General features: G+C 36.6%; 3 protein-coding genes and 1 long non-coding RNA gene across 5 annotated transcripts; 2 read left to right on the top strand and 2 right to left on the bottom strand.

The window, feature by feature from the left end:
• The first annotated feature begins 30,177 nt into the window (after nucleotides 1-30,177).
• On the top strand, nucleotides 30,178-32,033 carry LOC101892614 (hypothetical protein). 2 transcript variants are annotated; one of them, XM_059131740.1, is made up of 5 exons: nucleotides 30,178-30,318; nucleotides 30,386-30,596; nucleotides 30,661-31,045; nucleotides 31,134-31,270; nucleotides 31,339-32,033. In XM_059131740.1, the coding sequence occupies exons 2-5, from the start codon at nucleotides 30,477-30,479 to the stop codon at nucleotides 31,426-31,428; spliced, it is 732 nt and encodes a 243-aa protein (XP_058987723.1). In that variant the 5' UTR covers nucleotides 30,178-30,318; nucleotides 30,386-30,476; the 3' UTR covers nucleotides 31,429-32,033. The 2 variants fall into 2 exon arrangements, with proteins under 2 accessions (XP_058987723.1, XP_005181395.1); XM_005181338.4 differs by having other exon boundaries at nucleotides 30,251-30,596.
• A 6,530-nt stretch (nucleotides 32,034-38,563) lies between these two features.
• Gr2 (gustatory and odorant receptor 63a-like) lies at nucleotides 38,564-54,069 on the bottom strand. Its single transcript, NM_001286899.1, is given in 7 exon segments — nucleotides 38,564-38,915; nucleotides 39,070-39,510; nucleotides 42,940-43,053; nucleotides 43,119-43,262; nucleotides 43,328-43,510; nucleotides 53,571-53,720; nucleotides 53,788-54,069. Coding segments are annotated over 7 exon segments (1,470 nt in total). The 5' UTR covers nucleotides 53,995-54,069; the 3' UTR covers nucleotides 38,564-38,684.
• Nucleotides 43,517-47,682, top strand: LOC109612171 (uncharacterized). The gene is made up of 2 exons (XR_002194365.2): nucleotides 43,517-47,386; nucleotides 47,445-47,682. It is a non-coding gene; the product is annotated as an uncharacterized LOC109612171 (long non-coding RNA).
• Nucleotides 54,070-61,676: 7,607 nt separating the features above from the next.
• LOC101892958 (hsp90 co-chaperone Cdc37) lies at nucleotides 61,677-64,077 on the bottom strand. Its single transcript, XM_005181340.4, has 3 exons — nucleotides 63,855-64,077; nucleotides 62,922-63,785; nucleotides 61,677-62,290 (listed from the first exon to the last, which is right to left on the bottom strand). The coding sequence occupies exons 1-3, from the start codon at nucleotides 63,885-63,887 to the stop codon at nucleotides 62,033-62,035; spliced, it is 1,155 nt and encodes a 384-aa protein (XP_005181397.1). The 5' UTR covers nucleotides 63,888-64,077; the 3' UTR covers nucleotides 61,677-62,032.
• Nucleotides 64,078-72,089: the final 8,012 nt, after the last annotated feature.

Here is a 72,089-nt window from a genome sequence, read left to right on the forward strand (position 1 = left end):
ATATATAATAACAATTCTAGCCAATTGAGTAATCTCCCTGCATATCAGTGATAACGGAGTAGTATTCTATAAGCCACGGACGGATGCTCGAAATAACGAATTAGCTCCCTTAAGTATACATAGTGGTGTAGGGTATCGTATAATCGGTCTACTTGACTTTGCTCCTTTCTTAGCTTGTTTCGAACGAAATTGCTTAAAATTCGAACTAAACTAAACTTTACTAACGTCCTTAAACCATTTTGATCTAGCGAAACAAATGTTGTCCTTTGCATAACCTCCATTGCGGATTGAATGTTGGAATAATGAATTACCTAAGGGATTGCTTTACAAAAGAGATGCGATTTTATTTCTGGCATTTAACCCTAGATCAAAAGTTAAATGCCCATGGATTGGTGTAACCCGACGCCGAGCATAATTATTATCCTTAATAAGGTTTAATGCAATGGCGATAATTGAACCGAACTGTTGTACAACTATTACAAGTGCTGTTGATGGTAATGTGGTGCGACGAGAGTGAGGGTGGTTCTTTGGCGTGTGTTTGTGTAATTTGTTAGTGGCATTAAGTTGACAAGAGACAGGGGTGTTTTCTTTTCTGCTCTAGCAATGAAATGACACAAAAATCAACAGATATGTTTATGTGAATATTATAACCCTGCCTTCAATAAGGTCAATACTACACAATTCAAGTGACCTTCCTTTAATTGCAGAGATACAGATTGGCGATTCGTAGGATACGAACACAAGCCAAGTTGTACTCAATTGTTGATGAAAGTATATTTATCGATTAAGATTCGAAGAGCAGTCAAAAATTCAGTAAAAATATTTTCGATTAGAAGACCTGTTTTAGAGGTAGGTTTACTACTATAATAAGACAGCAACTTATAACATCAAAACAAAGGGTTACTAATTATATACCAATAGCATAGGTTCCAATGACCATTATCGGAGCAGATGCGAGTTCGTCAATAGCGTCATGAAGTAAAAATGTTGTTTGTCGCTCCTCAGCAAAAGTCGTGCGGGGTCGACCAACACTACAATATGTTGGAAGCACCTTGTGCCCAAATCCATTTTGGAAGATATCGTTTTTGAAATAATGCCATAGAGCCCTGCCCAGATGTTGCTATTGGTTTTCGACCAGGAACATTTACCCACTTCGCACTCACTTCGTCGTGTTGTTAGGTATTCAAAACAATTTCACACGAAAGTTGTGGTCCATTTTAAACCTAAATATAATCCAATTGTCATCCCTCTCTTCTCATGCAAAATTCCGCGTCGATTGATTTTCAATTGTAACCTCCAAAATCAGGAAAATTTAAGTGTGCATCTTTAAAAACAATGGCCTTCAATTAATTAATCGGACAATAATTGCGACCTGTAATAGATATCATAGATTTTATTCTTTTCTTGCAAGACACCATTCCGAATTGATGAGAATTGTAAAAACCAGTCCAGCGGTTCTTGACTTATAAGCTGAATAACTAAGATTTATATATTTTACATCTTTATTGTACCTATTTTGATATACATCCCATATCTTGGCTATCAGCATCACTGTAATGGTCAGAAGTGACCTTTTAATGAATTTGTGATTTCGCCGGAACTGAAAATTTTCGTGGTTTAGTGATTTTTTGCATTAAAAGAAGGCTATTATAAAGTACTAGCTGTCCCCGTCTTATTTTTCAGCCAAAGGCTTTAATTTGAATGATAAAGAACATATATAATAGCCAAACCTGAAAACTCAGCTCAATTTTTGGTATTGAAAAGAGCTTAGCAACATTTTCCATTTAAATGAGTTATAATTTGGAATTTGTATTTCCAAAGTTTAGAATAGCGTGCTGCGTGGTATTCACTTTTGTCCACCTCATAATTGAAGGCAAAATGATACCTTACCGTAAGATGGGAATGAATTTTTTTGTCATTTAACTTGCGTGTTGGTCCATAAAGTCCATATTTTTCATCATAGCATAATTCAATGACGGTTAAACAAATGGTCGGTCCGATGTTCCTTTTTAATATTCGTAAGTTTTTCCTCTTTCTGTCACAATTTCCAATTGACATTTCGGAGTTTATTTCATATGGACGTACATCCCAAATCTACGTTCCTAACCAATGTTCTCTTGAGGGTTACAAATTCAATAGAATAAAACCTAACCACTCATTGGTTAGGAAAGTGTACTTGGGATAACACATAATGTGGGGACTATTCTTAAATAAATGTCTATGTGGACAATTACCTGTAAGATGGTTCTCTACACCAGAATATCCCAAACACAATTTTTAAATCAAATCAATTGATGGAGTCAAGACCAAGATTGGCCCTAATTGGAAAATTGACAATTGTATGCGAATAAGTTTTCTAACCCTTAGAACAAAAGATGCCAAATAAGGGCCAAAAAAATGAAAAATGTGTCCAAGACCCCGAAAATAACTTAAATCATATTAAAATGGCAAGGATGGTTTCTTCTCAAATTACCAACATTTGCCGAAATTAGTATGAACAAGTAAAAAAGCTGTAAGTTCGGCCGGGCCGAACTTTGAATACCCTCCACCATTTGGAACGAATTTGGCAATTCTAAAAAACAATAAAGTCCGTTAAAAATTCAGTTAAAATCTTAAAAATACCGAATGTAGCTATTATATTAGGATATATACGACGACATGAACCTGCGTGGGTAACATTTGTCATAAGCCATTACAATATTTAAATGCGAAACTTAAAAAAAATCGGTTATAATGTCGATTAAATCAAAATACCGAATATCGGGATGTATCGTTATATGGGGGCTTTACGAAGAGGTGGACCTGCACAGACAATTTTATGTTTTAGGCTGTAGTATCCATTACGAACTTTAAATACCAAATTTGAAACAATTCCGGAGAATAAATTCGCTAAAATCATCAAAATACCGAATATCGGGAGTAACCGTTATATGGGACTATACGAAGACGTGGACCTGCACAGACAATTGTCTGTCATAGGCTGTAGTATCCATTACGTACTTCAAATACCAAATTTGAAACAATTCTGGTGAAAAATGTCCATAAAATCATTAAAATACCGAATATCGGGAGATACCGTTATATGGGGGCTCTACGACGTGGACCTGCACAATTTTCTGTCTTAGGCTGTAGTATCCTTTATGAACTTCAAATACCAAATTTGAAACAATTCCGGTGAATAAATTCGCTAAAATTATCAAAATACCGAATATCGGGAGGTACAGATATATGGGGGCTATATGAAGACGTGGACCTGCACAGACAATTTTCTGTCATAGGCTGTAGTATCCATTACGAACTTCAAATACCAAATTTGAAACAATTCTGGTGAAAAATGTCCATAAAATCATTAAAATACCGAATATCGGGAGGTACCGTTATATGGGGACTCTATGACGTGGACCTGCACAATTTTCTGTCTTAGGCTGTAGTATCCCTTATGAACTTCAAATACCAAATTTGAAACTATTCAGGTGAATAATGTCGCTAAAATCATCAAAATACCAAATATCGGGCGGTACCGTTATATGGGGGTTATATCAAAACGTGGACCTACATGGCCCATTTTCAATACCAAAAGTCCTGCAGACATAACATACATTTGAGCAACATTTTATCAATTTACTTCAATTCGTTCGGAAGCTAGATTGATTTCCACAGAAGGACGGACATCGCTAAATCGACATAGAATTTTATGCTGATCAAGAATATATATACTTTGTGGGGTCTAAAATGTGTATTTCGAGGTGTTACAAACGGAATGACAAACCTAATATACCCTCCATACAATGGTGGGGGGTATGAACATATGGTTAAAATGTAATATATACTTCAACAAGCGTAATAACTAACATAACGTTATTATACCCTACAACACTATGTGTTGGGGGTATTATAAGTTTGATTGGGCCAAAAATTATGTAACACCTCGAAATATTGATTTCCCACATAGGAAAGTATATATGGATCTTCCTATCTTGCCGAGTTGAGTCGATCTAGCTACGTATGTCCGTCCGTCCGTCTGTCCATGTTAATTTGTAATCACTCTACAGGTCGCAATTATGGCCCGATCTTCACGAAATTTAGAATGGAGGTGGGGCTAGGGTCAGAATAGAACCCTATTTCTTTTGGAGATGATCGCATAATATTTAGGGGTCGAAATGGACCAAAAACTGAAAAAAATTCGGATTTTGCAGTAGCTATACAGGTCGCAATTATAGACCAATCGACGCGGAACTTCGCATGTAGCTAGAGTTTAGGGCGGGGAAGAAGCCTAGCAATTTGGGTTGTCATCGGATAATATTTAGCGGGTAAAATAGACCATATCTTTTGTGTTGAAAAAAATTCAAAATTTTTCATTAAACCGCGAATATTTTAAATCCCGGCGAAATCACAAAGCCATGACAAGGTTACTTCTGATCTTTACATTGATGTTAACATCCAACAAAACGGATATATAGCAAAATATGTGCGACATATATGTCTATCAAAGAAGATATGCTTGAAAGATCTGTTATATGTCGAGAACGGCTGAACTGATTTCGACAGTTCTCATTAATTCAAAATGGCCTCTTGGCAGGAAAGAAAAAACGTCTAAAAAATCGCATAAAAATATCTCTCTAAAGATGAAAATATTGGTTTTGTAACATTTTCTCATGTTTTTTCAATTTTGTCATATTTTTGGCATATTTTCATTTTCAATAATAAACATTTGGTAATATTTCTACAGCTAACAAAACTAAGTAGTTAGGATATCAGGATATCATATACAGATCGCAGTTATGGCCCGATCCTTACGAAATTTTGCATGGGGATAAGATGAGGGTCAGAATAGATGCCTACTCTTTTTGGAGATGATCGCTATATATTTAGGGGTTGAAATGGACCAAAAAACTGCAAAATTGTCAGCAGGTCATAATTATCGCCCGATCCTTACGCATATTTGAATGGGGGTTACCGGACATTGCAAAAGCCAAGCAGTTTCGGATGGCCATCCAAAAATATTCAATGTGTGAAGGAGTTTGCCAACTTTTGTAGACAAAATACGAAAATGTCCATTCCAGTGACTTTTTGGAGAATTCACAAATACAGGAAAGACGCAAGACAAGAATATAGTCAAATGGCTGTATCTCATGTAGATGCGTTTCAGTCAAAAACCAATAATAAATGTTAATCTTTTGCCACTTCTGAGAGGTTATAGGTCTTTGGAAAATATTGGTTCCAGATCTAGGAAGACCAGGAAGTTGCTATTATTCGAAAATTAGAGAACGAAACCTGATGGTTTTCTTTTATTATTTGTCACAATATCTTGTGGAATTCTTTCGAGTATCGCGCCTATATAAACTGTATCGTTTATTATAGTGTTGTAGGGTATTCAACGGTCGGCCCCGCTCGACTGTAGCCTTTGCTTACTTGTTTTATATTGTAAAAATAATTCTTCTTCTTTGTTCACAAAAAACGATTGCATTTTATAAAATTGACAGAAAAAAAAAAACAAATTGAAAAAAGAAAAAAATCTCCAACTTGTTCGCTGGTTTTTACGGTAACTGTTTACGAAGTTTGTCAATAGAATGTACTATTATTTTGAAATTCGATTCCATTGAAAATTTTATCTCAATTTTTTCACCGTTTTTAGAATTTTTGCAATGAGATTTTTTGATGATTGATTTTTAGCGATTTCGAAAAAGAATTTGAAGAATGGTCCTTTAACTTCGACAATTAACTTTATTGGAATAAAGGGCTACAAAATGAATAAACCTTGAAAACTTAAAACCAATAGTGGAAAATATGGCATAAGTCGTTAAAATACCGAATACCTAATTTTCAATACAACCATAATAATTACTGTATCAACAATACAAATTATTGCATCAAAATGCAAAGCTCTGCATCAAATAATGTGAAATGTTAATTTCGAACTTCCTTATTTTATGCTGATTTAGTTAGTTAGTTTTGCGTCTGTCATATGTTTCTCCTTGTGCGATAATCACTTTAAACCTTAATTTTTTTTGGAACCCTTAATTTCGAAAATTTGAAACGGTTGTAATTTGTCTTCGCCCGGCAATAGAACAGCATCGACCTTTGCTGTTTCCAAGATAAGAAGGACCAATTTCACTCCTCTTGGTACAATATTTAATATCAGATCGTTACTGATGACTTAATTCTCATATATAATATACATTGTTTAATATACATGTAGTCGTAGTTTAGTTAAAATAAATGTGAACTTTGATTATGAATGTATCTCAAATATCGGCCCTAGACGAGGGCGGTGCGGAAACTTCTTAGCCTATCAATGTAAGAGAATAGTTAGTTTTTCAAAAATATTTTTATACCCTCCACCTTGGAAAGGAGGGTATATTAACTTTGTCATTCCGTTTGTAACATCCCTAAATATTCGTTTTAGACCCCATAAAGTATATATATTCATAATCAGCATAAAATTCTATGTCGATTTAACGAAGTCCGTCTGTCTGTCTGTCCGTCTGTCTGTCTGTTGAAATCACGATACAGCCCACATTATTTGACGTAGAGCTCCAAAATTTAGCAGAGCTATTTGCATTGTGTCTAGGATGGTTGGTATTGAAAATGAGATATATCGGTCCACGTTCTGGTATAGTCCCCATATAACGGTACCTCCCGATATTCGGTATTTTGATGATTTATGCCACATTTTTTCACGGATTTGTCTTAAAATTGGTATTTGTAGGTCATAGCGGGTCCCTGAGCGTGTGGCAAAACATTGCATGTATAGGTCCACGTTGTGGTATAGCCCCCCTATAAAGGTACCTCCCGATATTTAGTATTTTAGTTTTTTTTTACCACATTTTTTCACCGATTTGTCTAAAAATTGGTATTTGTGGGTGATAATGGTTTCCAGCTCCGGTGGCGGAACATTGCATGTATGGGTCCATAATTTGGTATAGTCCCCATATAACGGTACCTCACGATATTCGGTATTTTGATGATTTATGCCACATTTTTTCACGGATTTGTCTTAAAATTGGTATTTGTAGGTCATAGCGGGTCCCTGAGCATGTGGCAAAACATTGCATGTATAGGTCCACGTTGTGGTATAGCCCCCATATAAAGGTACCTCCCGATATTTAGTATTTTAGTTTTTTTACCACATTTTTTTCACGGATTTGTCTGAAAATCGGTATTTGTTGGTCATAATGGGTTCCAGCTCCGGTGGCGAAACATTGTAATTATAGGTCCACGTTTTGGTATAGCCCCCATATAACGGTACCTCCCGATATTCGGTAATTTGATGATTTTTGCCACATTTTTTCAGGGATTTGTTCGAAAATTGGTATTTGTTGGTCATAATTGGTTCCAGCTTCGGTGGCGAAACATTGCATGCATGGGTCCATGATTTGATATAGCCCCCATATAACGGTACCTCCCGATATTCGGTATTTTGATGGTTTTTGTCACATTTTTTCACTGATTTGTCTAAAAATTGGTATTTGTGGGTCATAATGGGTTCCAGCTCCGGTGGCGGAACATTGTAATTATAGGTCCACGTTTTGGTATAGCCCCCATATAACGGTACCTCCCCATAATCGGCATTTTAATGGTTTTTGCCACTTTTCTTCTAATGTTTCTTTTACCCTAAGGTGGAGGGTATTAAAAGTTTGGCCCGGCCGAACTTAATGTTTTTTTACTTGTTATTTTTCAAATATAATCTCCTGAAACTCCAATACACTTAATCCAACGCTTTTCTAGCAATTCTATTCCTTGATTAAAATAGTTTTTCTCAAGATCTTCAATATAATGGTTTACAACTGAAATTGCATCTTCATTTGAGGGATAAAGCTTGCAACTCGTACTTTAATTCGTTGATTTTAGCCATTGTTAAAACACTCTAGTGCGCTGGGGCATTGTCTTGATGAAAAATTAGTTTTTTGTGTTGTGAGCCAGGACGCTTTTCTTGAATTTGTACATTTAATTGATCCAAAAGGTTGCAATAGCGCTCTAAATTTATTGTTTTACGCTTTTGCAGATAGTCAATCAATAAAATACCTTTGAAGTTCCAAAAACCCGTCGCCATAACCTTACCAGCCGATTGAATTGTTTTTGCCTTCTTTGGGGCACTTCCTCCAGCTTCAGTCCATTGTTTGGATTGTTATTTTGTCTCTGGAGTATACTGATGGATCCATGTATCATTAATAGTTATGAAACTACGCTTAAATTCCATTTTATTTCGCTTAAAACGATCCAAAACAAGCTTGAGAAATGTTCATTGTTATGCGTTTTTGATCGACTGTTAACAAATGCGGCACCCAGCTAGCAGAAAGCTTTTTCATCTGTAGTTCTTCTTGTAAAATTGATTGGACTCGATCAGATGCCCATGATATCACAATTTCGAGCACTTTTATTTGTCGATCATTTAATATCACGAACTTTGGCTACAGTTTTTGTTGTTATTGCTGTTTTTGGACGCGCACTACGTGGTTCATTCACCTAATACATTCACCATATCATTATGAATTTCTGGTCCCGATAAACCCTTTTTATGTAAATAATTAATGACAGCACGCATTTCTAATTTTTCAATTGCAAAAAAAATTGCGTATGCGTCTTTTTTGAACACCTGTTTCTATATGAAGGAGTTGCCAGATCGAAACAAAATTTAACATGTGTTCGTAACAGTTTCCAAAACACTTAACTTTTTTCTGTATATACCGCGCTTTTTGTGCTAGGCTAAGAAGTTTCCGAACTGCCCTCGTTTATAAATATGAGCAGAATTGCACCAAATTTGGCGCCTTCAATTCTAGGCTACTTTTCGATACATGTATTAGGTAAAGGTTCTGGGGCAATTCCCTTTTTTATATCGGATGTTAATATTCATGAGCACTACATCCAAATCTGGAACAATTCAAATAGAGTTATGAGGTGTGCCATTTGCATATCAATAGGATAAAAAATGTTCCTGTTTTAAGTTTTAATCAACTTTAGCACAATAGTGTAGATCGATAGCAACACTGGTGTGTGTGTGACCTGTTCATTGGCCATGGGTAAGACTGTAGTATCGGCAACAGTATATTAGTATTGAAATATCTCATTGGAAATGGAACATCTGCATTTTTAGCCATTAACTAGCTGAACCCGGTGCGCTTCGCTACCCCTTTTGATTTTATATGCATTCAAAATTTTATTTACGAATATATGTTGGTTAAAAAAAAAAAACAAATTTTATAATTAAAAAAAAAAATTATTGCACTACTTTAATGCGTAAATATACAAAACCATTAGAAAAACGGTAACATGATATACATACACGAAGGGTTTGTCCTTCGGATTTATTTATTTCATAGCAAATACCAAGCGTGCAGTAAACTGCAATCTTTTGAAGTTGAGTGGTATTTCTGTTGCAATTAATGAATTCAAGATAGCAACATACTTCGCCGTAATAAGCGTATTTCAAATTAATTGTTGTGTTGTTTTTTAGTGTTAGCCTAAGGCGTTGTGGGTCAATGGTTCTTATTAAAATCATATCCCAATCTGATACGATTTAAATATAATTTTAAAAAAAATACTTTTACACCAAATTCCGCCACACCTTTCATATTTCATTGAAATTGGTGCGTCAAATACGTGAAATCGGCCGAGAATATATATATGGGAGCTACATCCAAATCTTAACTAATTTCCAATTAATTTGTCACATTTATTATTGTAACCACACATATGTTAGCTATACCCAAACCTCAACTGATTTCAATAAAATTTGGCAATTTTTTCTGGTGCCAGATTTCGTCTTTCTCGCTTTGGGTGCATCAAATATGTGAAATCGGCTGAGTATATATATGGGAGCTATAATTAAATCTGAGCGTATTTGAATATAATTTGTCAAATTTATTTTTGTACCAAGTTTAGCCACTCATGCCGAATTTCATTGGAATCGGAAATACGTATCGTGTTTTGTGCATCAAATATGTGAAATCGGCGGAAAATATATATGGGAGCTATATCCAAATCTGAACCGATTTTAATATAATTTGACTAATTCATTTTCTAATCAAAATCCCGTTACATATTCCAAATTTCTTTGGAATCGAACATACATATCGTGCATGGTGCATAAAATACATGAAATCGGTCGAAAATATATATGAGAGCTATATCCAAATCTGAACCGATCTTACTATAATTTGACAAATGTATATTTGTTTTAATTTCCCCTACAGATTCCAAATTTCATTGAAATTAGAGATACATAGCGTGTTTGGTGCATCAAATACATGAAATCGGTCGAAAATATATATGGGAGCTATATCCAAATCTGAACCGATTTCAATATAATTTGAAAAATTCATTTTTGCTCCCGATTCCGTTACTTATTTTAAATTTCATTAAATTTGGACATACATATCTTATTTGGACCACCAAATACATGAAATCGGCCGAAAATATATATGGGAGCTATATCCAACTCTGAACCGATTTCAATATAATTTGGGAAATAAATTTTTTTAGATAAAATCTATCACACGTTTCAAATTTCATTGAAATTGGGGATACATAGCGTGTTTGGTGCATCAAATGCTTGAAATCGGCCGAAAATATATATGGGAGCTATATCCAAATCTGAACCGATTTCAATATAATTTGACAAATTTATTTTCGGATCAAATACAGTCACATATTCCAAATTTCATTGCAATCATAGCAAATACCAAGCGTGCAGTAAACCGCAATCTTTTGAAGTTGAGTGGCATTTCTGTTGCAATTAATGAATTCGAGATAGCAACATACTTCGCCGTAATAAGCGTATTTCAAATTAATTGTTGTGTTGTTTTTTAGTGTTAGCCTAAGGCGTTGTGGGTCAATGGTTCTTATTAAAATCATATCCCAATCTGATACGATTTAAATATAATTTTAAAAAAATTACTTTTACACCAAATTCCGCCACACCTTTCATATTTCATTGAAATTGGTGCGTCAAATACGTGAAATCGGCCGAGAATATATATATGGGAGCTGTATCCAAATCTTAACTAATTTCCAATTAATTTGTCACATTTATTATTGTAACCACACATATGTTAGCTATACCCAAACCTCAACTGATTTCAATAAAATTTGGAAATTTTTTCTGGTGCCAGATTTCGTCTTTCTCGCTTTGGGTGCATCAAATATGTGAAATCGGCTGAGTATATATATGGGAGCTATAATTAAATCTGAGCGTATTTGAATATAATTTGTCAAATTTATTTTTGTACCAAATTTAGCCACTCATGCCGAATTTCATTGGAATCGGAAATACGTATCGTGTTTTGTGCATCAAATATGTGAAATCGGCGGAAAATATATATGGGAGCTATATCCAAATCTGAACCGATTTCAATATAATTTGAAAAATTCATTTTTGCTCCCGATTCCGTTACTTATTTTAAATTTCATTAAATTTGGACATACATATCTTATTTGGTCCACCAAATACATGAAATCGGCCGAAAATATATATGGGAGCTATATCCAAATCTGAACCGATTTCAATATAATTTGGGAAATAAATTTTTTTAGATAAAATCTATCACACGTTTCAAATTTCATTGAAATTGGGGATACATAGCGTGTTTGGTGCATCAAATGCTTGAAATCGGCCGAAAATATATATGGGAGCTATATCCAAATCTGAACCGATTTCAATATAATTTGACAAATTTATTTTCGGATCAAATCCCGTCACATATTCCAAATTTCATTGGAATCGAACATTCATATTGTGTTTGAGGCTTCAAATGAACGAAATCGGTCGAAAATATATATGGGAGCTATATCCAAATCTGAACCGATTACAATATAATTTAGCAAACTTATTTTTGTTCCAAATTCCGTTACACATTCCAAATTTGTAGACTGTATCTTTAACCGATCAATAGATATGTGCATATAAAATCTAAATTTTTGGGAGGTACCTCCGATTCTGATGCTATATCTCCAGTTCCAAGTGGAAATTCAAAAATGTATATAGCCTATGTTACTTTCAGGCGATGTTGCAGTATATATGGAAATTTTCAGAAAAATCTATTCAGCAGTTTTCGAGTCCATAAATTACAAACAAACAAACAAACAAACAAACAAACAAACGTACAAACATTTTCCTCTTTTATAGATATAGATAAGCAATTCTGGACATACAACGAATATAAACATGGCATTTTATTCGCCTATAAAGCTTGCAATTGACATTTCATTGCACACACACACACACACACACACACTCGCTCACATATTCCCAGGCATTTAAAGAGGAAACTCTCATATACACCCATCCAATAAACAATTTTAAATGAAATGTCAAAATTGAGGTAAATAAATGGCCCGAGTGTCTTCCAAGTGGAAACACATAAATGTGTTGGTCTTAGTACAGAAGATGATCGAAAGCAGCACCCCAAGTATTGAAATTGCATCATTTCGTAATAAGTTGGACGACGGACAGTCCGACAGTCAGACACAGAGGCAAGCAGGCTGCTACCTAATCCAAACAAAGCGATCAAAGTGTCAGTGCGAATTGGAATTGGTGCCTCGAAGGTGGGTACTGAAATGTCGTTTGTTGAAATGCTTGTTAACAAGGAATCCATTTGTCCATTTGCCCTGTGAAATTAATATCCGAATTTGTTCATTGATGTGCAATAGCAGAAATCGGTTATGTCGAATAACGAAACGTGATGTTGTGTTTTTATACCCACGCTAGATTAAAAGTTCTTATGTGACCCAAATTTTAGGTCTTTAAACTTAGCTTATCAAATCGGAGTAAAGCAATGAAAACATTCAACATCACCTGTCTTTGCGTGTGTTACTGGATGTTGACTGTCAACCCAAAAGATCAGTAAAAGACAGCGACTCCAGCGAGGAATCTAAGAGTTGTGTTACCGAGAGTTGAGCCGGGAGTTATTTAAATTTTTTATTTATCGACAATTGCTTGTATGTCTTTCGGTAATTATTTACAAAATAACACTATGATCTTAAATTGATGCAAATTTTGGACTTGGTTATTACTTTTCAAAAAATTTCACCCTTTGAGGGAAAGGTACAGGAAAATGTAGGCCTATATAATACATTCTCTTCTCTGTAAATCTATCGAATTTGCTCGATGCATTCGAATTTGCAAAGTTTAAACGAAATCATTGAATTATTTCGCATTTTGTAAGTGTTATGTTAGCCCTTTGTTGTGAAAGTGGGCCGTTATTCTAAATTAATTCTACGAGATATTTTATTTATTTATTTTTATATTTTATTATTTTATAAAGACCATCTTCGAACTTGATCTAAGTTTAACACAAATATTACGATGTGGAGGGTTTTTACAAAATCGGACACATCTTTGAGAATTTTAATGGGCATCCCCATAGCTATGTGGCTGGGGGATAAAAATCTTCGAAATGTGGCCATTTTTGTATCGAATCAATTTTCCAAAAATGAGAAGCGTTAGGTGCCCCCGGAGTTTTAATATACTAGGGCTCACACTGACCCACAATATAGTTCCTTAAAAATATTCAATAACATGCCATAGAAAAATACTGAAGGACAAATTATGTTATGATCTTAAATATTATTTTTATTTTTCATTTCATAAATTTGTAAAATAAAAGTAATAGTATAGTAATTATATAACGCGCGCTCCTTTAAGATCTATGAACTAATTGTGATAGTCTTAATTTGTTTGCTTTCGATATGTTTACTTTCAATACGAAATCAAAGATCAAAGCTATAGATGTTGTTTTTACAAGGACGCCGTGTTCGATAGAATACGTCTACAGGACTTCGCTGGTCGTGTCGGAAATATAGTTATGTAAATAAGTTTACACCATTTGGACTTAATCCCGTTATTGTTGTTTTCATAAAAACATCGTTTGTTTATTGTACCCTCAGCCATATGGCTAGTTATATCCTCAGCCATATGGCTAGAGAGGGTATATATAATTTTATACGGTGAAAACGCGTCTAGTCGAAATAACGGTTTTAGACCAAATCCTTTTCACGACATTTGGAGTCGATTTAGCGACGTCCGTCCGTCCTTCTGGCTGGTGCGCACGATAACTCTCGAAGTATTTTTGTCAAACTTAGATCGAGTTCGGAGATGGGCAATATAAAAATGTATTTTCTACACAGAAAGTGGAAGGATAATCCGATTTTGCTTTAACTGTGCAAGTCCTAATATTTGCGTCAGTGCTACACAGGTGCAAAAATGGACAATATCGTTCCACTCCATCAAGTACCTCCCCCGCAAAGGGTCAAAGTTTTCAATAACCAAAACGTTTATAAAATCCGAAATAAGCCTCAGGTTCTCTTTATATTTCACACATACAAACATTCTTGCTAACACAAGATCTGTCATGAAGATGGGACGTATCGGTCCACTCCTTTTGGTACTTCCCGCACAAAGGCTCACATTTTTGAATATCCATGAAGCTCATAAAAAGCGAAGTCAACATCAGATTCCATTCCAGACTTGGTACATCTCAATATTTCCATCAACACAAGATCTATTACCCTACCTGCCCCACATAGGGTTCAAGACTTTGAAAAACAAAACCCTCAAAGAAAGCGAAATAAGCATCCAACTCTATTCAAATTTCACACATACAAATATTTTTGCTAACACAAGATCTGTTGTGAAGATGCTGTGTATCTGCGAACCCCTTCTGGTACCTCACCCACAAAGGGCACCATTTTCAGTACTTTTATCTGTCATAGATTGGAAACAACTCAGCGATTCTTTACAACTTGCTATGTCTCTCACCCAGAAACCTGAGATGAATGCGGAATTTATAATTTCCCAAAAATTGGATATAAATGCTCGATTTTCTTATAATTTTGGACATACCAATTTTTTATACCCTCCACAATACATAGTATGGAGGGTTAATTAAGTTCGTCATTCCATTTGTAACTCATCGAATAATTTTAGACCCAACAAAGTATATATATATATTCTTGATCAGCGTATAATTCTAAGACGATTTTGCCCCGTCCGTCCGTCCATCTGTCCGTCTGTTGTAATCACGCTACAGTCAAAACGAATTAAGATAGGAAGCTAAAATTTTGCACAGACCTGTCTTTTTTCTGCAGACTGGTCAAGTTCGAAGATGGGCTATATAGGTCCACGATATCGTATAGCCCCCATATAACGGTACCCCCGATATTCGGTATTTTGATGTTTTCCTTGTGAGTACTTTATCCACTGGAAGGGAATTATCCATATAGGTCCACGATATCGTATAGCCCCAATATAACGGTACCCCCGATATTTGGTATTTTGATGATTTTAGCCACATTTTCCAATGGAATTGTTTGAAATTCCACACAAGGAGTTCCTTGTGCGTACTTTACCTCCTAGAAGAGAATTATCTATATAGGTCTGCGATATCGTATAGCCTCGATATAACAGTACCCCCCGATACTGGGTATTTTGATGATTTTAGCCACATTTTTCAATAGAGTTGTCTGAAAATCCACACAAAAAGTTCCTTGTGAGTACTATATCTCCTGGAAGATAATTATCTATATAGGTCTACGATATCGTTTAGCCCCCATATAACGGTACCTCCGATATTCTGTATTTTAATGATTTTTGCCACATTTTTCAACTTGATTGTCTGAAATTCTACACAGGGAGTTCTTCGTGAGTATGTTATACATCTGCACGTTCCGATATTATGTATTTTTAAGATTTTAACAGAATTTTTAATGGATTTTATTTTTTTGAATATTTCCTAGTTTCTTCCAAATGGTGGAGGGTATTCAAAGTTCGGCCCGGCCGAACTTTCTGCTTTTTTACTTGTTGTATCGGTATTAGATGAAGCATGAAAATGGAATACTTCGGTCAACTATATCTGGAACCTAACGCACATGTTAACATTTTCTACAAATTATCACATATCTCATGTAAAGTGAAGGAAGTCACCAATATAGTCCAAACCTGACACGTCGCAATATTTATATCATATTTATTTAGGTCCGATACGAAATGGACAATATTGGTTCTTTCTTTCTAACCCCACTCCGTAGATGTTCAAGAGTTTGAATAATCATAACAGAAGTCAAAATATTTTTGGACACATTGGCATCTGTCGGCAAACCCGTGCGATACTTTTTTACTTGTCAGTTAAGAAAGATTATAATGTTTACTAGGGAGTAAGGCAGAGAATACCACCAACTCTTATTAGTTCCCTTTGGTTTTGTCCCCAGGACAAGTGACGAGATCGTAAGCTCAATAGAAGAGGTGCCAAAGAATTAAATTAAACTAAAATTATTTTGACATTTCTTCTAAATCTTACAAGCGCACTTAAAACATTTTCATTTCTCTCCACTTGTTATGCATTCTTTTACTTGAAGGAATGCCAATATGCCAGAAGTTGCAGCCTAGGGAGAACGCAGAGAGTACCAACCTCCAAAATGACAAATGTTCTGACATTGTTTGTTAAGATCTTCCTGTTTTCATTATATATTGTCGCTATTCCATAGGGATATGTGACAGTTTTTGTCTACGCGTTTGGTTCTAAGGTCTGTGAAGATTTAAAAGACTTTGCAGAGAAACTTTAGTTTCTGATCTTGTCCCGTTCACTTTTAGCCATGTAGCAGCGACGGCTGCCTCATATCTGAATCTCTATTTAGTGGAAGTGCGTCCGTCTGTCCATGTATTGATGTAAGCAAAGTACCGGCCTCATATATTGTCGAATTAAGATAACATTTTAAATAGTTCATTTTTCAACTCAAAAACGAACCTTACTGAAATTGGCGATAATTGGTGCAGATTTAGATATAGCTTACATATATATTTTTTTTCTCGACTTCGCGTTAATAACGCACAAAATGTGTAATATTAGCTCAAATAAGTTGGAATGGCATTTACGACCGAATTTAACTTAGACGTCAGTGTGTCAAATTTGGTAAATCTCGTTTTAGATATATAGCTATAGCTCTCAAATATATACTATTCCCATTTGATATTTAAGTTCCCAAATCGAAATATGGAATGAATGAAAATGATATTCAGTCCAAGATATCAGATACTCTGTAAAAAATATCTTTGCCAAATTTTGTCAATATACTTTACGTGCTTAATGGTGTAGGGTATTATAAAGTCGCCCCGTGCGACTGTTTTATTTTCTGTACTGATTTATAATAACGCAGAATTCCTACAAGGCAGGTTTTGTATGGAGGGTATATTAAGTTCGTCATTCCGTTTGTAACTCATCGAAATAATCTTTTTAGACCCAACAAAGTATATATACATTCTTGATCAGCGTACGATTCTAAGACGATTTAGCCCTGTCCGTCCGTCTGTCCGTCTGTTGTAATCACGCTACAGGCTAAACGAATTAAGATAGAAAGCTAACATTTTGCCCAGATCTTTCTTTTGTCTGCAGGCAGGTCAAGTTCGAAGATAGGCTATATCGGTCCACGATATCGTATAGCCCCCATATAACGGTACCGCTGATATCCGGTATTTTGATGATTTTAGCCAAATTTTTCAATGGAATTGTATGAAAATCCACACAAAGAATTATCTATATAGGTCCACGATATCGTATTGCCCCCATATAACGGTATCCACCGATATTCGGAATTTTGATGATTTTAGCGACATTTTTCAATGTAATTGTCTGAAATTCTACACAAGGAGTTCTTTGTGAGTACTTTATCCCTTTGCTGAGAATTATCTATATAGGTCCACGATATCGTATAGCCCCCATATAACGGTACCCCCCCCCCAATTTCTGTATTTTGATGATTTTAGCCACATTTTCTATTAGAATAGTCTGAAAATCCACACGAAAAGTTCTTTGTGGGCACTTTATCCCCTGAAAGAGAATTGTCTATATAGGTCTACGATATCGTATATCCTCCATATAACGGTACCCCCCGATATTCGGTATTTCGACGATTTTAGCCGCATTTTTGGACGGAATTGTCCAAAATTCTACACAAGGGGTTCCTTGTGAGCACTTTACCCCCTGAAAGGGAATTGTCTATATACGTCCAAAATATCGTATAAACCCCATATAACGGTATCCCACGATATTCGGGATTTTGAAAATCCGCACAACGAGTTCCTTGTGAATACTTTATTCATTGAAAGAGAACTATCTATTTAGGTCCACGATATCATATAGTCCACATATAACAGTAATTAGATTTGTTTATATAGGTCCACAATATCGTTTATCCCCCCATATATCGGCACCTTCCGAGATTTTAACAGAATTTTTAATGGATTTTATTTTTATTTATTGGAAATGTCGTAATTCGTTCCGAATGGTGGAGGGTATTCAAAGTTCGGTCCGGCTGAACTTACTGCTTTATAACTTGTTAACACCTCGAAATATACATTTTAGACCCCACAAAGTATATATATTCCTGATAGCATAACATTCAATGTCGATCTAAGTAAGTCTGTCCGTCTGTGGAAATCACTCTAGCTTCCGAACTAATCGAAGTAGGTTGAAAAAATGTTACTCAAATGAGTGTTTGGTCTGCAGGTGTTTTGGTATTGATAGGTCCACGTTTAGGTATAGCGCCCATATTAATTTTACCCCACTTATTCGGTGTTTTGATGATTTTAACGACATTATTCAAATTTCGTATTTGAAGTTCCTAAAAGGTACTACAGCCGGTAAAAGAAAAGTTCGGTCCGGCTGAACTTACTGCTTTATAACTTGTTAACACCTCGAAATATACATTTTAGACCCCACAAAGTATATATATTCCTGATAGCATAACATTCAATGTCGATCTAAGTAAGTCTGTCCGTCTGTGGAAATCACTCTAGCTTCCGAACTAATCGAAGTAGGTTGAAAAAATGTTACTCAAATGAGTGTTTGGTCTGCAGGTGTTTTGGTATTGATAGGTCCACGTTTAGGTATAGCGCCCATATTAATTTTACCCCACTTATTCGGTGTTTTGATGATTTTAACGACATTATTCAAATTTCGTATTTGAAGTTCCTAAAAGGTACTACAGCCGGTAAAAGAAAATTATCAATGTAAGTCCGACAGCGAGTTTTGACCAGCATTACTCACAGCGGTTACAGAAAATTCATTATTCAGACATGCTGATTAATCGCGGTGCCCTATGAATGTTTCCTTGATTTCTGGCTCATTTGACCTCATTTTAAATGAAAAAAAATGTTTAGTTAGTTAGTTTCTATAAAGTCGCGTGTGAATATGTTTAACTACCGAATTGCAACTAAAATATTCGTTGATATGGTGTATCGAAATTTCTTCGAATGCCACTAGGGGTTTTTCAACTTGTAGGTGTTCGAGACAGAGTGGCTCCTCAAATCGTTTTAGTATCAGTTATCTAATCTAACCGTTTTATATTATCTTGGAACATATTTACAAAGACTTATAAATGTTCATTGTAGGTATGATATCTATCCCATACAAAAAATTATATTAAAAAAAAAATCCGAATATTTTTTATTAATCGCTGATGTTTGGTAACTAAGAAAATTCAATCAATGAAACGCAACACCTTTTAGCAATAACGCCATACATTAATAATATTGCTTCTGTTTGGCCAATTTAGAAAAAAGAGTGGTCCCTCGTCCCAACCAACATGGCAGTGGCTGCGTCTATCAACGGACATGCAACGTGTGCCCATAAAAAAGTTCATGCCGTGTAACAATATTCATTCAGCTGATCGTGGAGCGTTTAATCGACGTGCATTCCTTTTGTATGCCATTTGCTGTAACACGGGAACAAGGCTACGTACACATGAATATTTTCCATTAAATTGTAATTTCTTTTTTTTCCAGCCGTCCATCCTTTTCGTAATCTACCATCACTTGGCCGATGTAGTTAATCCAGTAGAAAGGTCGAGGAGGGCGAAGCACATAAAGATATTCAGTGCGGATAGCCAGAAATGCTGAAGACATTTCAATTTCGAGCTGCAAGCCTTCCAATCGATCGACAATAAATTTTGAGTACAAAATTGCAAAAACGACGACTGCAAAAAACCAAAATAGCTTGAACGGATTACTAACCTGTTGCTCAATCCAATGCTGATCAAAATATGCAAAAAACAAAAATCTAAAATGCATAAAACGAAGATGCCACTTAGTTTTACGATTTATTGAAACCGTTTTACATTTTACTCTTCTTATCAGACTTTTAAGGCCTGCGCCGGCCCGAAATGTAATTTTCATAAAAATGTTGCATTTAAGTATCGATGGATGTGATATAAATGGTCGATTGATATGATACCGGTAGCAATCTGTAGTTCAATTGTTGTGATGTGCACAGTGGACTGCCTTAAGTACATATATTCAAATGAATGCATTTAAAGTGCATTCTATAATAATAACCCTGTTACGGATGTACAAATCCGAAACTGGAGATGTAAATCATATGAAAACCAGTAAGGAAATGTAAAAAAGTCGGACGGGGCCGACACCACTATACGTATGTAGTAGATCTACCGTAACAAAAAACTATTTGAATGCGTAATATGGATTTAGAAAAGTCACAATTTGAGAACTATATCGAACTCAGAATCGATTTTCAACAAATTTGTACCTCTAGTACGAAATAACATTAAAACAAGTAAAAAAGCTGCAAGTTTGGCTGGATCGAACTTTGAATACCCTCCACCATTTGGAACGAATTAGGCAATTCTCAAAAACACTAAAATCCGTTAAAAATTCTGTTAAAATCTTACAAATACCGAATGTAGCTATCATATTAGGGTCTATACGACGGCATGAACCTGCGTAGGTAACATTTGTCATAAGCCATTATAATATTCAAATGCGAAACTTAACAAGTTAAAAAGCAGTAAGTTCGGCCGGGCCGAACTTTTAATACCCTCCACCATTTGCAATGAATTTGGAAATTTTCAAAAAATAAAATCTTTAAAAAATTCTGTATAAATTTTAAAAATACCGATTATAGCCGTTATATTGGGGTCTATACGACGTGGACATAAATAGGCATTGTTTGTCATAAGCCATTACCATATTCAAATAAACTTGAAATAAACGCTGAATATTGTAGATAAAATCATCAAAATATAGTATATTAGGAGGTGCCGTTAAATTGGAGCTGTGCGAAGACCTGTACCAGCATAGACAATTTTCTGTCACAGGCTGTAGCATCCATTACGAACTTCAAATACCACATCTCAAACAATTTCGGTGGGTATTGTACCTAAAATCGTCAAAATACCGAATATAGGGAGGTACTGATATATGGGGCCTATACGAAGACCTGGACCCGCACAGACAATTTTCTGTCACAGACTGTAGCATCCATTACGAACTTCAAATACCGAATTTGAAACAATTCCGGCGAATAATGTCGCTAAAATTATCAAAATACAGAATATAGGGAGGTACCGTTATATGGGGGCTATACGAAGCGTGGACCTGCACAGACAATTTTCTGTCTTAGGGTGTAGTATCCATTTTGAACTTCAAGTACCAAATTTGAAGCAATTCCCGTGAATAATGTCGTTAAAATCATCAAAATACCGAATATCGGGAGGTACCGTTATATGGGGGCTATACGAAGACATGGACTTGCACAGACAATTTTCTATCTTAGACTGTAATATTCATTACGAACTTGACATACCAAATTTGAAACAATTCCGTTAAATAATGTCGCTAAAATCATCAAAATACCGAATGTCGGGAGGTAACGTTATATGGGGGCTATATGAAAATGTGGACCTACATGGCCCATTTACGAACTTAACCTGCCTACTGGAAAAATAAACATTTGTGCAAAATTTTAGCCATCTATCTCAATTCATTCGAAAGATAGCGTGATTACAACAGACAGACAGACAGACGGACATCGCTAAATCGACTTAGAATTTTACGCTAATCAAGAATATATATACTTTGTTGGGTCTGAGATGAGTATTTCGAGGAGTTACAAACGGAATGACAAAGTTAATATACCCTCCATGACGCTAATGACGCTAAAATCATCAAAATACCGAATGAGGTACCGTCATATGGGGGCTATACGAAGACGTGGACCTGCACAGACAATTTTCTGTTTTAGGCTGTAATATTCATTACGAACTTCTAATACCAATTTTGAAACAATTCCGATTAATAATGTCGCTAAAATCATCAAAATACCGAATGTCGGGAGGTACTGTTTTATGGGGGCTATGTGAAAACGTGAACTTACATGGCCCATTTACGAACTTAACCTGCCTACTGGGAAAAAATACATGTGTGCAAAATTTTAGCCTTCTATCTCAATTTGTTCGAAAGATAGCGTGATTACAACAGACAGACAGACAGACAGACGGACAGACAGACAGACAGACACACAGACAGACAGACGGACATGGCTAAATCGTCTTAGAATTTTACGCTGATCAAGAATATATATACTTTGTTGGGTCTGACATGAATATTTCGAGGAGTTACAAACGGAATGACAAAATTAATATACCCTCCATAGTATGGTGGAGGGTATAAAAAAAATCGGTTATAATGTCGATTTAATCAAAATACCAAATTTCGGAAGGTACCATTAAATGGGGGATATACGAAGACGTGGACCAGCACAGACAATTTTCTGTCATAGGCTGTAGTATCCATTACGAACTTCAAATACCAAATTTTCACAATTCTGGTGAAAAAATGACCATAAAGTCATTAAAATACCGAAAATCGGGAGGTACCGTTATAACGTGGACCTACATGGCCCTTTTTCAGTACCAAAAGTCCTGCAGACATAACATACATTTGAGCAAAATTTTATCAATCTGCTTCAATTTTATGCTGATCAAGAATATATATACTTTGTGGGGTCTAAAATGTGTATTTCGAGGTGTTACAAACGGAATGACAAACTTAATATACCCTCCATACTATGGTGGAGGGTATAAAAATATATATAGGAGCAATATATATACCGGACTGAGTTTCGGTTGTGGGCTAATATTACATATATGGTGGGCAATAACCGTAAAATCAAATGAAGATGTATGTATATCAAAGCTATATTAAAATCTGAACCGATCTCGATAAAATTTGGCAGAATTATTTTCGAGCGGTATCTGACGTCCGGTATCAAATTTCATTGTTGTGGAGTGTATATTATGTCTGTGAGGGGTTTAAACCCCCAAATCTTAACCGATTTTCACCAAATTTAAAGTACTTTTTCCTAAAGTACTCGTGCCAAAGAAATAACTTTTTTTGAAAATGCTATAAAAAACTACTGAAAACTTTTTTTTATTGGAAAGTACAATCCTTCCGGTTAATAATGAACAAAAATTTCAATGAAATGGATGCCTTAGCTGGCCATGCAGTAGCCAATTGTCTTTGGCTTGTCGACGTAACACTGTACCCCACAAATAATAGTGCAACTGTGTCAAATCGCAGCTCCGGGTTGGCCAACCGACATCAGCTTTGCGGCTAATAATGCGATCTTCAACAGCAGGGATTAAACATCGAGTTTAGCTTCGGCTGTGTGGAACGTAGCGCCGTATTGTTGAAGCTAAATATTGCCAAAACTTTTCGATTTTTGTGAACCAAAATGCCTTTCAACATGAACCGATAACGATCGCCACCATAACGATTGTAACGGAAAAAAATGGACGAATTATTCCCAGTTAACCGTTTTGAGTGCATCGGCTTCTCTGTGTGTGGGTTTCCTGTGCGAAATTTTGCTTGTTTACATATGTACCAAGCTGACGTGCTTATCCAAAATCCGTATGCAATTTTCGCACACATTATGCGGAAAGATAAATCTAAATATATTTCAAATCAGAAATCAGCTAGTCAGACGCCTGGACTGCTGGTGAACCTCCTCTGGAAGGTCTGATTATTTACACAAACGGCCCTAAGATGGATGAAGGAACCGGTGCTGACGTATTCTGCCTATACTACATATATCAATAGACTGACGATCCTCAAGTCTGTCAAGACCAATGCCATCAAATCGAGAGCCATCATTGATTGCAAAGAAGATTCTCTTGAAAATACGTGACTTTATACAGCTTTGTTTTGTCCCAGACCAGAGTAAAATAATGAGGAATGAAGTGGATAATGATAACTACCTAATGGTGCTTCCCAGTCGAATGATCTACCGAATGATCTGCCAAACCCCGGATAAGCTGTTTCAAAAAGACTCTCTCTCTCTCAATTCACTTTTTTCGGGTGTTACTTTTTGTGTCATCTTAATTTAGTTTGTAAGCGATTACTTAAAATATAATATTTTGTTGTTACAAAATGGTCAGGCTTAATACCTTTATTGTTGTTTTTATAAAAACAACGTTTGTTTATTAGTGGAGAAGGATGGTAATGTTTACCAGAGGGTAAGGCAGGGAATACCTAGGTTTCGGAAAGAGCCACCAATCCTCATAAGTTCCCTTGTTTTTTGTCTGGGATATTCTCCCCAGAAGTTACCATCGTTTTCCACTAATAGACAAACGTTGTTTTTATAAAAACAGCAATAAAGGGATTAAGCCTGACCACTTTGCAACAACAAAATACTATGTATCCCCAACAAACAAGCCAACACTGTTCTATTAAAATATAATATTTTTTCAAACTTAGATGATTCGAGAGAATTTCTCAGAAGAGAATTTTACTTTCCTACAAAGTTTACGCTCCTCCAAAGTGCCTATGTCAGTGGCACTGTAACAGCAACATCAGGGACCAAAAAATGGGGAATTTTTTGCCTGGTACACAAATACTTGTTGTCTAGTCAATTTAACATTTGCCATGCTGATGCAATCACAACACCAATCCATGCGTGCTATCTCGCATTCAGGCGATTTACACTGCTACCGAGTTGTACAGCAACACCATCCCCCGCGCCCTTTGCCTACTATTTAACTTCATCACGATGTTGGCCAACAAATGGCATCGTTTGACTTAAGCCTCACACCGCTCCAGCCTGTCCCTACTCGAAAGTATAACTTTTAAAAGTTAATAAAATACGCCCAATGATAACAAGAAGTCAATCGCGAATGGATATTTTGGCCCTGAGGTCTTCATCATATTTTCATTGCTATTCGACAAGGCCTACCTGAACTTTAGAGTAGTGGCACCTACTGCTCACACTACCACCATCGGGCGGTTGATTCATTGATTTCCTTCACGAGACCAGCAACAAGTCTCTTACGGACAGACACCTTGTTGCTCAGTTGCTCAGCTATGAATTCGGCAGATGAACAACAACATTGTTTGCGCCAGAAGTGAAAAGCACCCATATCCTCCTTCCGACAACTAGCGATAATAAAGATGCGGATGCTGACGAGGATGATGATGATGCAAAACAAGAACATGAAAACAAGACAAAAAGACGAAAAGAACATAAAACAATCAATTTGTTGCACAAACACAGTCAATGGCAACTCCCATTTGTGTTGGCTTTCAGCAACCGAATTTATGGCGGACTTTTATAGTTACATCTAAATTGACTTTTAAATTGTAAATTTATCATAACAAAACTACAGCAGTACCACCACTGCCAGCTATGGGCTGTGGATGAGTCCAACAACAACACTTGGTGGACATGCCGCAATAACAACAACAGCAGCAACAGTCCAACAGCCATAATTCATCTTTGTTTTACATTCGAAATTTGTTCAAATTGACAGATTTTTAATTAAATTCGAAATCAATATATCAATGTTTGGAGCCGATGTGCCCAAACGAGTCCGACGAGGCCGACAAGACCGATGCCACAGCTAACTGTTACTCTCCACACTTGCTGTTGTCGAACGCGTTACGCGAGATCATTTAGAGGCCACTACGCCCATTGCACAGATTTAGATGTTGATCATTAAATGAAGGAATGACTTGTTGAAAAGCGGATAGCAAATGGAAATGATTTTCAAAACAAAAAATAATAAACTTATTACAACCACAACGATAAGCATATGACAACTTATCTTCAATGGAATCGAATTGTACCAATTAAAAATTCCAAACTACAGACACACTACTAGTCTTGGAAAATGGCTGCCTTATTTGGTAGTCTTGTTGCCAATAAGAGAATATCGGAACTATAGTAAAAAAATGTCTTTTCGAACTGTCGATTTTGGAATGAAGATCAGTCAGAAGCATTGCATACAGAAAAAGTCACAGTGTGGTAGGGTTTATGAGCTGGTGGCACCATTGGACCGTACCGACGCTGTAAATCCTAACGTAACTGTGAATAGTAAGCGATACGGTGGGATAATGTTCCCCTTTTTTGTTCAAAATGCAAGAGCTTGACTTGCATGACATGTAGTTATGAACCCTGTACACAGGGTTTCCAAGGGACCATTTCTCCCTTTCCTGGGGATAAAAATCGAGTGTACAATCTACTCGTGTTGAAATGTGATAAGATAATTATTGAATATAGGATGGCGAATGGACTTCGGAGGTGCTCGGATATTCAAGTATACGATTCAGTTGATGGTCAGAAATTTGAGTAAAGGCTAGAAGGTGAACGACTCGTGGACAATCGGGAACTATGATGACGGCTACTCGGAGGTGGGCATTATAGGGAATTACAATGCTTGTGTACGGCGTTCAGGGTTATGATGATTTGCAGGTTATTGGGAACATCGTCGGTTGTCGACGGGTTGAATGTTACCAGGGAAAACGAGATTGAGAGATCAGGAATTATGATGCTTGGGTTCATCGTTCGGAATTGTGGATGGAATTGACGATTTGAAAGTGATTGGGAACATCGTCGGTTGTCGACGGGTTGAATGTTACCAGGGAAAACGAGATTGATGCTCTTTGTGATGTCGGGGTTTGGGTTTGGATACTTGGACTTATTGAGATTCGTTCCGGTTTGGCAGCTCACTGAATGAAAGGAGGTTCGGCAGCCAATGAGAATGACAAAAAAGTGACATGTCAAATTCCACGCAAACCGTCATCCATCACGAATTTCGTAAGTATCCGAAATTTGCCAAGTTTAAGAACAAATTTTTAACTTATATCGACCAAAATTAAATCGTGCGGAATCTTCCGAGTTTTCCACTAAGATTTTTTCTTAATTTCCATTCAAAAAGCCATTCCGTAACAGTTCCACACAAAATTCAACGTCAAACGAGTTAAAACGCGTTAAGTTCGTCCAAACTTTTAATACCCCACCACCATTATAAAATTGAAATAATCAGGATTGAATAATGGGTCCACTTTCATTTTTGGCGGTGAAATCGAAAGTCTTCAAAATGCCGTAAAGTCAATGCTAAAATGGTTGTTAACTGTGTGTCAAATACGAAATAAGAAAAGTCAATGTAAAAGGTATCAGTCTATTTTCCCGGCAGACATATACCCTCAGCTATGCCTGTTTATTAAAATATATTTTAACTTACTTATGCAAAATTTGGAGAAAATCGGATATACAGGATGAGATAAAAAAACTGCAACAAAGTCAAACGCCATAATTTTTACATTTTTATACCCTCCACCATAGTATGGAGGGTATATAAGTTTGTCATTCCGTTTGTAATACCTCGAAATATACATTTTAGACCCCACAAAGTGCATAAATTCTTGATCAGCATAAAATAAAAAGCACAATAAAAAGCATAATCTATCCGTCTGTGGAAATCACCCACGCTTCCGAACGAAATGAAGAAGATTGATAAAATTTTACTCAAATGTATATTATGTCTGCTGGGCTTTTGGTATTGAAAATGAGCCATGTAAGTCGACGTTTTGGTATAGCCCCTATAAAACGGTACGTGCCGATATTCGGTATTTTGATGATTTTAACGACATTATTCACCGGAATCGTTTCAAATTTGGCATTTGAAGTTCGTAATTATTACTACAGCCTATGACAGAAAGGTATCTGTGCAGGTTCACATTTTGGTATAGCCCCCATATAATAGTACCTGCCTATATTGATGATTTTAGCTACATTATTCACCGATTTTTTTTAGTTTCGTCGTCGTTTAGACCCTAATATGACGGCTACATTTGGTACTTTTAAGATTTCAACAGAATTTTTAACGGATTTTATTTCTTTAAAAATTGCCAAACTCTTTCTAAATGGTGGAGGGTATTCAAAGTTCGGCCCGGCCGAACTTACATCTTTGTTACTTGTATTTTTTTAATTTTATTGAATGAAAGCAAAAAATGTCGCAAATAGTATCAAATTTTAGAATAAGTTTAGATTTGTTCGAATTAATCACCTTTGGCACGAATTATGGCCCCCAAATTGCCAATGAAACAACACACGCTGCCCGAATGGTGCTCTTGCTTGATGAAGCAAGGAACCTCAATTTGTAACCATTCTAGGGTGGCGCGTGCTAAGTGCGATGGTGCTGAGTCCTGTTGGAATGTCCAAGGTCTGCGGCCAAAATGTTTGCGTGCCCAAGGCTTTAATACACCCTCGAGAATATTTTCGAGATAATATTCGGCATTTATTTTGATGCCAGGTCGATTAATACGAGCGGAGAGCAACTTTCGGCTGTTATGGCGGCCCACACCATCACCATGGCCTCGCTTGAGTTCTGGTAGCCAACCGAAGATGCACATTATCAGCTGACCTCGTTGGCAAGTAAACACGATCATTTTGTTTGTTTACAAACTACTGGACAACGAATGTTTTCTCATCGGAAAAAACCAAATTCGGCAGTTCGGAGACGGAGGCAGGATTCGAGTGCGACTATGGCATCCCTTTATGAAATGTCACAAAATATGCCACGCGCAAACTTCAAGCTGCTTAGTAACCACACCCATGGTACAATATGGAGCTTCTTAAAACTTAAAACAGAAGTACAGCCCTGAGGCTATGTCCGCTTAATGTCACAAAAAATTACATGGCAGAAGAATCCAGGTAGATGCATCAACGCTTGGGAGCATTGATATGTCAAAAAAAATTTAAATGTTTTTACAAATAGAAGTAGATTTTTATATGTTTTCTTATACTACGTCATTCGGAGGCTATTATAATTTGCGTTTTTCAACAATTTTTACAAATTTAAATAATTTTTCATTCAAAAATTTCAATTCCAAACTTGGTTTGACAGTTCATTGTCCCTGCAGCTGTGTCGACGCGTCTACCTTTATTCTTCTACCATGGAAAATTATATGCAACAAGTTATTTTCATTTATTTGATATTTTGCCTTATTTTTAAAACGAGTTAAATATCGCGAAAGATGAATAAAATACTTGGATTTTCTTTGAAAAATAAAACACAAAATTGGCAGAAATCGGCACACTCGGAAAAATGTTGTACCCAGCTGGTAGCTCTACCTTACCTCTTTATTGTACAATGCCCACACCTTTATATTGTTGCCGGTGTTGAGCTGAGACTGGTCCCATAAAAATTCAACACATTTATGATACATTTGACAATGGTACAATGATGACAATATAGGCTAATTTTGAAGATATTGTATAGTATATCGTATAGCTGTCTACCGTTTTGGCTTTTTATGTCCGAATTGCTATCAAAACAATGAAAAAATCAAACAACTTAGTGCATTGATTTTGAATAAATAATTGAAAACCGCGAAAACTAAATGAAAGGACTAAATTTCTTTTCAAAATCATATTCTATATAACTCTAAATGTAGATTTTTTCGATGTATACGTTGCAATAAGCATTTGGAAAACATCCGAATTTGAATATTTTCTGAACAATTTTGATATTATTAAACAGAATACACACACATAAACAAATAATGTTGACATATTATGCCAAGAAAATAAAAAAATTAAAATCATATGGTATCATAGTCCTAGCTTGATTTTATTGGTCCCTGCATTTGACCTAGTTCCTTTGAAGAAAAATATAACTCTTAATCGGGGCAATCTGTCTAGTGTAAACGTCGGGTTAGCCAACATTTGGCACATGGTAGAAGAATATAGGTAGACGCGTCGACACAGCTGCTGGGACAATGAACTGTCAAACCAATTTTGGAATTGAAAATGTTGAATGAAAGATTACTTAAATTTGTAAAAATTGTTGAAAAATGCGAATAATAATAGACTCCGACTGTAGTAGTATAAGAAAACATATAAAAATCTACTTATATTTAAAGAAACATTTAAATTTTTTTTGACATATTAATGCTCTCAAGCGTTGATACATTCTTCTGCCATGATTTGGCATCAGCTGGTTTTTGCTACATTTAGTCGCCGAGTGCATACGTAACGCAAAGCAATACACAACGCCACTGAGCTTTCAATAATCGACTGCAAAGCTTTAAAGCTTCTTGCTGTCATCATTTCCACGAAGTATCGACAATGGTGGTTGTTTTATAAGGCCTATTACATATACGTAACGGTATATTCTATGGTGTTTGTGCGTCCGTGTGTGTGTGCATTCTATTATTCACGTGCAGTTGGCCACTTTGTACGCAAAAACCAGGAAGGTAAGACCAAGCAAAAGTATAATTCGCCGATTTATCGATTTAACAACGACACCTTCATTGCATCAGGGGGGTTTGTCTTCGCATTACCCCACAAGGGACGTTATTAAGTAATTTTCGTGAAAGGAAACGAAAACCACAAAAGTTTACGAAAGCAAAAATGTTACTGCCGCAACAAACTCAGCCAGGATGTTTGGAACGTTTGGTGAATATCCTAAAGTCTCCAATTCGACCGAAACACATTCGCCTTTCGGCCGTGCTAATTTGCATTAATCAATTTGTAAGTGTTTGGATCCTTGAGTTTTACTCGTATGCGGATTTCTGTGATTGACCCTCAATTTCAGTTCATTGCCATCATCCTGCTGTTCATTGTCATCCTGGCCTACATCCATATCGAGGAGGCCAATTCCAGGGCCATTGCCGACATGGAAGACCAGCGGGACAATGCCTACTACAGCTTGTCCGACCTGATTTTGAATCGTCTCCGTTTCCATTTGGCCAGCGACGTTACCATGACGTCACGCGTTCTGGCTTCCATTCTCGTTTGCTGCTCCTCGGTGTATCTGCTGAGTGCTGTTGGACTTCTGATTGGCATCTACAAGAGTCGCGAGGAATTCGTGCTGTTGTGGTTGGTGTTACAGTTCTTCTTCTTTGTGGCAGGATGTGTTTTTACGTTTTGGGTATCGGGCTCTGAATTTGTCGAACACACCATTGGAAAGGTCTGTTTCTGTAAGTTGTTCCCTTTGGCGAAGGCTACTAAACAAACGTCATTTCCGATTGCTAATATTCGTTTTGTTTTGTTTCTTTTGGAGTTTAGTCTTGATGTCGGCCGCTGTACTCTTGAGTGATGCCTCCATGTGGTACATCATTTACAATTACTACCACAGCATACGGCTAATGAATAAACTACGGGAGATAGCGACTGTGGCCATACCATGTCCTCCACCCGGATCTGTAAGTATTTCGTTGTGGTCAACCCTGTAAAGGTACTGTGAGCCTCTACTCCCTCTTCTTGTATCCAGGTGCCGTTCCATTTCCGTCGCGAAAATATGTATTTGGGCAGCAATGGCTACAAGCACATTCTGTCCGATGCCCCCGATGGCAATTATTGATTCGTGCCTGTGTGCCACGAAACCCCCCAGCTGTAAATTACGACATGACTAAGATTAATTTCAATTAACATTGAGGGCACAGTGTTTGTTAATTTGAGAGGGTTGCCAACGTTGTGCAAATCGATGCGATGCGAGCGTACTCAAATTGGCAGTTCTAACGAATGGCAACGAATTGTATCCGGAAATTGAAATATGGTGTGATATTTGAATTAAGTCAACTTAAAGATATTACCTTTAGTTAGTTATAGTTGATTGTAAGCGAGTATATAACAACTACAGAACACACATACACACACACGTATATATAACAACAATGTACCCACACACAGCCAGGCATGTTATCCTGATGTCTGAGTATCCCCCCCCCCCCCACACACACACACCCAACAGAAGAACTCTGTTTGAAACCAACAAAGTCAGAAGCAAAGTCCCCTTTGCTTCCTTTGAACGCCGACGATCCAGTAGAATTGTAGCGAACGCACTTGATGACACAGAGATGTACATCCAAATGCGATTGGACTACAAAACAAAATATCAGAAAAATATACAATATATCTAATTATACCAATTATTCTACTACTCTTAATAAAATCTAAGCAAATACATATGATTGGGTATCATTGCGAGGATAGATTACTTTTTATGACGTAAAAGGTTATCTCAATACTATGCATTAATTGATATTTTACGGCAACTATTATTATGGGTGAAACTAGCTACGTAAAACACAAAAATATTTGTTATACAAATATAATTTTGTTCTACATAACACAGGGAGATTTTGTTTCTAAAGCTCTTCAAACAAAATTGGTGAAATATTAATTTTTTGACTCTTTAAGAAATCTGACGATTTTTTGGTCTGTTCCAGAAATACAAGAATGTAAAAGTTTTCACAACGATAACCGATTTCTCTTTATGATATTGAAGAAAATTGCAAAGTTATTGGATTTTTCCAGATACATGAAAAGAGCATTGTACAATAATAAGAGGTAGAATCAAGCTATATTATAAGGGACCTACTACCTACCTACACGAAGAACCGTACAAAAAATCTCACTTTTATCAGTATGGTAATATATTTCGAAGAGGCCGGCTATTATTTTTTATACCCCATATGGCTACAGAGGATGTATATCATTTGATACGGCCAAAACGTGCCCCACCGAAATAACAGGTTTAGACAATAAGTCCGAATCGAAATATTTCTACTAACGAAAGATTTGCTGTGAAGATGGGATTATCGGCTCACTGCTTCTGATACCTCACTCACAAAGGCGTAAAAATTGTGAATATTTATATCTTTCATAAAATGCGAAATAAGCATCTGATTCCTTCTGAACATCGCACATTCCAATATTTATACTACCAAAAGATCTGGTGTGAAGATGATAGATATCGGCCCTCCCGCTTTGTACCTTCCCACAAAATGTCACAATTTTTAAAACTTATACCTCTCATAGCAAGTCAACGGTTCTTTCCAAACTTAATATGTCATAATATTTTTTCAACGAGAGATCTGATGTAAATGTGATACCTTCCCACAAAGTTAAACTAACTTCAGACTGCTGTCATTTCTGAGCCACTCGTCCGACAGCTGTTAACATTATTCCAGTGACAGCTCATTATATTGTTTACAAGCATACAAAAGCATTTTAGTGAGAATTTTCCAGAAAAAAAGTTATTCGTCATGGAGCGTAGTGTAGCCCGACGTAGGAAGTGGACAGAGGACAGAAGAAAACAGCAACATCAGCAGAAATGGTTCGAAGTAAAGAAGCAACTTGATCGAAACCAGCGTCCCAGTGGCCGAAAAATGGCTCGTGAGATGAACATATCGCAATATTCCATTCGGCAAATATTGAAAAATGAGTTCCGGGTAAAGCCATTGAAATTCTAAAAAGTGCAAGAACTTACACCGCAACAGAAAGAAAATAGACTCAAAGGAGCTAAAGAGTTGCTTCGCTTGGCCGAAAGTGGTGAACTGCCGAATTTGGTTTTCTCCGATGAGAAAACATTGGTTGTCCAGTAGTTTGTAAACAAACAAAATTATCGTGTTTATTTCCCAAAGAGGTCAGCTGAAAATGTATAACAGCCGATGATCGCTCTCCGCTCGTATTAATCGACCGTGGCATCAAAATAAATGCCGAATATTATCGCGAAAATATTCTGGAGGGTGTATTAAAGTCTTGGGTAGGCAAACATTTTGGCCACCAAAATCTCCGGATACTAATCCGTTGGACTATTGCGTGTGACGGTTTCATTGGCCGTTTGAAGGCCATAATTCGTGCCAAAGATGACCAATTCGAACAAATCTAAAGTTATTCTAAAATTTGATGCTATTTCCGACATTTGCTTTCATTCAATAAAATTTAAAAAAAATGTAAAAATTTTGGAGTTTGACTTTGTTGCACTTTTTTATCTCACCCTGTAACTGTGTGCCTTTCTTTAAATTTTGCACATGCAAATATTTTCTTCAGTATTAGATGATGAAGTGGTATACTTCGAACTGCCTCAAGCATATGGCAACATTTACAAGAATTTTACAAATATGATACGTTTGTCGTCAAAACCGAATGATACTTTTAAACTAGTTTTTATATTCAATAAAAAAGTAAGTAAGGTAGAATTGCTTCGTACAACTACAAAACAATAAATACATGCACAAATAGTCTGTCCCAGAACCTACAATTTTTTTCGATATCATAAGGGGAAAATCAATTATCGTTGAATGAGAAGAGAAAACCAACCGAACGGTTAGGCTGTTGATTCAATTCTAGTTTTATTTCAAAAATATTTTCCTTACGTACTACTGAAACTAATCTAACTTAACCTAGTCGCAGCCACACAATTGTTCTTATCTATTCTAATATTGAATGGAGAACATGGCAGGGCTGCTTTACATTTCATTCAAGTGATCTTGTGCATCTACTGAGCGCATCGATATCTGTGCGTGTGGGTCATAACCTTTATTATCTGACACATTATCGTATGCGTCAGCGCACAAGATCACCGAATTGTTCACATGTGGTATTTTATGGCGGCTGGGAAATATGTAATTTTTGAATATTGATTGTTTATTGCTAGTTTTTCCCAGCGCCTCAACCGCACTCAAAAGTATGTACAAAGTATTTTGTACATTCTCCCGGGCGGCTTAAATGCGTATATTTTAGTGGACTGTATTAGAAATTAAATGGGTGTAGAACAGGACTGTATAAAAAATATTTAGATTTAAAACTAATTATACTATACTATATAAATTATCCTAGGTGACCGCTTGCAGGAAACGGCTCCACTTTCCTATCCAGCCTCTCTTGCCGATACCACCACCTTTATCTGCCGGCTTCATTTTCCATACTACCGAATTAATAGTCCATCGATGCAGACCGCCATCATTCACGTCGGAAAGGATTACCATTGGCTCCATGGTACGCTCTGCTTTGTCGTCTTCCTTTCTTAAGGTTATTGGTGGTTTGTGGTGGTGGTAATACACTTCCGGAACCAGAGACATTTCTTTGGCTTTTTCTACTTCATCGATGCATTCTTTTCCTGCTAATTTACCACATTCGTCGACACTTTTTGAACCTTCTGTGCGTGGCGACTTTTCTTCTTTTTCCTCTTCTGCAATAAGACTATTTATTACTTCTCTTACAAAACGGTCGTCCTCATTGCATCGATTGGTTTTTACTAAATTGAGAGGTTCCTTCCGAAATGGTTTTCTATATGTCAGCGCTGACACGACACCAGAACGTTTTTCTTCTTCCCGTTCCTCAAAATGAGGACTTGCCGGCGGGAAGCACTTCACAATATTTCCTTCTAAACATCGAATCTGTTTTAGATTAACAGCATTATCTCCCTTTCTTACACTTGCTAGTTGCTTGGACAGGTCATCTTTCTCAGCATCCAAGACTCGTCGCGCTCTTTCCGAGCTAGCCAATTTTTCATTGACTTTCTTTAACTTCGTTTTTAGATGTCGCACTTGATCATTCTGAACTCGATGTTTTTCTTCGAATTGTTCATCTTTGGCCCGCAGGTTTTCTTCAGATTTGGCGAGCAGATAATTTTCGCGGGCCTTCGCATTTCTCAATATCGTTTCACTTTTTTCCATTTCGATTATTATTTGAGAACGCAATTCGATTGCTTGTCCCTGCAGAGATTGTAAATTATTTTCATAGGCTTGCATTTGTTCGTGCCAAACCATCTTCCAATTCTCTGTCGTAATCTTCCTTTGTTTCGACATAGTTAAGTTGTCTGTTTTCTTCCTCTTGCTCTTCCCAAGTTAAATGGTCATAGTATCCATCGTGATGGAGGTTTCATCGAATCATCGATTTCTTCATCGATGTCCAAGTCTGTGTAATTGCGACTCCGGGTTGCTAAAAGCTTCATTGCCGATAACATACACATATCCACATCACAGGGTAATGTCTTCATATGGGTTGGAAGGTATTCTGGGTGTACCCTCAAGTACCGTCTTAACTGGTAAAATGTATTTTCTACCAGTACCTTCCAAGCCGCGACGTGTTTCACCTTTTCAAAGGCTGACGTCGACGTTAACAACCGGAAATAGTCTGCCAAAGTGGTGATATCTTCTTCCACTTTTTTATTCATTTTTAATTTAAATGTTTTAGATGGGACTATTTGTCCTCTTTTCAAAACTTTTTTATAGTGCCTTCTTGGCTTTTTTCGATTTTTTGATTTTTTCAGTTGGGACTTTGATGTCCTCTTTTCCAAAATTGTATATTTTTATGTGGGACTGTTGTTGTCCTCTTTTTGTTATGTTTTTTTTTTAGTTTGCCCCGTGGGTCTTCTTTTTATATTTTTAAATTTTGCCTTTATGGCTCTTTATAATTTTATCCCTCAACGGATTTTTATTTGTAGCTATTCTCCTCTTTTTTGAAGAACAGCTACTTCTGCTTGTAGTGAGTCTCTTACCACTGGTGGGGGAAAACTCCTACTATTTTCTTTTTGTGGTCGCTAATTCGTTTCACTTTGACAAAAGTGAAGGCTCGATTGACCAATGAATGAGAAAAGAAAACCAACCGAACGGTTTGGCTGTTGATTCAATTCTAGTTTTATTTTAAAAATATTTTCCTTACGTACTACTGAAACTAATCTAACTTAACCTAGTCGCAGCCACACAATTGTTCTTATCAATTCTAATATTGAATGGAGAACATTGCAGGGCTGCTTTACATTTCATTATCTGACACATTATCGTATGCGTCAGCACACAAGATCACCGAATTGTTCACATGTGGTATTTTATGGCCGCTGGGAAATATGTAATTTTTGAATCATCGTAGTAAAAACTTTTACATTCTTGAAGTTCTGGAATAGATAAAAAATTGGTAGAATTCGCGCACACTTACAAAAATTTGTAATCAGCTGGTAGCACTACCTTACATTTTTATTGTACCGTGTTTGAAAATTTCTACGTTCGACGTATTTCGGTAAAATTCATATGTTTTCATATATTTAACTCTTTTGGTGAACAACACAACATTAACCCCCATTTTCAGGATTAAATGCTCTTACGACCGGATTTATTTTAAATTCCCTGCCGAATCTACATACTAACGGATTGCATTACAGAACCAGTGGTACAATTTTGCATTTAAACAAAATATCCTTTCGCCTTCTGTAACATATCTACATATCTATATCTAAGTATACAGGTAGTCGCATCGAAACAGCTGCTGGGACAATGAACTGTCAAACCGATTTTGGAATTGAAAATCTTGAATAAAAAAATTTTAAAATTTTTAAAAATTGTTAAAAAAAATACATATCATTACAACCTACTATTGGCGTCGCATAAGAAAACATATAAAAATCTGCTTATTTTTGACAAAACACTTTAAAAATTTTGACATATTAATGTTCCCAAACGTTGTTGCATCTACCTATATGCTTCTATCATGCCACAAATTATATATATATATATATATATATATATATATATATATATATATATATATAGATATATATATATATATATATACATATATATATACATATATATATATATATATATATATATATATATATATATATATATATATATATATATATATATATATATATATATATATATATATATATATATATATATATGCCTTTCATTGTCACCTCTTTTGATTTCTCTGAAGCCAATGATGAGAAAATTATCAGCTGATAGCTCCACCTGACCTTTTTACTGTACCATGGGTTGAATGATCAACTATATGTGTGGACACCAATCTTATGCAGAACTCCGGAACAATTAGTTCAAACCCCGTGGGGAGTTTCCTAGGGGCGGTATCTTCGAAACTGTTCCCGGATCTCCCGATATCATTGAAATCGTTTCCTATCCGTACGGTAATGGTGTCGGGTCCCGCCGTTCATGACATATTTGTAAGGCTAAAGGTTGTCTCGCGGAGATTGCGGACCTCTTCCTGTCGAGGAATTTGAAAATATCCAACACTAAATCAACTGCCACACTCTCTGCACATGGTCTGCGGAGATGGGAAACAAACGAATGTGCAGGTCAACGAACCTTTTTTTCCTCGCTAACAGGCATCGATACTTTGCTGTTTGTTAAATAGGTCCGTCTGTTGTTAGCTACATAGCACCAGTGGAATAGCGAATACTAATGCTACGCAATGGAAGAACATACAGACGCGTCCGAATGCTGCCCTGAGAACTTCAACAGGGATCCTCATGACTGCTACTATACACCATCATATCCACATGCTTTTGTTGGTTACTAGCTTTGATACTACCCATGGTAAAATTAAGAAGGTAAAGTCATTTCAAATAAACATACCCATATCTGCATTTTTTGTAAATTACCTTGTCACATTTCACTACAATAATGTAAATGTAAAAATGCCTGCACCTTTAAGGTGAGAATTCGTAAAACGCTTGGCTTGAGTGACAGGTGGACTTAGTTTCCTTCCGAAGAAGCCTGCCGAAATACTACGAGGAAGAGTTATTTTTTAGTATATCAAATTCCTTAGAAACTCTCAATTGTACTAATGTAAAAGATGTGGCTGAGATGAAAAATTGACTGCATCCTAGCCACACCAACTTAATCTGTGGCAGTTAACATTTTTCAACAAAGCCATTCTATACATTTTAAAGAACTATCATTCCACAACTGTTGCTAGTTATTTCGCCAAGAAGAAACAATTCTCAATTTTTATTGCAAATTAATTTTGAAATATTTAAAAATGCGTAAAAATAAACAAAGTCTACAAAAATACAGAAGATTGTTGTGTGAATTAGCCTTTGCGACCCCTTGTCCCAGTGGATATGATTTTTGTTGTCTTTGGCAAAGCTGTTGTTGTTGTGGTTGTGGCTTCCTCGCTCTCTCCGCTGTAATCACTATCCGTTATCATCATTGTGATGGCTTCGATTAGGGTCATATTTGAATTGATACCCTGAATGACATTTGGAATGCTGATTTGAAACTGCAACAACACCACCAGATATGTAACCATTGTTGTCAAAAGCTAAAATGAGAGACAAAACACGCACATAAACACACACACATACATGTGTATATTTTTTGGACCATTTTTAGTATGTCGATCAGATCAATAACACAATTAAAATATCGCACATCTGAGGCAATGTACAAAGATAGTGCCACACAGTTGCACTCACCCCTTTGAAGAGATTGCGATTGACGTCGAAAAACCCACCACAATTGATGTTCGACGGATTCATTTCGGTTGCTCGTAAAAACATATTGATCTCGGTCTGCGCATCCGAATTCATCCAATTCAATTCCACCATCAAGAGTTTCTTCTGGAAATTGGTTCGAACATACAGCGATGCATTGTGGGCCTGGTCGCAGATGAAGAACAGCAAACAAATGTTCCAAAGTGCCGTTATAGCCAAGCCGATGTCCTTGATGCCGAAACCCTCCGACAGCTGGGACATAAGCCCGTAGATAGACAACGTAATGATGAAGAACAGGTACAGGTTGAGAAAGGTGAAAGTATAGCATGTTGCCGTGCCAGTGTCACGAGTCAACTTGCTAAGGCGGAGCCACAAAGCTCTGTGATCGGCTACCATTGCTGCTGGACCAATGTGTCGCAAGGCCTGTTGAGAGAGATAACACATAATATTTTATATTGTTTGAATTATAAGGATGTCTTTTGGTAAGAAGTGGTTCCGAACAAGAGCATCGTTTTGTCGCATTCTAGAATTTATCATAAATTCACTAATGAAAATTCGTAAATAGCGACCGAAAACATCGAGTGGGAAATTAGTCGTCTCAAGCCCAAAAGCAATAAACTTAAGTTCGCCGGTTCAAAACTCGAAAGACAATTTTCCTGTCGAACAGTACTATCTTATTTTGAGTTGACGTACTCATTGATAATCCTCAATATCTAATTAAGGCCAATTTGGAAAAACCGGTAAAAATTTTAAACAACTGTAAATCGACGGAAGTATTAAAGGGGATTATACTAAAAGGGGGACGGTTTTGCGGAAAAATCTTTGTGTATTAAATTATGTCCGTAAATATTCTCCGCCAAAAATGTGCATAAAACATCGATAATATGGGTCTGCAACGCGATCCGGGTCAGCTAATTGCAAATAAAGCTTATTGTAAAAACAAGTAAGCAAAGGCTATAGTCGTGCGGGGCCGACAATGTGATACCCTACAACACTACAACGTGTTAGAGGCCCTCTTATGTCCAAATTTACTTTGGAAGATTTCGCTTTTGAAATTATGTCACGGAGCACTGCCCAGCAATTTGACCAGTGACATTTGCCCTATATTTACGAACTCCGTTGTGCTCTTTGTTGTTGTGGTCCATTTTACAGCTAAATATAATCCAATGGTCATCCAAAATGCTAGACTTCTTCCCTACGATATTTGGCTATATCAGCATAAAAAGCCAGAAGTTCGCCTTTTTGTGTATTTTGGATAGTGGTTCATTCTACCCACTGTTTTAAACTCTAACTTCGAGATTTCGTGTCCTTTGGTTTCTATTTATGACCTTTATAAGGGCTGCAAAATCAGGAACATTTTTAGTTGTTGGTCCCTTTCACCCCCTAAATATATTGCGGACATCTTTGAAAACAATAGGTCTAGCGTGAGGAGGATCGGACGGTAATTGTAATCTGTACATAATAACCCCAACCTGTGTTGTAAGGTAAAAAAATATTACAAAATATACACTTCAATATTGTGAGTCAAATTGAAAAAATCGCATGCGATAAAAAAAATGAAAAAATAAAAAACTGCGACCTCTAGAGCAACTGCAAAATCAGGAATTTTTTCAGTTTTTGGTTCATTTCAACCCCTAAATATTATGCGATCATCTCCAAAAGAAATAGGGTTCTATTCTGAACCTTAACCCTACCTGCATTTTCAATTTCGTGAGGATCGGGCCATAATTGCGACCTGTAGAGTGATTACAAATTAACATGGACAGACGGACAGACGGAAGGACGGACATACATAGCTAAATCGGCTCAGCTCGGCGAGATAGGAAGATCCGTATATTTTCCTATGTGGAAAATTAATATTTCGAGGTGTTACATAATTTTTGGCCCAATCAAACTTATAATACCCCCAACACATAGTGTTGTAGGGTATAAATACTTACATAATTATTGTGTTCCTGTACTTTAATGGTAAAATCATTAAAAGAGAGAAATGTTATGCTCGCTCTGAGAAAACTACTTTACACAGAAACTACGGGAACGGGAAACTAATAAATATGTCATAATTAGTGACAATACTTCGAAAACAAGATTTCAGTCAATCAGAAGCTGGCAACCATGCTAGTATTTTTTACTCGGCCAAATTCATTTTATAAAGAGAACGTCATCTTTGTGTGTTCTCTCAATATTTATAACCTACACCACAGTGTGGTTAGGGTATTATGTCTTTGTGCATTTGTTTGTAACAGGGAGAAGGAAACGAGATATACCCATAGCTACTCTTAAGGATCCTCATAGAATAACTTTTTAGTCGATTTATGGATGTTTGTACGTCCGTCTGTATGTCCATGAATTTTTGTGAACAAAGTACGGGTCGCATTAATTGTTCGATCGACCAAATTGAGCATAGATGCAAGTATGTCAAATTTGTTGAAAATCGGTTAAGATGAATCTAGTGTTCCGATCCCTCACAGCCGTAATATGAACTCAATAACAACAATATTCGCGGAAAGATATCAAATACAGCTCAAAAATACCTTTGCCAAACTTGATAGAGATCCTTTCATATTTAGATATAGTTTATTGTGAGCCAAATGTCCCAAAATTAAATAGATTTTGGCATATACGACCGATTTCAGTCCGAAAGAAAATGTGTCAAAGTTGAAAGTGTGTCAAACTTGGTGAAAATCGGTTCAGATATAACTATAGGTTCCATATATATTATTATCCAATTTGGTATTAAAGTCCTGCACTCCGAAACAACAATATTTAGATAGCATCCAAACACCTCGGCTAAATTGTTTAGAGATCGGTTCAGATTCGATATAGCTTGCATATATATCTTCATCCGATTTCACGTTTATTGTGCTCCAAAATGTAATACCCTATTTTCGGAAAATCGGTTCAGACATAGTTACAGCTCCGATATATGTGTTTCAAACTTAGACACAAATGTCTCCCAGTGGAAATGGGCCATATAGAGCGGGATGTGCCATATGCGAGGTCCATTCGGTTGGGAATTATCATGATGTATGATCTGCTTTACATAAATTAACGTATATTTGTTACAGGCTAGCTCTACTAAATGAACATAGTGATGTAGAGTATCACAAAATCGACCCGTCCGCCTTTTCACCTTTCTTTAGAGGGCTCCTTATAAGATTTCCTATGTTTTGGTGCACGGGAGCGGATTTCGAGTAAAAAATTTTTAAATCTTGTAGAATAACACTGATTAGTAGTCATTTTAACAAAAACTAAGAGATAGATATTAGATTATTATTAATCGGCTTCCTTTTAAGGCATATAATTCTACTAATAATTTAATTTATTAAAACTTTAGGACAATATTTTTATAAATATATAAATGTTAAAATATAGCGACAATTTAATTTTATTTTTCTCTTAACTATTCCCCACACAACACATATGTAGTGCTAATTCATTACTTAATTACTTAAAAGAATTAATAAAGATAGTTTCGTTTGTTATTACGATGTAAGACAGGGTGTTTTCCAGTGCAATCCTGACAGGCTAAGTAGACACGGAACTAGCCTTGTTCTTAAAATTCGAAAACGTGGATCAACTTCAAAAAATTGTATACCGATTTGCGTACTCAATAAGAAACCTAAATATGAAATTATACAACACCGCTTGAAATCATAGTAAACCAATTTAACCGGGGGTTTACCGTTATATGGTGGTTCTACCAAAACGATGACCAATATATCTAATCTACAATCCTGATCTTCGATGATTATTTCGATCTATCTCTATCTCTCGAAGGTAATGCAGTTATTGCGACTTTTCTGTATTATATAAATGAAGTAAATTTCGCAATTTGTATGGCATACTCACCTTTTGAAATCGTTCCGCCAATATATAAGCAGTCCTACTTAAAGCCTCGCATATAAGGTACCACCAGGCGCCCAGCATTGCTGTCAGATTATCCAAAATACAATAGGGAATAACCTAAAGAAATTACAAAGAAAAAATAGCTGAAAACAGCGCCAAATAATTGGAATATTCCAATTTACCTGAATAAAACTAAAATCGGCCATCGTTATGTGTGTCACTATTACGGACAGTATTGAGAGTATCGGCAACACCAAAACTATGTTCTGAGCCCGTCGTCTCAAATTCAGGGGTACACTGTGTCCGGATATTTGATAGTAGAGAATCTGAATAGGTTTTTGTTGATTGAATTAAGAAAATCAGTGGCGACACAAAACACAATAGCCATTACCTCAAAGTCGTCCCAATCGTTGAAGAGTGTACAGACTTTGCGTGTCTCCCACCACATAATTGGCACCGTGAAAATGGGCAATATATTCACAAGAAATAGGTACGCGATCACCGCCTCCTCGAATGGACCGCTTAACGAAGTGACGATCATGATGCGTTGATTTGTTACATAAGCAACGTATGCCTGCAAAGGATTGAAAAGTGTACAGATCTCTGTAGGTTATTTAAAAATTAATTTAAGCTATTCGCTTTCAAAAATTATATGTACAGGGTGAGATGAAAAAACTGCAACTAACTTAAGATTGCTGTCATTTCTGAGCCACTCGTCGGACAGCTGTTAAAATTATTCCAGTGACAGCTCATTATATTGTTTACAAGGCTCAAAAGCATTTTGGTGAGAATTTTCCAAAAAAAACAGTTATTCGTGATGGAATTCAAGCGTGATAGTGTGATTTTTTTATATTTGGCTTGAAAACTACAAGTGGCTATCGTTAGAGCACTCCAGCATTTAAATGTGAATAAATCTTTTGTGTTTCGTACCATCGCTCCTTACCGTGATACTGGTAGCGTAGCCCGACTCAAGGAAGTGGAGGGAAGAAAAAAGCAAAGGTACCCATTTCGAACAAATATAAACTTATTCTAAAATTTGATGCTATTTCCGACATTTTTTGCTTTCATTCAATAAAATTTAAAAAAAAATGTAAAAATTATTGCGTTTGACTTTGTTGCAGTTTTTTATCTCACCCTGTATATGGATCTTCGCCCCTCGCCGCCCTGTTTCGATCTAGCTATGTGTGCCGTCCGCCCGTCTGTCCATGTTAATTTAACTCAATTATGGTCCGATCATTACGAAATTGAAAATGGAGGCGGGGTTAGGGTCAGAGGCTTTTTTGGTTTTGGAGATGATCGCAGCATTTTTAGGCGTTGAAATGTACCAAAAATAAAACAATTCTTGATTTTGTTGTTGCTCTACAGGCCACAATTATGGACCACACAGAATTTTGCATGGAGTTAGAGTTTAGGGCTATGCAGAAGCCTACCAATTTGTACGGCCATCGGACAATACTTAGTGAGTAAAAAATATACATTTTTTTAAATATACGAAAATCTCCACTAAACCGCGAATCCTGACGCGATTACAAATTCATTATTACGGTGACCCGGATATTTTTTTGTTAATTTTTTTCAAGTTTTGTATTATTTATTTATCTATGCAAGGTTGCTTTCTTCATACTAAGAACACAAACTGCCAATTTAGAGCAAATTTGGGCTAAAAATGTGACTGAAACAACCACAACACCTTAAATCTGCCGGTACATTTTTAATAGCAAAAATTTTGGTTCAATACCTCAAATACATCTGAGTAAAATTGTATCAATCTACTTCATTTCGTTCGGAAGAAGAAGAGATTTTTTAAAGTAAGTTTTTTGTATATTATTACAAACAAATTGCACTGCAGTGAAGTTTTAGCCAAAACGTTAAAATAGACCAAGCTAAACTTTCAATAACCTCTACCATGAGGCTCTATATCAAATAATGCGGTCAGACAGACGGACATCGAGTTAAAATTTTAAGTTGATCATCAATGTAAAGGGTGAGATAAAAAACTGCAACAAAGTCAAACGTCATAATTTTTAATTTTTTTTTTTTAAATTTATTGAATGAAAGCAAGATTTTTTCGAATTGGTCACCTTTGTCACGAATTATGGCCTTCAAACGGCCAATGAAACCGTCACACGCTGCCCGAATGGCGCTCGGCGGTATTTTGACCCATTCCCGGCGAAGCGCTTGCTTGAGATGATCGACACTTTGGTATTTTTTTTTTTAGTGCCAACCTAGCTTTCCAAAATACTCCAGACACAATAGTCCAACGGATTGGTATCCGGATATTTTGGTGGCCATTGTGCGCTGGAAATAAAGCAGGATATTTATTTTGTAACCATTCTTAGGTGGCGCGTGCTGATTGCGATGGGTCTGAGTCCTGTTGGAATGTCAAAGGTCTGCGGCCAAAATTTTTGCGTGCCCAAGGCTTTAATACACCCTTCAGAATATTTTCGTGATAGTATTCGGCATTTATTCTGATGCCATGTTTGATTAATACGAGCGGAGAGCGACCATCTGCTGTTATGGCGGCCCACACCATCACCAAGATAATGCAAGACCGCAAGAACAACAAGACACACGTCTAAGATGCAACAGAACCCCATTCCTATTCTGCCCCAACCCCAGGCCTTATTAGAAACTCGTAAACTCAACTATAATTGTAGTATTCCGGCAGATACTCTGGCAATCAACAAGTCTGTCGAGATGGTGAAAGGGCTTAGCATTAGCATAACAGTACCAGTGATAGTCAGGCCGCCTTAAAGCTATCAAATAGAGGGTCATTTTTAATTGCAAGAAAATCCTCTTTGAAATACGTGGCTTCATTAAGGTCTAGTAATGCAATGTGTGACTAATAAAATGCTGATTGAAGCAATTGTAAAACTGCTGATAAGCCATTATATCAACCGTTTGAAGCACCGAGTTAGCTGGCGGAAAATGAAACCTATAAACCACTATTCCATTTGCTAAAAGCATCTCCTGTCTGGACAGGGATGGAATTTGGCACTTACGACCGAATTGAGTCTAGAAGCTAGTATGCCAAATTTGGTGAAGATCGGTTCTGATATAGCTATAACTCCCATATGTACTGTTCACCCGATTTGTTGTATTTGTTACCCACAGCCGTAATATGAACTCCGTAACAACGATATTCAGGGAAATATATCAAATCAGCTCACAAATATCTTAGCCAAATTTTATTGAGATCGGTTCAGATTTGGATATAGCTCCCATATATATGATTTCAAATTAATTTTGCACCAAATGGGCAATACAAGTCAGAATTTAAAAGATACAAATGCTTCGGCAAATTTAGTCCTTTGAACCTTAAATTATAATTATAATCATAGCGTGTATGATTGAATTCTCCCATAAAAACTTGTAATTGTTATGTGGAGCTCTACTATATTTGCAAAGTGGTGTAGGGTATCGTAAGTCGGCCCCGCCCGACATTAAGTCTTTCTTTACTGGTTATGATTGTGTGTTGTCAACGTACAAATTAATAAAACACGTACATATGTTTTCGAGCTCGTCAGCTAATCTAATGCTATGTTCTCAATGCACTTTCAATCAAGTTGTTCGCTCTCAGAATTAGGTACACGAATTAACCCGTTCATATGGCACGATTCGTAATTAATAGTAAAATAATTCCTTTTTTCAAAAATTTTGTTTGTTGATTTTAATGGGAATTTATACGAAAATACATGAAATTCTCACTAATATGAATAGAAGAAATTATTGTTTTCCTCCCAAAGATTTATTATATCATTAATTTTACAATTTTCATTCACGATTTCAACTTTTTGTGTAAATGTTGACATTTTGAACACATTTTTGTGTTTTTCCATTTTTAAATTCTGCTGGAGAGACACTTGTCAAACATTTTTTCTGCCGATAGAAACATTTTGAAAATGTTGCCTCTCTTGTTTGCGTTTTCTGTGGAAATTTTAACTCGTGGACAAAATACGTACCTCGAATGAGAGAGAAAACAAAATTTACTTTCGTTTGAATGTACATACGCCATTCAACATTGTAGTTTTCATTCATAATTTTCAGTCTTCCCAAAAATTTTTAAAATTTCATCAAATTTTTCTATTTTTAATTTTTAAATGTAATAATTTATTTTTTCGATAAATGCTCTCATTTGTTAGGGATGGGACATATTTTTTCGTTGTTCTGAGAGTGATTTGATTTGAACAACGTACAAATATGAGTGTTCGCTCAGGAAATTTTGTGTGAAGAATTAGGTAGTTTTTTCATAGTTAAGGGTCAAACAACGAATAGAGAGCGAATCAAGTGCAGTGGAAACGCCACATAAGTTTATATTTGAATTGTAATTTATCAATATTGGTTCTTACTGTATTGAATAGTATGTCACAAAACTAAAATACATTTAAATTTATTGGATTCAATAACATTTGCACCAAGGCCTATATAAGGTCGGCCAGGAAGCGAATTGGTAAAAAAATACAGCTCTGTCTGTTAATTTTAATGTCAATTTTTTGTTTTTTTTCTAGGCGAAAAACTTGTTTCGGCCTGACATCTAATAATCATGGCAAATTTGTTAATTGCCAACAAAGAAAAACAAAACCAAAGGGAAAACATCATGTATCAGAATGCCGACTTTTGTGTGGGAGGTGCCAGAAGAAGTACACCGAAACCTACCATCTTCGGATATTATATTTGTAAAAATATTTGAATGTGTGAATTTTAGATTGAATCATCTTATAATGCATTTTATGAAAGATAAAATTATTCAAAATGTTGACCCTTTGTGGGGGAGGTACTTGAGAGAGTAGACTGATATTGTCCTAGCACTGATATGGTTATTTGGATGCACAGAGTTTGAAAAAAATTGGATGATCTGTTTTTGTTGTATTATGTAAATTATTTTCTTTGAAATTATTGACCCTTTTTGAGATAAGTACCAGTAGGATTGGACCAATACTGCTCATCTACGAACTCGATCTAAGTTTTCTAAGCCAAATCGGGAACTCCCTTCGAGAGTTATCGTGTGCATCAAATGTATGGTCGGACAGACACCTCTAGATCGATTCCAAATGTCCTGAAACGGATTTGGTTCAAAGAGACTTAGGGTCTCGAACCATTGTTTCGATGAGACACGTTTTGGCCGAAGTGTTCAGTAAATACAGAAGACGTTCCTTTAAATTCTATCTGGCAAACGTTATTCTATTCTGCCCTCGACACTTCATCTTTTGGAACCGAAAGAAATGTGCTCCTTCCTGGAACCTCCTTCTTTCTGTTTATTTATAATTTATATAGATTTGTCTTCAAATGCCTTTAATAATTTAAATTATTTCGAATTCTTTTTTACAAGAACGTCACAATTTTGTTTTTGTATTCATGGGGCGAATTCAAAATATATTTTGACAGAAAACTTGGTCGTCAGATGGTCTTACTGGCCGACATTATATAGGCCTTGATTTGCACATTGTCTACATATGAAAATACCAAATGGATAAAAATGCGATTTTTATCGCATTTCATACGATGTGAAATATTCATAACCAACACTGAACTCAAAAATTAATATTTGCTTTTGTTGGCTAAAAACCGAGGTAAGCAGCAGCAGTCATGTTGCGTTGTTGATGCTGAGCTATTTTGATGCTAAGGCTAATTTCATTTTAGCTTCTGCCGCTCACTGCTATTTTGCTTTGGTGACGATTTCAAGTAGCATTAGCTCCCTCGGCTAAAGTTTCTTGTAATGTGTTGCTATTATTGGCGTAGTACATTGATAGGCTAAATTTTTTGAAGTTTTTCTAGTAGGCAAGGCTGAAAACTTTCGGTGCTATTGGAAATTTGGCGTTAGCATTTTAAACCCTGATATCAACCCAAATGGAATGAATTAGCAATTACGACTGTAAATCGTTGTAAATCCTTTCAGATATAGAGGTCTCACATGCATTCCATAACAATGATGTTTGGTACCAGATATCGGATATAGCTCTGAATATAGCTCCCAAATATATTCTCAACCAATTTCGGATTAATTGTACACCAAATGGCTAATATAAATCCAAATGACCTGAATTTTGGTATATTCGATCGAATTCAGATATAGCTATAGCTCCCATATATATGTTTCATCTGATTTGGTGTTTGAGTCCCTCACATTCGTAATATGCATTCGACAACAATTATATTTGCTACCAGCTATCAGTATTCTTCTGCTAAGCATAACGGGACATTTTTTTTCGTTTCTCTATGGAGGGAAAATTTGCCTCTCTAACATATATCTTCAAACTTATTTTGTTTGGGTACTACAAGTAAATATATGCTTAGATGCATGGATACAAGTATATATATGTTTGGATGTAAGCATATATATACTTCAATACAAACACATATATGATCGATCCAAGCATGTATATGCTTGGAAGCAAGTAAATATTTACTTCGAAATAAGTATATGTATGTTTTTATCGAAGTATATATATTTAATATATATGGAACAGTGTTAGCTTGTTTGTTCGGGATACCACAGAATTTTGTTATTGCAAAATGGTCAGGTTTAATCCCTGTTTTTGTCGTTTTTAAAACTTTCTTTTAAATCTTTTAGAAAATCCTCTAAATCCTACAACCGCACTTGTAAACATTTTCATCATTCTCCACGCAACAGCATCAATAAATAACAAAACACAAGTGTTTAGCCGCGCAGCAAAAACAACGTTTTCATCCCCGACACAATCTGTTTTTGCAACCAATCGACTTCAAAAAAAATTATTTATTATATTGGCCGTCTGACATTACCTTTGATGAATTGATCCAATTCACAATAAATGATATTAATAAAAAAAAACAAGTGAAAAAACATTAAGTTCGGCCGAGCCGAACTTTTAATATCCGTTATGAACTACAAATACCAATTTTTACACAAATATCGAATATCGGCAGGTACCGTTATATGGAGGCTATATCAAAACGTGGACCTATACATACAATTTTTCGCCACCGGAGCTAGAACCCATTACGACCAACAAATACCAATTTTTATACAAATCCTTGGAAGTTACCGTTATATGGGGGCTATACCAAAGTGTGGATCCATACATACAATGTTTCGTCACACGAACTAGGACCCATTATGTGGCAAAAATCATTAAAATACCGAATATTGCCATTATATGGGGACTATATCTAAACGTGGACCGATATGTCTCATTTTCAATACCAACCATCCTAAACACAATACAATACAACAGACAGACAGACGGACATCGTTAAATCGACTTAAAATTTAAATTTAAAATACATTGATGAACCATATTGTCTACAATTACTCAAACATGTGTCACACGGTCTGATAAATGACGTCAATTGGCAACCCGTTATTTCTCTTGGCTCAAACCATCTCCCGATAATCGTCTCCATAAGCAGGTCGCCCGATTTCATAACCTCTGAACGCCGCACTTTCCTTAACCATGCGAAAGCTCACTGGCCAGAGTTCAGAGAATTCATCAACCGCCGCTTCAGAAAACTGCCCAACCCTTCTGATGTTCGGGTAGCAGAAAGTTTTTTCCGAAACATCATCAAAGCTGCAGCCGCTCGCTATATACCTGCTGGTCGAATACCCGAGAGGCAGCGGGATTAGCAAACGAGCGTGATGATCTCCGTCGTACCAACCCTACTGATCCTAGAATCAGTGATTTGACAGTGGAAGTCAACCGGTTGGTACAGGAACATATGAGGAAAAAGTAGCAAGACCATCTGAAGTGTTGCAACATTGGAACCGATATGAGTAAGCTGTGGGTAACGGTTAAGTCGCTCTCGAACCCTGAAAAAAGGATGATAGGACCTCAGTCACTTTAAACGACGTAACGGTGACTGATCCGAAGAGATGCGCATAGTATTTTAACCGACAATTTGTCGAGCACCCCGAAAGCGACAAGGTGAAGCGAAGAGTACTACATCGTATCAGATTTCTTCCCGCCAATGAGGAACCACCACAGTTTACGATGGGTGATGTTGCAAATGTCATCCGTAACGCTAAGTCATCCAAAGCGTTGGGCCCGGACGGAGTCTCAATGGCAATGTTGAAACAGCTGGATACGCTGGGAGTCGAGTACTTAACGAAAATTCTCAATTTGTCGTTAGCCACCTACATAGTGCCCGAAACCTAGAAAATGGGCCGGGTGGTCCCGCTACTGAAGCGAGCAAAGATGCCAGCAAAGGCGAATCGTACAGGCCGATTTCGCTTTTGTCGCCAGTAGCCAAGACTCTTGAGGCTTCACTCCTCCTCAGCATTAGATGAAGCTATACAGTTGCCAAACACCAGCGCGGATTCCGTCCACAACATAGTACAACAACAGCACTACACATCATTTCCACACATATTAGTAGAGGACTGAACCAGAACAGACCGTGTGACAGAACAGTGTTGGTAGCCCTTGACTTATCAAAGGCATTTGATACGGTCAATCATGCCATACTGTTTGAGGACGTGCAGAGAACTACCCTCCGGCCAAGTTTGAAGCGTTGGATAATCAACCATATGTGTGGACGCCAGTCGTACGTGGAATTCCGGAACAAGAAGTCCAAAGCCCGTGGAGTGAAACAGGAAGTTCCCCAATGTGAGGTGATATCTCCGGAACTGTTTAACCTCTACCTTTCCGGAATTCCTCGCCCTCCAGACGGCATAGAGATCGTAACGTATGCGGATGATTGTACGATCATGGCGTCGGGCCCAGTGGTCGATGACATATGTGAAAGGCTGAATCCCTATCTCGCGGAGCTTTCCGCATACTTCCACGCGAGGAATATGAAAATATCCGCCACTAAATCAACGGCCACACTCTTTACCTGCGGAGATGAGAACACAGCTGCAGGTCGAGGGGAATCTAATACCGACCACGAACTACCCCAAGATTCTAGGGGTCACATTCGACAGCATGTTCAAGTTATCCGCGCAAGCCACAGCTATCTGCGACAAGATGAAAAGTAGGAACAAGGTCGTCAAGGCGCTAGCCGGCAGTACTTGGTGTGCGGACAAAGAAGCCTTGTTGACCTCCTATAACGCGATAATTCGGTCTGTGGTCAGCTATGCGGCTCCTGTGTGGTCTGCGAATACTAGTGCTATGCAGTGGAAGCACATCCAGACTTGCCAGAACGCTGACCTGAGAACTGCGACAGGTTGCCTTCTCATGACACCAGTGGATCTACATGAGGAGGCAAAACTCCATCCCTTTCGTCAGCATAAGCATATGCTTTCGTTGCAGTACCTGCTTGGGTGTTACCGTGAAGGTCATCCCTACCATCCTATGTGGATAAATCTGCTCCACCCAGGCGTGTCAGGAAGGACATACATGATCTAGTGAGGGAGATCCAGCGCTACAAGAGAGAACCTCTAGATCAAGAAGCCTATCAGAAAGGTCTGAGCGGCGTTCATACAGACGCAGTCGCAGATGCTATTAGCAATTATAAAATGAATGCCGTCCTCGGTGTCCACCCCCCATCCATTGCAGCTGAAGAACGTCAGCTGCCTAGACAAACCAGGGTAATTTTGGCGCCTGTCCGGCGTGTGATACAGGCCCGCACAATACGCTGCACCTCTTTAATTGCACAGCCAAACCTACCTAACTCACGCACCCCATTCTGAAAATAACATCTTAAGTTTACTTAACATAAAATAAACGAAATAAGTTGTTGTCGTTAAATTAGAAGCTCGAAAACAACATGATTTAGACATAGCAGTGGACGAACTTAATGACACCCAAAAATTTCAGTTCAATGAAATAAAGGATGCATGCCTTCGATGAGTTGGTGGAGAAAAATGGGACAATACTCGAACAATTTGTAAATATAGAAAATTTGGTCATTGATTATTTAACTAACTTACTAAGTATTTAATTAACTACTTAAAAAACTAATGATAAATACTTGTATAATTTTCTAAGAACTTTTTTCCAAAAAGAGTTTATTCCCAGAACCCGCGGTGAAGGAGTCGTACAATTCCTTCTGGCGGCAGTTCGAACGTTTTTTTCATATAATTTAGCCTGGTAATATAGCTGAAAGGGGACCAACCATCGCCTTTTGTACACAGCTATACTTCTAATAATCGTGGGAGTCACTTCCACGGCTGTTATTGGGAGTGAAAAAATATATTTTTTTATGCTTTTACTCCAGACTATTATTTTTTATTGTCATTGGTACTTTTCCAATGTACGCTTGCTTGGAACTTATACTAATTAGCTGAGATACTCACACATAATACTTCTCGTTTTCAAAACGTGATGTCTGGCTTAGGAATCGAACTTAGGTGTTCAGAGTGTCTTATATTCCCCAGATAGAATAAAGTCTTATTTTTGATCAATCCGTAAGTAATTGTAAACTATCGATGTTTTATGCGATGGAAGTCACGAAATAGTGTCTGAGACGCGACATCTTATTTTATCTTTCTTGGTGCCACTACGTAGTAGCTCCGTGATTAGAAACGTCGCAGAAGTGGCATCTTAAAAAGGAAGTTAGTGACGCACTTCCAACGAGTCACAAATGGAATGCCCTCCATACTACGTATGCTGCAGGGTACAAAATCTGACTTATACCTATATTCGACCTTGAACGACATTGTGTCTCTTATGCAGTAGATAGAGACGTTATCTGCAAAAAAGGCATATATTTCTTACCGATAAACAGATGAAAATCACCACACAATAAACGAATGGTAGAGAACGAGCAACAAATCGAGTTGTCCCTGGCCCCGAACGTATAATCGGCAATACGCCTAGCACAGACAGGAACCACTTTATTGGAGCAACATTCTGATAAAAAACATTCTGCAACACACAACAGTAGAAAGAAATATTTAGCATGAGAAACATTGCTTCTGCGCCAACAACCTACTGGAATGAACTGCTGATTGGTCGAACTTATGGTGGCCAGAGACGGTCGAATATTAGCCCTTTCATAAACTTGTTTTCTAAATCCATTATGCATCTGATCCATGATGCCATTCGAATACTTCCGGACGGAAATGTCGCCATTCATTATGGGCTTTACATTCAGGAACACGGCATCCTTTTTCTTCTTCCGAGTATAATTGCTCGCCATGATTGCCTGGGGACTTGGCCTAACGTCACTTAGCGTTTTTTGGACTGCTCCGTCAAAAGGTCACACACGAACTGTGGTTCACCTCAGCGAAGGAGTTAACAGGTTAACTACGTTCTAGGCATTCGTAGACATATCTATTTCAAATACAATTAAATATGGATGATGTTGACTTGAAGTCTTCAGTTCGGCCAGTGTCAACATGAATGATTCATTCATTATTTACCCCACATCAAGGGTGGTGTTGAAATCGTATTCAACCACGATATACGTTTATGCAGTTGAGTGAAAGCTTGCTGCCATTGCTTTGTACTGACCAACAACCCTGTTGTGTTTTTGTTGAACTTGGGAATATTTTGAGTTAACTTCCTAACATCCTCTAGAATATTATGATGCACCTTTGTATTGAACTCTGCCTATAACAAGCAATGTATTTACTGGATTATAGTAATTAGGTCAAGGACATGCTCCAATTCAGTTCTTCAATATAAAACAAACGATTTGCGTTATCCATTTTTATACCCTCCACCGTACTATGGAGGGTATATTAACTTTGTCATTCCGTTTGTAACTCATCGAAATACTCATGTCTGTCTATCTGTCCGTCTCTCTGTCTGCCTGTTTAAATCACGCTATCTTTCGAATGAATTGAAATAGATGGCTAAAATTTGGCACACATGTTTATTTTTCCAGTAGGCAGGTTGCGTTTGTAAATGGGCCATGTAGGTCCACGTTTTCATATAGCCCCCATATAACGGTACCTCTCGATATTCGGCATTTTTATGATTTTAGCGACATTATTCACCGGAATTGTTTTAAATTTGGTATTTGAAGTTCGAAATGGATACTACACCCTAAGACAGAAAATTGTATATGCAAGTCCACGTCTTCTTATAGCCCCCATATAACGGTACCTCCCGATATTTGGTATTTTAATGATTTTAGGGACATTTTTCACCAGAATTGTTTCAAATTTGAGCCCCCATATAACGGTACCTCCCGATATTCGGTATTTGAATGATTTTATGGACATTTTTCACCAGAATTGTTTCAAATTTGGTATTTGAAGTTCGTAATGGATACTACAGCCTATAAAAGAAAATTGTATGTGCAAGTCCATGTCTATATTTGATGATTTTAGCGTCATTGTTCACCAGAATTGTTTCAAATTACGTATTTGGAGTTCGGTATGAGAACTACAGTCTGTGACAGAAAATTGTCTATGCAGGTGCAGGTCTTCGCATAGCTCCGATATAACGGTACCACCCTATATACGATATTTTGATGATTTTAGCTACATTATTCACTGTTTATTTCATGTTTTGAATTTGAATATGGTAATGGCTTATGACAAACAATACCTATGTAGGTCCACGCCGTATAGACTCCAATATAACGGCTATATTTGTTATTTTTAAAATTTTAACAGATTTTTTAAGAATTTTTTAATTCTATTGCAAAACTGGTGAATATATTTAATGAGCGAACAGAATGTACGTTTCTTCCAATCAGTTACCATGAAAATTCTTTGTTCTTATTTATCACAACAATAAATCAAACACAAAGTTGGCAAAAGTCGGGCACACTCAGAAAAAATTTCATCATCTGATACCTCTAACTTACCTTTTCATTATAACATAGTTTTTCTCTCTTAATATAATTACGTACACGTTTTAATGCAATACAGATGTATCATCCTGTGCTGTCACTTTTATTATCCATGTGTATGTCTAAATTGCCATTTTACATATGTCTAATAATTCTTGTATATGTTTTTATACCCATATGGCTAGAGAGGGTATATATCATTTGATTCGGCCGAAACGTGTCTAGTCGAAATAACGGTTTTAGACAATAGGTCTCTTTGGACCAAATCCGTTTCAGGATACTTAGAGTCGATCTAGCTATGTCCGTCCGTCCGTCTGACTGGCTTAGTCAAACTTAGATCGAGTTCGAAGATAGGCAATATCGGTTCACTCCTTCTGGTACCTCCCCCACAAAGGGTCAAAAGTTTCAACAAAAATATTTTACTGCACAGAAAGAGAAAGGATAAACCGATTTTGCGTCAGTGCCAGGTCAGGCACACTCCATCAAGTACCTCCCCCACAAAGAGTGAAAATTTTGAATAATTATAACTATCATAAAATGTAAAATGTGTGTAAGAATCCGATTATAAACCCAAGCTCTGGTGTTAAGATGGAGTATATCGGTCCACTCCTTCTGGTACATCCCCCACAAAAAATCGAACAATTGAATATCTATTAACCTCATAAAACGCGAAATTAACGTCCGATTCCATTTAGACTTGGCACGTCTGAATATTACTATTTACACAATATCTGTTATAAAAACGGTAGAGGTCGGACCATTCCTCTGGTACCTCCCCCACAAAGAGTCAAAGTTTTGAAAACCCAAAACCTATATAAAATCAGAAATAAGCTCTTTACTCTGTTTGAATATGGGATATATCGGTACACTTCTTCTGGTACCTCCCCCACAAAGGCTCAAAATTTTGAATATCCACGAAGCTCATAAAAACCGAAATTAACATCCGATTCCATTTTAGACTTGATACATCTCAATATTTTCATCAACACAAGATCTGTTATAAAGATGGTAGAAACCGGACCATTTCTTTTTCTATCCGTCCCACATAGGGTTCAAGGTTTTGATAAACAAAACGCCAAAAAAGCATGCAACTCTCTTCAAATTTTACACATACAAACATTCTTGTAAATACAAAATATGTTGTGATGATGTTATATATCTGCGAACCCCTTCTGGTACCTCACCCACAAAGTGTCACAATTTTCAACTCATTTATCTGTCATGACTTGCGAAACAAGTCAACGATTTTTTGCAACTTGCTATATCTAAATATATCTTTCTTAATCAGATGCATATGGAATTTATTATAACTGTTGTTATTTATTGTTGACCTGGTAGATTTTAATATGTTTGTTGATAGTTCGGTTGAAGGCCAATAAAACAAATTTATTTAGTTATCTCCTTTTTTCTCTTTATTATATCCAATATTTCGATTGTCATCGACAATCATCTTCAGGGATCTGTTACAAATAACATAAATTATTAGAAATTAATAAGAGAAATTACACAACACACAAATCTGGTTACCCTAAAATTTGTAAGAATTGTTACAAATTGTTACTGGAAGTCGTCTGTTAACCCAAAAGTTCTGCAAGAGAGCGGTCGGAGAGAGAAATTTTGACAGTTCTTTCAGTGAGAGTTTGCAAATTCTTGCTGGACAAATTTCTTCTTGCAATCACTTGCAACTCTTCTTCTTCTCATTCATCGACATTCAATCAGATGTTTTCTATTGTTTGTTTATTTCTTTTTGTGTTTTCAATCTGAAAATATTTTTTTTTGGAATTAGCAAGATTAATTGTTTTTAAAGAACAACTTTACAAAATGTGAAAAAAGTAAATATTAATACGTAATAAGGAAATAAAATACTATTTCCAACATCTTTATACAAGCACCATTAGCAACACGTTAAAAGGATTCCGGGGAAAACATCAAATCTATCTTTCTTTTATTGCTCATATTTGTATTTTATAGCTTATTTCCATTTTATTTATAAATCTTGTAAATTTGGTAGTGCTTCATTTTTTTGAATGGGGGACAAATTGTTTTGTTTTGACAAAACAGCTGATTAGTTGCAAGCTTCTGCAGGAATACCGTCTGTTTACTTTTCGCATTTTCCATGCAAAAGAGAATAAAAGTACCTTACACTCTCAGAAAGATGTTGCTGGACAATTTCTGCAGGAAAAGTAACCAGACACACCTATTAACCTTGTTTTAGAGGAAAACGTCTATTCTAATTTAACGTCAAATTCGAAATAAGTCTTTTTCCATCTGTGCTTATGTACTAAATTTCTGTAAATATGTGCACAATGGTCCCTATCAGTTTTATAGTTCATTCTTTTTTCCGGTGGTACATTTATGATATGAAACATTTCTAATGTGAATCGTCTTTTATAGTTGCTTTCTTGTGCCATTATATCAATATCCTTAAAGTTCGGTCTATGTCCTCTTAATGTGCAATGTGGTGTTAGAGCTGTCTTTTGTTCTAAAGGTTTGTTGAGTTTCTTGTAATTTTGCCCATACTAATATTTTTATCTGTATAAGATGAAGTATGAAATTCTTCGGTCGACTATATTTGGTACCTCACGCACATTTTAACATTTTCTAAAAATTATGACATATCTCATATGAAGTGAAGGAAGTAACCAATATAGTCCAAACATGACACGTCGCAATATTTATATCATATTTATTTGGGTCCGATACGAAATGGACAATATTGACCCATTCCTTCGGAACATACTCCATAGAGGGTCAACATTTTGAATAATCCTAACAGAAGTCAAAATATATTAAAATAACGAACATTGGCTGAGGGTATACATCTGTCGGCAAAACCTACTGACGCTTTTAACGTGTTTTTTTTCCTTTGTTACATTTGATCTGTTCCAGAAACTGCAAGAATTTACTAGCTATGCATTTTTTCCTTGCAGTTCTGGAACAGACGAATTGTGATTATATTGTACTAGCTGGCCCGGACCGCGTGAGTCTTTAATGCATATTTTTTAAAGCACAATAGAACACAGATATGAATTATGTAAGCGGCACAATTTTTATTATAAGTAAAGTAACTCCATAGTAATTTCTAAATAGAAATAACATTCATGGCAAAAATTATAATACATAATCACCTACCGTCGGTTTTAGATATTTTGAATAGCCTGATCTTATTTTTCAGCCATAATTGAGTGATACAGAACTTCTATATGATATAGAACTTCTATAATAGTCCCATGTGAAAACTCGGCTCATTTTTTGGCACTGTAAAGAGCTTAGTAACATTTTCCATTCAAATTAACTGTAATTAGGAATTTGTATTTCCAATGTTTAGAATACCGTGCTGCGAGGTATTTAGGTTTGTCCACCTCATAATTGATAGCAGCCATTACCGTAAGATAGGAATTAATTTGTTTGTGTCATAAAGTCCATATTTTTCATCTCAGTAAATTTCAATGACGATCAAGGAAAATTAATATTCGTGATATTTTCATGTTTCTGCCACAACTTGACATTTCGGAGTTTATGTCATATAGACGTACATCCCACATCTACGTTCCCAACCAATATTCTCTTTGGAGTTTCAAATTCAATAGAATACCAAATTTTCTTTTTTGACCACATTGGTTGGCAAAGTGGACTTGGGGGTACACTAATGTGGGATGTCTATGTGGTCAATTATCTGTAAGATGATTCTCTACCCCAGAGTAGCCTAAATACAATTTCTTAGCCAAATCAATTGATGAAATGTGGTCAAGACCAAGATATGATGGACCAATCGTATGATGGTTATACCAAAACGTGATCATTTTTTGCAAGGATGGTTTCTTCTAAAATTACCAATATTTGCCGAAATTAGTATGACAAATATGGTTAAAATGTAACATATACTTAAAATCGGGTTGTACCCTTATCCGGGAGTTATGACCCATATCATGGCCTGCAAAAGCGATTTAAGGTATATATAATCCGCTCTACCATTTTGCATCCTTTATATTCGGTATTTTAATGATTGCAGTCCCAATGAATTGCATTTTGAGGATTATTGTCATATGAAAGAAGTAGGTCCACGTAGGTCATTCATTCCATTTTTAATATTATTCATTCAGAATTCAAAATATAGTATGTCAAATTGAAAAAAAAAAAATCACACCAAAAAGATTTTTCTATATTTCACCGCGATTTTTTTTTTCAGGATACCATTCCCAAATTGTATGCATTCTCAAAATCCGTCAAGCCGTTTTTTTAGTTATAAGCGTAGTACCTAACGTAACAAAAATTTAAAAGTCCTTACGAAATTTGTCAATAGAATGTAATATTGTTTTAAAATTCGATTTCATTGATTTTTTTTTTCGATTTTTCCCGATTTGAGAATTTTTGCCATGAGATTTTGAAAAAGTAATTATGTTTTAACTTTGGTGTGACCGCGTTAAATTATTTCGATATCATCTATTCCGTTTCGCCACCACATAATTCGGTACTACACTTCAATATAACCAACCAATTTCAATTCTTAAGAAATTGGGTCAATTAAATAAATGGTATTAATATTCGAATTCAAAAAAAAAATATAAAAAACACTACAAATATACATTCGAAAAAAGTAAGTCAAAATGGAAAAAAATCATGCAAAATAAAACATTACTATTGTACATTTCAAAAGTCAAAATAAAAATGTTAATATATCACAATTTCACGCGATTTTTTTTTTTTTTTTTTTTTGAATTTTATCTTTTTCGCCCAAGAGACAATTACGAATTTGTATGAAACTTAAAATCAGTCCAGCGGTTCTTAAGTTATAAGCGTCGTAACTAACACAACTTTCTTTTATATTTAGATTTTCTAAAAAAAATATAATACTTGATGGAAATTCCAACTCATGTGGACCTCAGATGAGAGAGAAAACAAAACGTTATATTTAAATTCATTATCCTTATTTTCCCTCAACATTTTTAAAATTTCAATTTTTTTTTCTATTTTGCATAATCGTAATCATTACTCAATAACAAGTGCTGTGTTTCAGAACCTGCAAGAATCTAATATTTTATCAGTTTATTTCGATATCATAAAGAGAAAATTCGTTGTTTTGTGTGTGTTGTCCAATGAAAAATGTTTGAAAAAATTGTGAACATATGATTGCATGACTTTACCTCCTTGATTCTACCATGGAAATTTCCTTGTAAATCAGCTTATGCTATATTCTCATTGCACTTTCAATCATGTTGTTCGCTCTCAGAATTAGGTACACGAATTAACATGTTTATACGGCACGATTCGCAATTCATAGTAAAATAATTCCTTTTTTCAAAAATTGTTGTTGAATTGTTGTTTTATGTTGATTTATTGAATTGAAATACATTTATAGAAATGTGTAGATATATTTAAGCTATGATTCATATCCATTTTTGTTAAGAATATAAAAAGATAAGTAATAAATAAAAACAGAATAACAACAAAATATGTATATATGATACGAAATACAACTTATTTGTTTGTCTTTCGTTCAGTGATTTCAATTACAATAATTAATTTTTACGTTTAATTAGATAGTCAGCTGGTTTGGAAGAAGGACCTCATATTTGGTCTATGTTCATAAATAAACAAATGCTCACATTCGTTACATGATCGACACATATTTCATCGTATTTCTGGGAGTGATTTGAATCGAACAAAGAACCAAAATTGTTGTTCGCTTAGAAAATGTTATGGGGGGAATTAAGTAGCTATAGAGAGCGAATTACGTACCATGTGAACTGAGTATTATCGAGCGTCATTCAGTAAAACTGGGCAAAAAGACAACAACTGGTTTCTCCCTAACAAACATCTAGAAACCGTTTCTACAAATTGATACAAGTTCTAAAAATCTGCATTACACCGACACTTAAATTACGAGTTTTACGAAGTAGGCCATGTACTTAACGTATAATCAAAGGACTTATTTTACCGAACATGTTTTAATAAAACGTGTAAAGCGATCAGAATTCTCCAACGGAATTGACAACAAAATAACGTGTTCTATACAAACATGGTCGTCCTAAATTAGGCTTAAAGCTATACATTTTAAGAAAAAAATGCAGTTTCGATTGAAATTAACAAAGATGAAGGCATGTTTATTTAGCGATTGTTTGAAAATGTAATCATTATATAATTTACTTACAACTATATTTAATACATACACGCGTTTAAACGACTTGTATTTATCAATATACAGCGCTAAATGGTAGGACACGAGTATCAACAAGTGCAATGTCGATTGATTATTTGGGTATATTGATTATCAAGATTGTTGAAATTTTGGTATGGGATAGATACTAAAAGTGACTAAGAGACGGAATCATGATCGTCTTCATGTGATAACGAAGATTAAAGAAATCATCTTCTAAATGGGAGTGAAAGTGTCTTCAGCAACACTTCTCAATTGTTATTTGTATTCGAGCAATCAGTCAAGGTCATTAGAACTAACGCCTGTGTACACTGGCTCCTTATCCATTTCGTTGCTTTTAGCTGAATCCTCAGTTTTTTCAGACGCTTCTTTGGACTTTTCGGAATCATCATCATTGGCATCGGCAGCATTGGGTACCCACAGGCCAGAATCTACACAGCGTTTCATGTGGTATTTTGCTTCCTCCACTGGCATTGCTGCAATAGTCTTTTGCAAAAGCTCTGTATCCCGACTTTCGAAACATGCTTTCAGTTCCTACAGGTGTAATAAAGACAAATTAGTCGATTAAATTTATGGTTTTGAAATACACCTAAGTCTGTTTTTACACGGTCTTTTTGTACACGGTTTTGATATAACACGGTTTGAAAATTGAATATTTTTAATTTTTTACACCATTTTATTCCATTTAGCACGATTTGAAGCTTTATGTACTTAATTTTTTTTGTCAAATTTAATTTTTGCGAAATATGTTCATATCACAAAAAAGTATTTATGAAAGAAAAAAGTCTGAAACCATCGATAGTATCGATAGTTTGCGAACACTACCTTAAAGATTTAAGTGAATTCCCCTTTAGCGCGTACAAATAATTTTTACTGGTCAAAGCAAATGTGAATAGCACTAATTTAGGGGAATTCCCTTTATGTGCATACAATAAAATTTACTGGTCAGAGCAATTGAAACGTGTTAATATTTTGTGAACTGTCAATGCAATAAGACGTGTTTGGTAAAGAAAAAAAATAAAAATTCTTGTTTTTTGCTAATTTTAATAGGTTTTAGAGATTAGGAACTAATCACCCATTTTTGCATAAGATCAATGTCTTTTTTACACGGCTCCTTCTGGAACCAATCTACCGTGTAAAAACAGACTTAGGTGTACTTCCATACATCTGGTAAAGTTTCGAAAACTTCAAGTGGGTCCAAGCCGCCAGGACCCAGTCTTGCTTTTCGTTCTTCCTCCTCAGCTTCAGCCATTGCTTCTTTGATTTTTTCTTGTGCCCTCTTACGAATCCGCTCTTTGAAAGCCTCGATTTCACTTTCAAACTGTTGGCGGTACTCGGGCATACAGTTCTGTATTTTTGAAAAGAATGAACCAATGCATGCTCTTGGATCCACATCCAACTGTTTTGCCAACTCCAACATGTACTGCATGCATATGCACTGGTGAGCCACATGTGCCATAAGTTCGTGTTTTTCTTCCATTTCCAGGTTAATAGACCATATAACTAGGTAGTTAGCAGTCTCCTCGCAAACCAAGTGTGGATGTTCCGACAAGAAACGCTTCGAGTCGTCATACTTTCGCATCATACCAAACTGTTTGCACAATTTCTCATTTTCTTTGACAAAATTCTTCATTTTGGCCTCGCGTTCTTCTTCTGATAGATTCTCGTCCTGTTTCCTTGACGGTTGTTTATTCAAGACTGTTTTCTCAAAACCAGGCTTACTTATGGTATCGACATTCCAGGGCATTTTTTTCTCTTTTTTGACAAGCTCCTCTTCCCTGCGATCTAGATCCTTGCCCTCTTTTTCAAGTTTTTCAAGTTTTTTCTTCAGCTCATCTTCAGATCCTTCCTTCTTCTTAATCCGTTCCTTGCAATCAACCATGCGGGCTTGCCATGACTGTTTAGCTTTTTTCAACTCATCCTTCTCCAATTCCAACTCGGCCATGCGTTCGACTCGGGCCTGGTGGCGCCAACGAAATAGTGATGGTGTATCGATGTTCGGATGAGTATCATCTTCATCGTCCGAAATCTACGAGTAAACATAAGAAAAAAAGTTTCATAGCCCATGGTATTCGTCACACTGCAGTTAACCACATACCTCAATATTCTTCCATTTACTATAATCCACCATCTTTAAGTTCTCCTCTTGATTGTCAAAAGCAGATTAACTACAAGTAAACGTAATATTTTTATCGTTCAAGAAGAAGTGAAAATTTGCGATGTGATTAAAATGCAGAATGCAAAATATCCGGCTTCTTTTGTTGATAGAATTTACTGGAATCAATTTGCGACAATACACACAACCAGAGTATGAAGCCTAATACTTATAGTTAGCGGCGTTGATAATTGCAAAATGTAGGTCGGCGGCAGCTGTTGCTCTCCAATAAGGAGTGTTGCCAGTATGAAAAGATTTTTTTGACAAAGCTTACGTTTACACAACCATATACAAAAACATATACAAATCTACTTATTTTTGAATTTATTTATTATTCTATTAATGTGAATAAATTCTTATTTTCCAAGTCATTTTCCATAATTAAGAGTGTTGTATGTTTCTTATATATATACAAATATATATGCAATATATATATAGTTTAGTTTTACATGTGTGTTGTCACAGACGTACGAGTCATTTATAAATATAAATTTTGACAACGAGATTAATAATTTTGAAAATATTTTAAACATGTGATAGCATGACTTTATCTTCTTGATTCTATCATGAGACGGACATAGGAATAATGGAAAGGACTGTGCAACATTTCAAAGGCCTATATTTAATATTACGACCTCTAGCGTCAAACGGATATAGTTTAATAACTATAGATATTTACTCTGATCAAGAAAATATAGCTGGTAGAACTCAAACATTATTTTGTGGTGATTCAATATGATGACAAGTGGTCGACTCTATAACCCTAATCATGAGGTGGACCATGGTCTTCAAAATTACAGCCCATTATATTGGAAAATGTTGCTAAAGCCCTTACATGGCAGAAAAATATAGGTAGACGCATAGACAATAAACTGTCAACCCAATGTTGGAATTGAAACTGTTGAAAGGATAATTATTTAAATTTGTAAAAATTGTGGAAAAACGCGTATTATAATAACTTCGAATGATGTCATGTAATAAAACAAATAAAAATCTACTTATATTTGAAAAGACATTTACATTTTTTTTGACATATCAATGTTCCCAAGCGTTGATGCATCTACCTACCAGCTAACATTTTTTCTAAATTCGGAAAAAAACTATACACATGTTTCCGATTCTGATGTCGAATGCGGAACGAACTCGGAAAGCATTTGTGTAAGATTGACCAATATTTTGAATGTTTTCTCGGAAAAAATCGGAAGGAACATAAGCAAGGCCTATATAAAGTCGGGCAGAAAGCGAATTGGTAAAAAATACAGCTCTGTCTGTTAATTTTAATGTCAATTTTTGGTTTTTTTTTTTGTTTTCTAGGCGAAAAAAACTTGTTCGCCCTGACATCTAATAATCACGGCAATTTTGTTAATTGCCAACAAAGAAAAACAAAACTAAAAGGTAAATATCATGTATCAAAATGTCGACTTTTGTGTGGGATGTATGATCATTATGCCTTTTTGAGATTATTATTAATTTATTCAAAAGTTTGAACATTTTTGGGGGAGGTACTTGAGACAGTAGACTGATATCAGTGCTAGACTGATATGGTTATTGGGATGCACAGAGTTCGAACAAAATTGGATGATCTGTTTTGGTAGTATTAGGTAAATTATTTTCTTTGAAATTGTTGACCTTTTTTGAGGTAGGTACCAGTAGGATTGGACCAATACTTCTCATCTAGGAACTCGATCTAAGTTTTCTAAGCCAAATCGAGAGTTATCATGTGCATCAAATGGATGGACGGACAGACACCTCTAGATTGATTCCAAATGTCCTGAAACGGATTTGGTCCAAATGGACCTAGGGTCTCAAACCGTTGTTTCGATGAGACACGTTTCGGCCGTATCAAATGTTATACCTATCAAACATACAGGGTGAGATAAAAAAAACTGCAACGAAGTCAAACGCCATAATTTTCTAAAATTTTATTGATGGAAAGCAAAAAATATCGGAAACAGCATCAAATTTTAGAATAAGTTTAGATTTGTTCGAATTGGTCACCTTTGGCACGAATTATGGCCTGCGTTATTTTAGCACATTCCCGGCGAAGCACTTGCTTGAGGCGATCGACACTTTGGTAGTTTTTAGTGCCAAATTTGCTTTCCTAAATACTCCAGACACAATATTCCGACGGATTGGTATCTGGAGATTTTGGTGGCCATTGTGCGCTGGAAATGAAGCGAGGAACTTCATTTTGAACCATTCATAAGTAGCGCGTGCTGAGTGCGATAGTGCTGAGTCCTGTTGGAATGTCCAAGGTCTGCGGCCAAAATGTTTGCGAGACCAAGGCTTTAATACACTCTACAGAATATTTTCGCGATAATATTCGGCATTTATTCTGATGCCACGGACGATTAATACGAGCGGAACCATCACCATGGCCGGTGCATGAGTTCTGGTGTCCAAAAGAAATTGCATATTTTCAGCTCACCTCTTTGGCATGTAAACACGATCAACGAATGTTTCCTCATCGGGGAAAACCAAATTCAGCAGTTCACCACTTTCGGCCAAGCGAAGCAACTCTTTAGCTCTTTTGACTCTATTTTCTTTCTGTTGCGGTGTAAGTTCTTGCACTCATTGGAATTTCAATGGCTTTACCCCGAGCTCATTTTTCAATATTTGCCGAATGGAATATTGCGATATGTTCAGCTCACGAACCGTTTTTCGGCCACTGCGACACGGGTTTCGATCAAGTCGCTTCTTTACTTTTCGTACTATTTCTGCTGATGTTGCTGTTTTCTTCCGTCCACTTCCTTGACGTCGGGGTACGCTACCAGTATTACGGCAACGAACGATGGTAAGAGACACAAAGGATTTATTTACATTTACATGCTGGAGTGCTCTAACGATAGCCACTTGTGGTTTTTCAGTCAATTATAAAAAAATCACAATATCACGCTTGAATTCCATCACGGACAACTTTTTTTCTGGAATATTCTAACCAAAATGCTTTTGTACGCTTGTAAACAATATAATGAGCTGACACTGGAATAATTCTTACAACTGTCGGACGAGTGGCTTAGAAGTGACAGTAGTCTGAAGTTGGTTGCAGTTTTTTCATCTCACCCTTTACAGGGAAACGTTTCCTATAAGTTTAGTACTGTTTCTTTTCCAATGTTTCGACATCCAGTCGAGTACATTTCAGTTTTTTTTTGTTCCCACTCATCTACACCAACAGTACAATCATGACATAATTACAGAAGGTAGAACAAATCTATCCCCTAAATACAATTTTTTATTTTGGTGCCCTTATTCTGTTCGCAAATAAACAGTACATAAACATAGTGTACTGTACCGGAACACAACGATGGTCGTAGTGTACCGCAGTCGGAGCGCTAAAAAATTGTAGGTACCGCAGACGGAACACTAAAAAATCGTAGTGTTCCGTAGTCAGAACACTACAGAAACGTAGTGTTCCGCAATCGGAGCATTAAAAAATCGTAGTGTACCACATGCACCACATTAAAAAACTGATTTTAAACACTCAGCCATACTTTGTAAGATGTTTAGTTTTTACACCTACATTCATTGATTTTTCGATACCACAAAATAACAGTTATATTATTTGCATAATAACCCATTACAATGCAACCACTGAAATACGCTTTTTCGCGGAAAATTAAAAATTTCAATTTTCTATAGTTAAATACAAATTATTATCACTTCAGATTTGGTACTTTTTTATTCTTTCTACCTTTTCTCATATTTTTCTATTATCTTCAATTTCGCAACCAATCTAAACATACACGACAAATATAAAAGTCATTTTTCTTTTTTATATTATTGAATTGTATTAGTAATTTTTTACAATATCAAGGACATAAAACATCTATTTTTTCTCACAAATCGTAAAAGAGACACATGTGGTACACTACCTGTACATTATTTTTTTAATGTTCCGCCATGTGGTACACTACGACTGTTTGCGTTGCAAAATGAAAGTAAAAGAAAATAAAACACAATATTTAGAATTTTATTTCAATGCAGTCGTGGACTGTATATTTTATTGAATAATTGTTCGTGGAACAATTAAATTACCTTTTTTACAGGATGTAGGGGATTGATGCTTTCTGGTCGTGAACCAAGGAGCGAGAGATCTTAGCGAATTAAAAAAGCTAAGATGTCGCAAAGCGGGGTTTAAAGCTACTCGTTACATTTTGTTACTACATTTGTCTTTGTCTACGAAATAAACAAAGACGTATAAATGAGTAGTGGACAAAATGTAACGAAGGGATAAAAAAGGACCCGTGAGGAAATTTTAAATTGAATAAATCACAATTACTTTGAAAATATACATTGCCGCCCGCGTTGCAACATCCTGCTGTTGCAAAATTATGAAAAAAAGATATATATGTGTACATTTTTTTCTCTTATTTTATTTACATTTTTTTTTTTTTTTTTTTTTACTTTTTTCAAAAAACAAAATTATTACAAAGTTTTTGCTCGTAGAGCAAGGATCGTTAAATGGCTCGTAGAGACCAGATCCGTTAACTTTTTTTCAACAAGTGACTCGTAGAGTCTTGTGACGAGGGCTCGTAGAGCCAGAGGCAATTGAAGATTGCCCCTCACATGGTTTTAGATATTACATGGGCCCGATATTACCCAGCCAAAAATGGTGAGCTGGGCCCATGGGAAACCAGGGCTAGAATAGGTTTGAGGCTTCATTACCTTATGGTAGACTTCTGGGCCTAAAATCAAACTGACTGCAGCTGTTTCGTAGAACCGAGGATCGGCAAGTTGCAGGCCAGCATAATGATCTTTTAGACCCTCGGACACAGACTCCAAAGGAGAAATTAGGTGCGCCAGGTTTATCACTCGCGCCGACAAAGAAATGCGTTGCGTACCATCGTAAGAAGATGCAACGGACAACTGACAGAATCTTTCTGGACCCACAATCACAGGACATAGTCCGAGGCTGTCGGCCAAAGACCGACAAATCAAACTGTGGCCTGCACATGGGTCCAGAAGTGCTCTGACTGGTATCCGGTGGTTGGCCAAAATGACCTGTACCACCAGCGTAGGTCCAAGCGTGGCTACAGACTGGATGGCGGATACAGGCCGGGGTTGAGCCAAATGTGCCGCATTATGTTGGGGAGCGATACTGGGACCATAGATTGGAGGTTGGGAAGTATTAGCGGACGGACGTTTCGAAGATCTACGCTTGCGTAGTTTTTTGGACGGTTTGGAGTTGTTGGTTTGGATTAGAGCGGGTGAGCGCGATGGCGGGTTGGAAGAAGGCTGATGTAGCAAAGTATGATGCTGCTTGTTGCAAATAGTGCAACAACGCCGACTGTTGCAATCTCGGAGAGAATGCGTTGACGCCAAACAATTGCCGCAGCATCTGTGAAGAGCGACGGTTCGAAGCCTTCTCTCAATGCGCATCACCTGAAACTCTTTACAATCACGTAGGTGATGTTTACCGTCGCAAAGAACGCATGCCTTGTTCGAGCCCTGGTTACTTCGGCAGGGTGCCGAAGAAGGTGGCGTGACCACAGTTTCTCCTGAAGGAGCTTCAGGGACCGTCGTAGACGGATTTTTTGAAATTGGGTTTTCCTCCGAGGGAGGAGCAGTTTCAGGGGGCCCAAATACCATTGGCTCATCGGAGATGGGGGTAGTACTGGCGTCGAGCTCCCTTTCCTCATCAGACATGGGGACGTCGTCCTCATAGTCGGGTAGAGTTGCAGCCATCTTTCCTAAATTTTCCATCTTCTGTGAAAATAGAGAGGATGCAATAATACAACGATGAGGAGAGAGTTATTGGAATTATTGGCCAGGATGACCATCAAAAACCGTAGGTCGTTTTAAATTGTCATGGCCCGAGAATTCGCGACGCGTTCGCGGCCATCAATTATAATTTTTTCTTTCCCCGAAAAAATATAGAGGATACAAATACGAATCGAAAAACATGGACTATGACAATTAAGGTAGCGCAATTAATTTTACAATTGGCCGTCGGATAGTGTCATTTTCCGTATGGATATCTGCGACTCGTACTCGACCATCAGAACCCGGGTGCACCGCTATAATCCGTCCTAATTTCCACGAAGTGGGAGGAAGATTTTCATGCCTGACTACGACTAAGTCGCCTTTTTGAAGATCGCGTTGCGGAAACTTCCATTTGTATCTTTTGTGCAAGCTCTTCAAATACTCATCCTTCCACCGTAGGCAGAGTTGATGAGTGAGAGCTTTAAGTTTCCGAAACCGATTTACCAGATGCAAAGGCGCTTCGTCAATTACTGGCTCCGGAGGAGCAAGGATTGGGGTTCCAATGAGAAAATGTCCTGGTGTTAGTGCTACTAAATCTTGGGGGTTGTCATTTATGGGACATAAAGGACGTGAATTTAAACAAGCTTCGATTCTGGAAAGAATGGTAGAAAGTTCTTCAAACGTAAATTTGAAGTTCTTAGCTTGCTTACGAAAATGCAACTTAAAACTTTTTACGGCGGCCTCCCATAGACCACCCATATGGGGGGCGCCAGCGGGAATAAATTGCCATGAAAGTTCCTGATACTGGAGTGTGGAACACAGGTTAGTACGACTTTCACGAAGAACTATTTTAAAGTCATTTTCGATTTCCCTAGAAGCTCCAACGAAGTTGGTGCCGTTATCAGAGAAAATTGTTTTTGGACACCCACGTCTGGAGATAAAGCGATGAAAAGCTGCTAAAAATGTTGCCGTAGACAAATCAGAAGTAGCCTCAAGATGTATTGCTTTCGTAGAAAAGCAGACAAAAACACAGACGTAACCTTTAGTGATTTTAGCAAAACGGCCTGTAAATGATTTAAGATCAAAGGGACCTGCAAAATCAACACCGGTAGTGGTGAATGGTCTAGATAATACCGTTCTCTCCGGAGGAAGAGCAGCCATTATCTGAGAGCAAGACCGTTTTTTGTCCAAGAAACATGTTTTACATTTAGTAATGGTGGTTTTAATTAGTGATGTGAGTCGTGGGACCCAATATTCAATTCTAATGATGCGTAACATCAGTTGATTTCCACCGTGGATGGAAAGAACATGTATGAATTGAAGAAGTAAGTGCGTGAAACGACTTTGGCGAGGTAGAATAATGGGATGCCTTTCTGTGTAAGACAGAGTTGGTGATTGCGACAAGCGTCCATTAAGCCTAATTACCCCGAATTCATCCAGAAATGGATTTAAGGGTAAAAGAGAACTCTTTGCATTTAAGGGAACCTTATCTGACAAAGACTGGTACTCATCTGCAAAGTGGACTTTTTGAGATAAAATAGCCAGACGTAATCTAACCGCTTTTATCTCTGAACTGGTAAGGGCCTTCTCATTGTAAATGTATTGACCTCTATGAGCAGGATGAGTCCGATGGAAAAATCTAAAAACATACGAGAGGACCCGAAGAGCCCTGTCTAACGAAGAGAAATCTTCTAAGGGGTCACAATAATTACTGAAGAAAGAGGCATGAGTCTTGACAGTACGCATTTCAATTTCGGTGTCAAGCAGAGGAAGATTGGATAAATTCCAATGAGAACTATTTTGGCGTAGCCAATGTGGTCCATACCACCAAAGATTAGAGGAGGCAAGCTCGGAAGGCGAAACCCCCCGGCTGCCTAAATCAGCGGGATTATCTTCAGAGCGCACGTGATGCCAATTACCTACGTCTGTTATCTCCTGAATTTTGCTAACACGGTTGGCAACAAATGTCGTCCACGTAGATGGACTTTTGTTGAGCCAGGAGAGGACGATCGTAGAATCAGTCCAACAATAAATTTTTTGAAATGAAATGCCAATTTCATCTATAATATTTTTTAATAATTTGGAGGCCAAAACGGCTCCGCAAAGTTCCAACCGTGGTAAGGAAATTGTCTTTAGGGGGGCTACCTTAGTTTTGCAGGTCAGGAGGTGAGTATAAATGTCTTTATTCGGCGTTATAATCCGAATATATATCACCCCCGCGTATGCCTTTTCTGAGGCATCAGAAAAGACATGAAGTTCGGCGGAACAACTTGGCGTATAATGGACCCACCGAGGAACTTGAATGGAATTCACATCCTGGTAGCAATCCACAAAATTTTGCCAATCACGTTCTGTCGTGGACAGAAGTGCATCATCCCAGCCGATTTTATCTGTCCAGATCTTCTGCATAACTATTTTAGCTGTCACAATTACGGGGCCTAACCAACCAAAAGGATCGAACAGTTTGGCAATAGT

The sequence above is a fragment of the Musca domestica genome, unplaced genomic scaffold (assembly GCF_030504385.1).
Source record: "Musca domestica strain aabys unplaced genomic scaffold, Musca_domestica.polishedcontigs.V.1.1 9, whole genome shotgun sequence".
Classification (NCBI taxonomy): Eukaryota; Metazoa; Arthropoda; class Insecta; order Diptera; family Muscidae; genus Musca; species Musca domestica.

What these genes read in the sequence shown, in the direction of transcription:
- LOC101892614 (XM_059131740.1), top strand. Translation starts at nt 30,477, where the DNA reads ATGTTACTGCCGCAACAAACTCAGCCAGGATGTTTGGAACGTTTGGTG. An exon ending in CATTGGAAAGGTCTGTTTCT is followed by an intron (nt 31,046 to 31,133) that starts GTAAGTTGTTCC and finishes TTTGGAGTTTAG; the next exon opens with TCTTGATGTCGGCCGCTGTA. An exon ending in CATGTCCTCCACCCGGATCT is followed by an intron (nt 31,271 to 31,338) that starts GTAAGTATTTCG and finishes TCTTGTATCCAG; the next exon opens with GTGCCGTTCCATTTCCGTCG.
- LOC101892958 (XM_005181340.4), bottom strand. Translation starts at nt 63,887, where the DNA reads ATGGTGGATTATAGTAAATGGAAGAATATTGAG. An exon ending in GTAAATGGAAGAATATTGAG is followed by an intron (nt 63,786 to 63,854) that starts GTATGTGGTTAA and finishes GTTTACTCGTAG; the next exon opens with ATTTCGGACGATGAAGATGA. An exon ending in TTTTCGAAACTTTACCAGAT is followed by an intron (nt 62,291 to 62,921) that starts GTATGGAAGTAC and finishes TTACACCTGTAG; the next exon opens with GAACTGAAAGCATGTTTCGA.